Source organism: Strix uralensis, chromosome 21 (assembly GCF_047716275.1).
Source record: "Strix uralensis isolate ZFMK-TIS-50842 chromosome 21, bStrUra1, whole genome shotgun sequence".
In the NCBI taxonomy this organism is placed as follows: domain Eukaryota; kingdom Metazoa; phylum Chordata; class Aves; order Strigiformes; family Strigidae; genus Strix; species Strix uralensis.
Window position 1 is genome coordinate 9,766,645 of NC_133992.1, and position 60,948 is coordinate 9,827,592.

The 60,948-nt window shown below is 51.8% G+C and overlaps 4 protein-coding genes, 1 long non-coding RNA gene and 2 other non-coding genes across 11 annotated transcripts; 5 read left to right on the forward strand and 2 right to left on the reverse strand.

The window, feature by feature from the left end:
- Positions 1 to 23,359: 23,359 nt before the first annotated feature.
- Positions 23,360 to 32,773, forward strand: PPP1R26 (protein phosphatase 1 regulatory subunit 26). Its single transcript, XM_074891090.1, has 2 exons — positions 23,360 to 23,498; positions 26,405 to 32,773. The coding sequence occupies exon 2, from the start codon at positions 26,466 to 26,468 to the stop codon at positions 30,516 to 30,518; it is 4,053 nt and encodes a 1,350-aa protein (XP_074747191.1). The 5' UTR covers positions 23,360 to 23,498; positions 26,405 to 26,465; the 3' UTR covers positions 30,519 to 32,773.
- Positions 32,774 to 35,664: 2,891 nt separating this feature from the next.
- Positions 35,665 to 37,946, reverse strand: PIERCE1 (piercer of microtubule wall 1). Its single transcript, XM_074891094.1, has 3 exons — positions 37,646 to 37,946; positions 37,463 to 37,541; positions 35,665 to 37,255 (listed from the first exon to the last, which is right to left on the reverse strand). Exons 1-3 carry the CDS (start codon positions 37,915 to 37,917, stop codon positions 37,070 to 37,072), a joined length of 537 nt encoding a protein of 178 aa, XP_074747195.1. The 5' UTR covers positions 37,918 to 37,946; the 3' UTR covers positions 35,665 to 37,069.
- MRPS2 (mitochondrial ribosomal protein S2) lies at positions 37,878 to 41,668 on the forward strand. 3 transcript variants are annotated; one of them, XM_074891092.1, is made up of 4 exons: positions 37,878 to 37,943; positions 38,025 to 38,090; positions 40,268 to 40,397; positions 40,758 to 41,668. In XM_074891092.1, exons 1-4 carry the CDS (start codon positions 37,916 to 37,918, stop codon positions 41,299 to 41,301), a joined length of 768 nt encoding a protein of 255 aa, XP_074747193.1. In that variant the 5' UTR covers positions 37,878 to 37,915; the 3' UTR covers positions 41,302 to 41,668. The 3 variants fall into 3 exon arrangements, with proteins under 3 accessions (XP_074747193.1, XP_074747194.1, XP_074747192.1); XM_074891093.1 differs by having other exon boundaries at positions 37,904 to 37,943; positions 38,028 to 38,090; XM_074891091.1 differs by having other exon boundaries at positions 37,916 to 38,090.
- A 513-nt stretch (positions 41,669 to 42,181) lies between these two features.
- Positions 42,182 to 47,944, forward strand: LOC141952957 (uncharacterized). 2 transcript variants are annotated; one of them, XR_012631820.1, is made up of 5 exons: positions 42,182 to 42,606; positions 43,136 to 43,191; positions 43,990 to 44,036; positions 45,186 to 45,235; positions 47,498 to 47,944. It is a non-coding gene; the product is annotated as an uncharacterized LOC141952957 (long non-coding RNA). The 2 variants fall into 2 exon arrangements; XR_012631821.1 differs by having other exon boundaries at positions 42,182 to 42,576.
- Positions 43,383 to 43,515, forward strand: LOC141953218 (small nucleolar RNA SNORA17). Its single transcript, XR_012631885.1, has one exon. It is a non-coding gene; the product is annotated as a small nucleolar RNA SNORA17 (small nucleolar RNA).
- On the forward strand, positions 44,076 to 44,209 carry LOC141953219 (small nucleolar RNA SNORA17). The gene has a single exon (XR_012631886.1). It is a non-coding gene; the product is annotated as a small nucleolar RNA SNORA17 (small nucleolar RNA).
- Positions 47,945 to 50,056: 2,112 nt separating the features above from the next.
- DIPK1B (divergent protein kinase domain 1B) lies at positions 50,057 to 57,815 on the reverse strand. 2 transcript variants are annotated; one of them, XM_074891113.1, is made up of 5 exons: positions 57,606 to 57,815; positions 54,600 to 54,734; positions 52,335 to 52,442; positions 51,952 to 52,128; positions 50,057 to 51,301 (listed from the first exon to the last, which is right to left on the reverse strand). In XM_074891113.1, the coding sequence occupies exons 1-5, from the start codon at positions 57,666 to 57,668 to the stop codon at positions 50,489 to 50,491; spliced, it is 1,296 nt and encodes a 431-aa protein (XP_074747214.1). In that variant the 5' UTR covers positions 57,669 to 57,815; the 3' UTR covers positions 50,057 to 50,488. The 2 variants fall into 2 exon arrangements, with proteins under 2 accessions (XP_074747214.1, XP_074747213.1); XM_074891112.1 differs by lacking the exon at positions 57,606 to 57,815 and adding an exon at positions 55,177 to 55,445.
- Positions 57,816 to 60,948: the final 3,133 nt, after the last annotated feature.

Below are 60,948 nucleotides of genomic sequence, written 5' to 3' on the forward strand. Positions count from 1 at the left end.
GGAGCCTCGACTGCCAGAGTCCTGCTCGGGGATGAGGGACGGTGATCCCTGGAGCAGCAGGCCTCTGTGTCCCCATCCCTGTCCCCTTCCCCATCTTTTATGTACAAAGCATCACAGAGGGTCTGATGGTACATCCCATCCTGGGCAGCCCCTTAGCCCAGTAGCTTCAATGATAACCCGAGGTCACCGTCACAACTCCTCACCACTCCAAAAATTAAGGATCAAATAAAATATGGCAGCAGAAAAATTGAATATTTATTAGAAAATGACTTCCCTGTAACAGTATTTATCATTTATTTTGTACTGATGTGGCAGTCCATTGCTCTGACAGGATACAAGGAATTTCACCTATCACTTTGCTACTTAGAAAAATACCTATGCAAGAAAGAAAGGCCCAAAATGGAAAGCCTGGGGGGTCAGAGGGGCCCCCGCTGTGCCAGGTGGGGGGTTTGGGCTTTGGGACTGGGAGCTGCCAGCACTGATGCTCTCTGCAATATTACACACCGATTTTCTTCTTGCCCCATTTTTCTCCCGACTGCTCAGCCGTGTGAGACAGCTCATTAGAGCGGCCGCAGATTTGAGCAGAAGAGATGATCAAGTTGTACGGGGAAAAAAATAAACCATTTTAAAAGTGGCTGGTTTCAGTTCACAGCTGTCTGTGGCGTTAATAACATAATCGCAGCCCGTGTCCCCGCTGCCTGGGTGCACTGGGTGGGTGGGAAGGAAAAGTTTGCTTTGCCCAACGTGTGCAGCCACATCTGGGGCAGTAGCTGAAGGAGCAGCTTTGGGGAATAATACTGAGTTTTGACTGATGGAGATGAAGATTTGGGGCAGGGCTCAGGACATAAAAGTCTGTCTTTCTCTCCAGGGCACCTTCGAGTCCGTGCAAGGGCTTGGGAACTGTACAGCTCAGACAAAGCTCCTGGCAGCAGGTATCAGCCGGCACGCTCGGCCCCTGCCGCTGGGCACAGGTGGGTGTGGAGCCGGGCTCTGCCCTGGCAGGCAGCAATGTTGCCTGTTTCTCAGCTGGCTGCCTGGGAAGCACCAGGGAGCCGGGCTGGTGACATCTCCTGGCTGTCACAAGAGGCTGGGATGTCCTGGATGAATTTTTAAAATGTTGGGAAGGAAATCAAGCAGCTACTGTTGGCTCAGGTCTCCTTCAACGCCTAGACACCACTGAAGTCATGGGGACATTCAGCCAAAGCTTGTGCTGTCATCGTCACCAAAGTCACCACCTGGGGGGACACACAGCCACCAGCACTGGGTGCCACAGAGGCCAATGTTCGAGGGCTGGTGCCTTCCCTGGCACTGCACCCACACAGGCACGTGGAGATGCTGTCCTTTCCCAGCCCATCCCTCCTGCCAGCCCTGCTCCCAGCAGATGGGCAGAAAACCCCTGATAAAACAGATCAACCATGGGGAGAGGCCAGGAGAGACGCTGCTCCTGTGCAGGGTCTGTGCAGCGCTGCACCGTGGCCGAGCATCCCACTGGAGCCCCCCATCCCACCAGGAACTGGCATCCCACCATTCCCAGCACCCAGCCCACATCTGCAGGTCTGATGAAACATGACAGCAAATGTAAAATCAGTCTTTGGGGAACCAAATGGGGGTTTTGCAGCAAAGAGCCATGAATCAGCCTCCTTGTTCAGAGCTATTAGTGTCTAACGTGCCCTACTTTCACATACTCCATGCTGAATTTCATGGCAGGAAACACGTCGGATGTGTGTTACTAAACCAAAAAGGCCAAAAAGCACGTTAATAAATAAGCAACTACCCAGTCCCCCCACTTGGCTTATGTCTTAAAAAGGAGCTGGGTTTGCAGGGCCGGGGTGTGTAACAAAGTCAGTCCCCACCACCGTGTCCTTCACCCTCTGTCCTCTGAGCCAGAGCACCGTCCCCAGCAGGGCCAGGACTCCTCTTGTTGAGAAGTTTGACTGAATCAGGCGATGAGCTTCAGCAGTGCCTCAGATCCACCATTGCTCTGTTGCTGCCCCAATGCACTGATCTAATAAACGCTGGTGTGTTTGCAGGAATTTAGAAGTGTCACCGGTAATGGTGACAGCATGGGGATGGCTGGGGAGGTGCCGCAGGACCCTCACCCCAGGTGTGGGGACCGGGAAGCTGCTGCTTCTCCCCCTGCCACGGTGACGGGCGCAGGGCTGCGGGGGAAGGTCTCTGCGCCAGGGAGGATGGAGAGGCTGTTTCTGGGTGGCGCGGGTCGAGGCATCCCACGCTCCGTGTTTGGTAAGAGGTTAATGTATCTGAAATGCAGGAAAAATGTAAGGAGCTCTCTTCTTTTTAGCAACCAAATTTCAAAGGGGAAATGTTTTACCGTAAGATAAAATATAACCTCATTGCCTTGCCAGCACGGTGCCCGGGAAGCGCCGGCTGCCCGCACCTCCAAGGACCACCCTTCGCCGCAGCAGCATCTGATGCGCAGGGTGGAGAGGAGGGGGATAAATCCCAGCCTCACCAAGCAGCTGCCTCTGCTCAATGCCGATATTAAAAAGAGAGTGAGAAGTGAAATGAAGAGAGCCCTGAGAAGCCCAAAAGGTAATTAAGGTAAAACTCATTAATATTTCAAGCCAGTGCTGTGCCTATTACAGCAAAAGGCCTGGCTGAAGCCAGGGAAGTGACGGGAAAGAGCTTGTCTCGTTGCATAACAGCACATTATGGGATCAAAGCAATAAAACTTAAGAAACCTGCTGAAAGCCCTTGCAGGGCAAGGGGAGATGGCACCTCTGGAAAAGCCTGGAAGAGCAGAAAATAAAAAAGCTGCCAGTTCTTGTTAGACATGAATAATCATGGAGAAAAATTCCCTGCGATTCTCTTTGCGCTTTGCTAAGTCTTCTCTGGCCAAGAGGAGTCAGCGCAGGGAGGAAGGCTGCTGCTCCTGGGCTGTGATGGTTTTGGGGGCTGTTGGGAACCTAGCTGGTGCATGGGGTGTGGTCCCCAGGGGTGGGCAGAGCTGGGGGAACCAGCCAGCAGCTCCCTGGGACCCTCTGTGCCCCCAGCATCCCCTCCCCCCAGACGAGGAGCTGCTGGGGCAACCCAGCCCTGAGCAGGGTTGGAGGGACTCAGCTAAATATCAGAGTTGGAGGGGCTCAACTGATTATTGGTGTCGAAGAGGTTCAGTTAATTATCAGGGTTGGAGGGGTTCAATTCATTATCAGGAATGGAGGAGCTCAACTAATTATCTCTCGCTGTCATTGCTATTCCAACAGCAGTGGTGAGGGCGGCTCAGCTCTCCGGAGCGGCTCAATCTCCGTTTTAATTTCCACAAGGAGGGGAAGGGAAACATGGCTTTTCCTCTGCTTTAAAATTTCCCAGCAATCTCCCAGTTGCTGCTGTCAGCGCAGGCTGCTCGGCTCCTCCGGCACCGCCGGGAGGGGAGGTGGCAGCAGGTCCTGGGGGTCCCCAGCCCATCCCCAGGACTGAGTACACCCTGTCACTCCCCATGGAAAACCTCCGCTTCGCAGAGGAACAGAAAAGCCCATGAAGGCCAAGTGCCTTGGGCTTCCCTGGGCCAGCGCAGGGCCTTACGGCAGCAGAAGGTCCTGTTGAAGGGTTGGGGCTGGCAGGGGAGCTCGGCATCTCCTGGGATGGGGCTTCCCCGCAGGCTGTCCCGAAACCCAGTCTCAGCCTCCTCTGCGACGCTCTCCATGCGGGCTGTCCTCCAAGTACTGGATTAGCAGATATGAGAGCAGGGACTTGCCAAGGTGTGGAGTGGATTACAGGCACTCCAGTGCTCTGGTACCCAGTAATTAATGTCATAGGCTTGCCAAGAATACATCAACAAATGTTTGCCTCTTAAGCAAACAAACTAAATAAATATTAATCCCCCGTTTCACACATCTCTGTGCGAGGGTCCCGCCGCAGATGGGCCAGGGGCGAGGGATGCCCACATCCATCCCGCGCCACACAATGTGCTATGCAGAGCCGTGAAATTCCCAACTTGTCATGATTTATTGATGCCAGAGATCTCCACTCTCCTCCTCTGCAGTTTCTCTGAGCAGAATGATTCCCAAATCAAATTGCGGCATTTTCTATAGCACCCGCTCCCCTGAATACACAAGACACGCAGGTTAGGCAAGGAAAATAACACAATTGCAGAGGAGGAATTACAGGATGGCTTCTTTATTTGTGCTTTAAAACAAGGGGCTGGTCTCTCCCAGCTCATGAAAGCAGCACGGCGCTACGAGGATCAGTGCAGCCAGCCACGGGGAAAGAAATTCAGGAGGAAAGCAGGCAGACTTGGAAGACGATGTGGATTGGGGGATTTTCTCACAGAGCTTTTAGGAATGGAAAGAAATTTAAAATACATTGAAAACGTACAATATAAGCTTTAAGGGCTGGCAAACTGGAGCGTGAAGGAGTTAAGTGATGGCTGGGAGCCAGCAGCAGGCCAGGAGGGGAAGCCCCTGTATTCGGGGTCTCCTCCCAACCTCAGCTTCGGCTGGGCAAAACAGGGTGAAGGATTCAGCCCCGCTGGCCTTGCCCACATTAGGTGAGGGAAGCGGAGAGCCCACTTCCCTGCTGCACTGGAGATGATACCTGGAATATTCCACTCGGATCCCTCCAGCCTCCATGAAAACTAATTTCCCTTGCACCAGCAAAAGCGGGTTTTATTAACAGCAATTTGAGCTCTCCAATAAATCTCTGCAAGGCATAATTTCTCCACAAATGGCATGTCCGCATTGTTACTACCTCTGCTGCTCCTCCCTCTGAACCATTTAGGACAATACTTACTTGATGGAGTCTATTAAGCGGGATATTTTGGGATGTGCAACAATTGCTGTCGTTAAGCCTTTTTGGGGCTGCTCATTTACTGGGCAATGGCCCCCTACACCGGCAGCTGGCAGAGAGGATGCTCATCCATCCCTCTTGGGTGAAAGCGCCTCGTTTGTGGGCTGGATGCTGCTACCAGCACATCTTTGTGTCCTGATTTCAGAAAAATGTAGTAAAATGGGAGCTGAGTTTAGTGGCGAGCAGTTGGGGTGGAAGCTGGCGAGATGCAGTGAACATCGCCGGGGCCTCACGGCACCACGAGCATCACACAGGCAGTGGGATGTGGGAAAAGCTCCTGGGTCACTTGGGACCCACCACCAAGGGTGCTTCAGGTGCCCAGGTTGCTGCAAAAGTGAAGATTTCCACCCATTTATTTGCAAGCTGGAGGTTTAGCGCAGGGGCTGCCTGCACAGATGGCACGGCAGGAAAAGTGGGGAACGCAGCCAGGGCAGGATCCTGTAAATCTCCGCTCTGCAGCCGGCCAGTTCCTCCCTTCCCTTCCCTGGGCGAGTGTGCAGCCCCTCGGACCGGCCCGAGCTTGTGGGAGGCAACTGCTGCTGCTCAGCCCTTCCCCAGCAAACCCAGCGCTTTCAGGAGAACGTGCGGGCTGCTCCAGCAGCGCTCATATATCTTTTTTTAATTTGAAGAACGAACAGTTTCCAGGAACTGCTCCGAAGTTAGAAACAATATGATGCTGCTGGTGAATAAGTCATGAGGGCTGGAGCCTGAATCTACATATTTATGTGCACACTCCCTCATCTGGGGGGGATGATTTATATAATTTATACAAGTGAGAATACGCCGATGCCAAACTGCAGCCGTCGGAGCTGCTCTGCCAAGGGTCCTGCCCACCCCCAGGATGGGCTGTGCCCCACAAAAGCCAAGCTGACACCCCGGGATCCCGCGGCAAGGCTGGCACTGACCCCCCGGCTTCGACTCACTGCCCAGGTGGCTCCGGAGACACACAGACCCTGCAACCCTGCCCTCAAGTCAATGTTTTCCACCTCCCTGTGCTGCCAAAGCCACCAACTAGAGCTCTCTTATTAGAGAAATTTAAAATATTGCCAGACGACAGTATCTCAGAGCAGGGAAGTCAGCAGAGAGCTATTTTCATATACTTTCCATACCAACAGTAATTATTTTTCCTTTTTCCTGTTTTAATTATTGAAAATTTCTGCTTCAAGAAGTTCTCCTGTTCTCAGGGAAAAAAAAAATAAAAATTAAAAGGGCCTTTCACTAATCTCTGCCTTCTAATGCGTGGCAGAGTTATGCTGTTATCCTTGGGAAAGCCGACTGCAGAACACTCTGTCACCTCCCCCCTGTTTTCAGCAGCATCAGAAAGTCCCGTGCCTTCGGGGTTTGCCTGCCACACTCCCCGCTATGAGAGAAAGTGAACCTAATTAAATTGCAAAATTGCAACTGGCACTTTTCCTTTATTTTTCCTTTTTTCACTCAGCACTCAGCTGTGCCTTTAATTACCACCTTCAATTATTTGTCACTTCAAGGCCCAAGTTCCACTTTTGAAAACCCTTTCGCTTCAGTCAAAGGAAAAAAACTGCGGAAAGCATCATAGGGCAGGGGGACGACAGCTCAGGTGCGGACCCCCAGGGCACCAACTTAATTTAAGCATGTGCTTAAGTGCTTACTTAAGTGCTTTGCAAGGCTCAGAGCATCTCTGTGCCTCAGTTTCCCCCCAACCACCCACAGCAGGCTCCGCCCCTGGACCTGGGTTGATCCTTTTCTCTAGGACTGGAGCCACCAGCATTGTCACCACCCTCTCACTGCCCTGCGGGAACCAGCACAAGCACCTGGGACCCGGGCTGGGGGGCACACAGAGCCCCCCCGGCCCCTCCTGCCCTCCCGGCAGCACTAGGGCCGGTGGCAGCTCGCTGCCTCTGCCCTCCCACCCCGGTGCCAGCAGCAGAAATGCCCCCAAAGACATTCCCCCCCTCCAAGCGCTCCTCAGGACCCCACCGTGAAGGCCAGCCTGCAAGAGGGCAGTTTAAAGCCAGCAGTGAGAGATTTCTCCTGAAGAAGGGTTTCTCCTGGAGAAGGGTTTCCCGAGCAGGCGGCTTCACAAGCGCCCCAGGCAAGAGAGGTCTCACCACGATCACAAAAATATTGAGGACTTGGCTGGAGATCAAACGCCTTCCCAGTCTGCTTTCAAAGACCGCTGGGGTAGCGCTAAGAGCCTGGGTTTTCTCTCCCAGCAAGCGTCGTCCTCTCCTCCATCCTTCTGAAGCACCTCTGCGCTTTCATGTCTCCATCAGTGCCCCTCCCTGCACTAGCAGGACTGGCCAGAAAAATCCAAAAATGGAACTAAAACCTCTCTAAGACACTTGTGTGCTCTCAAGCCAAGTCCTGGCAGCTGCCAGACCTGCCTGCATCCTGCCTGTCCCTGCACAGCAGAGGGAGGGATGGGGAAAAGCAGCACAATGGCACGTTTGGGGTAGCCCTTGCTGCTCCCCAGCGGTGGGTGCCCGGATGCTCGGGCATCATGGGATGCTGAGCAGCAAAGCCAATGTTTGGGGACCATCAGGACCCCAAATCACTGGGGTTCCCAGCTCGGAGAGGTGCAGGGGGCTCCTGGGCAAGATGGGCTTGTGCATGAGGAACCGCTGGTGCCCAGCCCCTCGCTGGCTGCACTGGGGAGTGGGGCTGAGCACAGCCGATGCCCACAGGGAAGAGTCTGCCCCCCCCCACCCTCGATGTCCCTGATGCCCCCAATGTGGGTGTGCTGAGCCCCGGGGGGTGCAAGCACAGCCCACCCACTCCACGGTGAGCAGTGCCCCCGGGCTCAGCTCCAGCCTCTGTGTCAGCAGGAGATGGTCTCGCCATCCCAACCACCTTCCTGCACCTCCTCTGGAAATCTAAACCCCTCCCGACCTAACTCCTTCTGTCTTTAGGCCCTGTGGGTGGGCAGCTTCTACCTGCTCCGTGTCTTTCTGTAAGATCTGGGGGGAAAAAAGAAGGAAAAAAAGAGCTTGTGCAAGGAGTGGAGAGGAGGAGGATGCATTTCCTGGTAACGAGTCCTTTGTATCAAGTGACGAAGGGGAACTACGAAGGAGTAGCACAGACACGAAAATTAAGAGTCAGAAGTAATTAGAAGAGACTGGATCGCCGCTTAGCCCCAGAGGAACCCCTGATAACGGTGTGGGTGCTCATTAAAAAGATATAATTAGGACTCTGAAGCCACTGACGAGCCACTCTGCAGCCCCAGCACCGCAGTCTCCGCATAGGCAGCTCCCACTCCCCCCTCTCCTCTCACAGGACCCTTTGCTCCATGGAGCTGAGGCACATGGCAAATCCCAGCCCGAATACTGCAAAAGCCTCATCAGAGGCGATAGGAAACGAGGAGCAAACCTGAAGCATCAGCATGGGGGGGCCATCTCCCTGCCCACCCTGCCCCACACGGCTGCAGGCAGCCAGCACCAGGGGGTCTCCATCTGCATTTTGCTTTTTGCGAGGAGATGCCAGCACTCATGCACTCATGCGACGGGTTTTTTTGCCTGGGGCAGGCACAGCGAGCAGGAGCAGGGGTTTGGGAGTTATTCCTCGGTGTGTTTGCTGCCAAACTGTGCTCAGCTGCAGCAGAGCAGGGCCCAGCCCATCTCCTCAAGCAGGATGTGACTGTGGCTTGCATGGGGTAAGGGACCACTGGAGCCAGCCTTGATGATGCCAACGGGGCACTGTGTGGGTCATAAATCCCACAGTGCTGAAATATGGAAAAGTCCCATATGTGGGGCTATTTTGGTACTCACCAAGAAGTTTGGGCGAGGCTGCGCAGCCTCAGGGAGCTGCTGTGCCACGGGTTCAGCCCGTGCAGCTTTGAGATGCTTTTTGATGAAGCTCTAAGGACGGAGCATTAACCCCAAGGGCACCCCGAGCCCTGGCAGGAGCAGGCGACACGTGGCAGAAATAATTGAATGGGCCCTGCTCACACCCCAGCTGGACGTGACCCTTGGGCTGCCGAAAACTGGCGACGTAAAGATGCTCTGAATTGTTTGAACACATGATGAAAACCCTTGAGTGAGCTTGAGCTCAACAGGGTGTTGTGAGGCTTAATTAATTTATGTCCAAAAGCACTTTGAGGACATCAGATGAAAGAGGTTATTACAGGAGTGCAAAGAGATTCTTTATCCCACAAGATGGAAGCAGGAACAGCGCTGGCCATGCTCCCTCTTTAAAGAGCATGGGCTATTAGCACAAATGCCAGTGATGAATAGGAGCTATTTTATTTTTTTATCTTATGGAAATGATCCTGCAGCTTCTCGTGATGACACATCATCCTGGCAAAAGAGGGCATGGAGGGGGAGAAGCTCCTGGTGAAAAACAGAGAGCTAATTATTTCTTCCTAAAAGCCTGCAATGAGCAAATATTAGAGTTTGGACCAAAATTCCCCTTCTCTGCAGTGCCCCCGGGAGTGCTCGCCTCTGCTCCGGAATCCCAATGACATGATCTAGGGTGTCCGGGGGGTCCCCCACTGCTGCCAGCTATTTGAGGGGGGAGAAAAGGATCCCTTGAAAGATGATGGGGACTTTGGTGGGGCTCTTCCCCACCGGTGCTGAGCAGCCCAAGGCAGCCAGGCTCACATCTCATCCCACGGCGTACCAGGGTCCCCTGAGTTCCTGCAGTCCCTCACTGACACGTGCTCTGCTGAGACCCCCCCATCCCTGTCTCCTCCTTTGTGGTTTCAAGGCAGATGATAGACATTTTGGGTACCCTGGGCTGGCGACAGCAGGTGCCACCGCTCGGGAGGTGCCAGTAGGCATTTGTTGGGAGATGGTGAATGGTCAGAAATTTGGGGTTTCCTGCTGGGATGGGCAAAATGGGTTAGAAATCAGCCCCGGTCCCACATGCAGGGTTCTTTTTCCTCTGTCTCCTTCCTCAAGCCAGTGGTGCTCTGACTATCAGGGCAGGATCAGGCCCTTTCAAATCTTACTTTTATGGTTGTAGATCTAGGGAACTGCAACCTGCAGGAGAGATTCCTTCCCAATCACCCTCGGAAAAGTCCCAGGAGAATTAAAAACACCACCACATAGCAGCCTGGAGCATGTACATCCCCTCTGTGCAAGCCCTTGCACTGCTTGGAGGGGTCATCAGCACCCACCCTGCCCCAGGCAAGGAGGACAAGGGATGTCAGGGTACAGGGGAGCTGGCATGGGGACAAGGATGGGGACAGGAGGCACTGTGGGGCAGGAGCTGCACAAGTTTCTCTTTACACTGCTGTTGCAGCGGAGGCATGTTTAATTGTAGCTTCACGGCAGAGATAATTTGTAGGTATGAATGTCATCCCCGTGGGCGTTAATTTTCATCGGCTGTTTATGTGAACGGGGCAAGCTTCTGCTCTCAGGCTGATGCTTCCCGGCTGCGAAGACGCCACAGCAAAAGCACACGTCCACCTGGGAACACCTTGTTTTCCCCACGGGGAGACCACCCCTGCCACCCCTGCACCGCAGAGCCCACCGAGGCAGCAGCGCAGGGCATCTCAGGGATGGATCCTCCTGCTTCAGTGGGAAAAGTCGCCCCAAGGGCAGGTCTTTCTGATGCCCCAACCTCCTGAATTTGTAGGGCAAGTGCTTTGGCAGCGAGCGGGTCTTGCTTGGAGCGGAGCTGGGCATAGCATGGCCCTCCCACAGCGTGGGTCCGTGGGTGGGGAGGACTCGAGGATGCAGTTGCCATGGAAAAATAAAACCCCTCGTCAAGATTCAGAGGAAGCTAATGAAATAATTAACAAGTAGCAAAAATGAAAGAGGGGGATTGTTGCGGTGCTTCTGCTCCACTGCCCAGGGAGGGCAACTGTGGAGGGGAACTGACCCTGAAAGCAAAGCAGTGGAAAAAGCAGGGAAATAAATCCCACCTAAATCTGAGCTGGACCATCTTCTCGCTGGGGTTGGGATTTTCTGACTTTTGTTTTGCTTTCTACCCAAAAAGCAGAAATGAGAACTCCAGGAGAAACTGTCTCCACACAACAGAGAAAGCAACAGCACAGCCCTCCTCTGACCCGGGCTTGCAGTGCAGGTGACAAGGGACACTGGCCTGGGACAGGCAGCCCTCGCTCCCCTGGGACGGCCCGTGGGATGGAGGATCCATGTGGCTCTGTGGGACCTTGAACCGTGGCTGGGACAGGGCATCTGAGAGGGTCTGTGCAGCTGGGAGCTGAGGGGGGGACTGCGAGGACCTCCCAGTGGCATTTGTCTGAGGAGCCTGGGCACTATCACGGGAGGCTCAGTTTTTAGAAAATATGAACATCCCGATGGCAAAAGGCATCAACGGGAACACAAATGCTCTGCTCCTCTGCAGGCTCGGTGCTGGCCTCAAGACGGACACACCATCCCCACCTTTCACTGAAGGCTTCTTTCCACCCTGCTATGAAATACAGCATCAGATATATCTCTGCACCAATTTATGCAGCATTGCAATGTGCTCCTTCCATCTCCTCTAGACACCATTTGGCAGATCTGTGCTGTGAATGTCACAGCAGTCTTTCATAATAACTTCTCCCACCATCCCATCAAGTGCAATGAGACGGGTGTACCATCTGCTGGAAGCCGTGCCGCCATGTGCAGAGCCGCATCCCTCCCTCGCTAGAGAAACCCTGAAACCCTTTCCTGGGCCCACTCAGCCTGTCTCAGGCTGTAACAGAGCTGCACTTAAGCAGTCCTTGCATTTCTCCCCAGGAGGGCAAGTGGCTCCTTTTTGTCCCCCTCTGCAGATGCCCCTCATGGCTGCGGCGATGGCCCCGTGGGTAACGAGGTGACCAGGTCCGTGGCTTAAAGCACCTTCTCACGTGTGTCTTTAGCACTCAGCCCTAACACTGTCTTCCAGGGTAAAACATCAGTAGGATCATCTCCGTCTACAGGACTCCTTCCCTGAAAGAAGTAAGCGGCAGCACTTCAAGCTGTCATGGATAAAAGACACTGTAATCTGATTTTCTCGGGCAGGAGCATGTCATTCACTAGGGGAGAAGGATTTGATCAACTTTGCTGAGACAGGTGCTCTGCACAGAGCGAGCAACCTCTGCAAAAGAGGAGCTACAAACCCGGCAGCGCCTGGGAGAGGGCGGCTCGCCAGGAGACAAGCTCAGCCCTGAGCCCATCGCCGCTTCGGGCTGTTCCTGCAGTCACCTCCGCCAGCTCCTGTCACCTCCTCCAGCCTGTTTCACCTCTGCCAGCCCGTGTCACCTCCTCCAGCCTGTGTCACCGCCAAGGCTGACATCCCCCAGGGACCAGCGGAGGGAAGGGGAAGGGTCCGTACCATCAATGGCTGAGGGTTTATCCCAGCTTGGAAAGGCAGAGGGGGCAGAGATCAGCAAGAGGAACAGGGCATCTGCATCCGGAGCTGTTGAAACAAGGAAACGAGGTTTCCAAATGCTTTTCAAAAGCTGATTAAAAAGTGTTCCTCGCAGAAAACACCTAAACAAGAGAGCAGCTCCGTGCAGGAGCGCTGGGCATCGCCGGGGCAGCCTCCTTTTGCTTGGGCTGTACAAAGCATCAACATCAAGGTGATTTATACCTGTGTTTGCACTGGGGGTAGGAAGAGTCTGGGCTGAAAAAGCAATTAGTGCAGGAGAGAAAAATCTCAGGGCACTTTAATAGAATTTTGTTGTTGATGTTGTTGCGCTCGGCGCGAGCTGGGAAAGGCCACCACGGTCCTTGCCCCTGAGGAGCACATGGTTTCAGAAGCTTGGGTAATGAGAAAAAGTGAGAGAAAAGAAGTGAAATGCTTTTTTTCTTGCGAAGCACTCGCTTTGTTTAAGCTGCTTGCAACACTTTTCATAATTAAAATACATCTATAACCTCACCCAGTGCTTTTTGATACTTGCTCTCTCTAAAAGTATGATTTGGATCAATGAAAATGTCCTAGGAGCTTATGACAACAACCTTGCTCAGCATTTTTTTACTTGAAAGAAACCCAAGGGGAGGAAAAGTTCATGGTTGTGCAAGAAGGATTTTCCAAAAGGGCTATTCCCCACCCTGTAAAAAAGAGTGATAATAACCTCACTCTGGAGTTTCCCATCAAGGCTTATTTGCATAATTAACACTAAAATTAGTCTTCATTCTGTTCTAACGATCAGGACAGCTTGCAAAGGGAGCCTGGCAAGAGCAGAGCTTCGCCCAAGGCAAACCGGGTCCCCACACGGGACGTCCCCAGGTCCCTGACACGCAGCCACGGGGCCCTGGCAGAGCCAGGACTGACTTGTGCCTTGTGATCACCAACCCTGAGTGCAGCCAAAGCCTGGCATGCCCAGGCACTCGCACAGCGCTGAGAGCAATGATAATAGCAGTTAGATTTGATTTTGCCTTGAAAATACACTTTAATCAAACCTTATTGGATTAGCATTGAAATCCGAGCATTGCTGGAACGGAGAGCTGCCGCTTCTCCACCACAAAGTCCTCCTGGCTTTTCAGCTGGGTTCTGTTTTAAACATGCCTCCCACCCGCAGCAATTGTGCTCGGAGCTGAATAATTACGAAAAGGGACTTTGATGCCAAAGCAAAAAAAAAAAAAACAACTCAACCCCAGCCCCCAAATCTGCGAAGACTCAGCTGCACTTGCGCTCCAGCGTGCTCGGCATCACGAGGATTTTAATTTTTTTTTCCCCCCTCTCAACAAAATGTCAAAAATGTACTTAATGAGAAGTTCTCCTCTTACAAATGAAGCAGTAATCTGTCAGAAGGGAAAATCTGCTGTAAACTTAGAGCTCATCCCCTGACTCCTTGCCAGCACGCATTACGGCTCGCTGGCAGCTGGGCGGGCGGCGGGGCCCGAGTGCCATCTACAGCGGTCGGGGAGAACTAAGAAATCCGGAATCCTGCTGCAGCTCCAGGCCTTTCCTTCCCTCTGCTCAGCCTTCCCACAGGGAGCACGCTCCCTTACCTCGCTGGAGACAGAGGTGGACTGGATGGGTTTTGGGGTGTTTCCCAAAAATTAGGGTGAGGCTGCAGCTGGCAGAGCCGCAGGAATCGCGGCAGGGATACGGGTGGCAGGTCCCCAGCAAGTTAATCAGCTCTCCAGCAAAAACACCCTGACCTTTAATAAGAGTTTATTTTGCAACCCATGCTCACAGCAGAGTCTTCAAAAAATACCAAAAAATACACTGGTGCCCAGTGTCCATGCCCCAGGGCACGGGGAGTCCCACACGTGGCTTCTTCACCAGTGCGAGGAGGAGTTGGGGCGTGGGGCTCTGCTCCGGCTTGGGCACGGTGGGTGGCTCGGCAAAACCCACCCAGGCGAGCTGATGGCACGGGGAGGAGGAGACCCAGTCGAGAGCCATGCTGTAGCAGCTACCAGAAAGATCCGCAGGAGAACATATGGTGTGTTTTTAAATGCACCCATAACATTTATTTAAAAAATACAGGCTCTAAAGCTTGCCAGCAAAGCTTAATAGGAGGCAATCTTTCTTTATGCTGGAATCTCTCCTATTGTTTCACTCAAATCATTAAGCTTGTATTTATTTGGGTTTAGCCTAAACAAATGGGGAGTATCGCAGGAAGAACGGTGCCTAGGAAACCTCTCTGCAAGGTCCCAAATCCAATCTGCTGGGCTTGCTGGTGGCTGTCCTCACCTGCTCGCGGGGGCTGGCAAACCCAGCGGAGCTCACTCTGCCCTGATGCAACCCCTCAGCCATAAAAGCCCTGCTGCTGCGAGGAGACGGCTCTCCTACAGTGGTGGCCCTGGAGGAGAAGAGCATCTCTGTGTGTGTGTCCCCTTGTTGCTGCCAGCGGCTGGGTGGAGAGGCTGAATGTCCAGGTGGGACGGTGCAGTTCAACATGTACCAGCCTCGAGCTGCCCGTGGCAGGGGCCGTTCTTCCACCCAGCCCTGCAGGTCTGGCAGCAGCATCCCCTCGCCTGGAGATGAGTCAGGGGATGGCAGGCCAGCGGGGTTTCTAACAGAAGACTATGTTGGCATTGCAGCTCCTCCGGCCAGCCTGCTTCACACTCAGCATAAACGGAAACAGCCTGATGCAAGGCACGGGGTCACCCCCAGGATCTGTCCCCTCTCCTCTGCCTTCCGCTGTGCTCTGCCAGCATCTCCCCCAGGCACTGCCGGGACATGCTCTGCCAAGGATAGCGATGCCAGGAACAGCGGGAGACAGATTTCTCATCCCCTCACTTCCACGTAGCCCTGTGCCTGTGGCTGGAGGAGTGATGATGCTCCGCAGGTATCTGGCACAGGCCCTCGGGTCAGCAATCCGTGCCCCACAGCACCCATCCTGCCAGCGGGAGAGACCTGGAAGGGGCCACGGGGAGCTGGGGGCAGACTCTGAGGGTGGCTGCACCCCACATTCTGTTGCAGGGGCTGGGGTCTGACTGCAGCTCGGTGCTGTTCTGGTGCTCAATGGCAGTTGCACCATCTAGAGGAAAAACGGGTCCTGGTCCCAGAGCAGAGGGAAAAGGATGAGCAGAGCAGCCTGGTCATGAGCGAGATGCAAATCCTTCAGCGAGGCGCCGTGTGAGGGATTTCAGGGTCTCACGAATGAGCCCAGATGGCCCATCTTTCCCAAAGAATGGGAACAAGGAGAACAGGATTCAGAGATGCTGGCCCTACCTGCTTTACATGTGACTGATCTCTGCTGGCTGCAAGGAACAGGTCAAGGGAGAGGGGAAAAACTAAATTAAAAATCCACAGTCTGCAGTCAAGCTGACCGCACGCCCCCGAGCCGGGAATCAGCAGCCCTGAAAGCAATTTCATCGCTCAGCTGGACCTGTATTACTTCTCTCTCTCTGAACAGATGTGCCAGTGACATTCATATGAATTACCACAGTGGAGATGTGAGTGGTTGATGAAAAGGCCCCCTCTCTTCCCGCCCTGGCAGCAGCCCTGCTCCCCTCTATGCTCCTGGCTCACCCTTCCACAGGGTGCCAAGGCCAAGACACTGCCCAACACGCCAAATAAGCGGCAGGTTTCTGCTGGCAGCAGCTCTTCCCTTGTGCTGGAGAATTCCCCAGAGAGAAATCTGGGGACTGAACCATCAGGGCCATCCCACAGGTATCCAGAGGAAAAGGAGGCTGCACACCATGGGGCTGACTGTGCCAGCAGCACCCGCCAGCCAGGCATGCACCAACTCCCAGGACCGAGGGGCTGCCCTCTGCCACCCACCAGCTCGCCCACCTCCTGCCCCATGGTAGCCAGATGATGAGCCCGTGCTCTGATCTGCGTTGCCCTTGCACAGGGTATGAGGGCTTCACCTTCCTTAGCAGCCTCCTGCAGCGTAAGGGGATGTAGGAGCTCCATTCCCACTGATTTTTAATTTTTTTTTTGTACCTCTCAGGCCCCTGCAGATTGTGCAAGTCACAAGGAAACGTTGATCATATCCCAAATACAACCACTAACACATTTCAGCTCTCAATCTGCCTCGTTTGCTGACACCCAGTTCTCTCCTCCTCCTCCCACGAGCTCCTCGCAGCCGGTTCTTTCCTCCCGGTCTGTGGCACGTACGTCTGCAAGCTGCTCCGGCTTTCCCGTCCCACGCGCGGCTGCATGCACAGCTCACCCAAGGTGGTGCCGGGAGCCCAGGGCGCTGCCTCTGCTCCTTCCCTTCCACACCTGTGGGTTTTCTGAGCCTCGGCCAAGCAGGATGGCAGGCAGGGAAGCCTGGCCAAGGGTCAAATCCAGCCCTCGCCTGCACAGGGTAGGGTGCAGCGAGGAGAAAGCAAAATGTAAAGGACATCAGGTAATAGGAACGGGCTTTTTTTTTTCTCTTGGAAAAGCCAGGTATCAGTGTGTTGTTGTGAGCCATATTTTGGGTCAGGGTTTGTAGCCCCGTGCTGTTAGCTCAGCTCAGCAGCTCCCAGCCTCCTGGTGCCACGGAGCCAGCTGCCCGAGGGGTGCTGGACGGATCGGAGAGGGTTTGGGTCATTCTCCAAGGGGCTCAGAACACTGCCAGAGGATGCAAAACCAAGATAAAAAACACTTCAGAAGGGCTGTCCATTAATGCCAGCAGCACAAGCCCCATCCAGGAGAAAGTGCCTCTCTAAATACCATATTTATCTTAACACTTACCAGAAGGACAGGATTCGATCTCCTCCTCTGTTCCCAAAGCTGCTATGGATCTGTTGCACTGAAGGCATCTGTAGTGCCCAGTCAATACTCCTCCGTCCCTGACAGCTCTGCAGAATGGGAGGGTGAATCTGACATGGCACTTAGTACAAAATTACCATCACTGGACATATGCCATGGCCCTAAAAGCCCCGTGTATAAGCAGGAGCGCACGTGGGTGTGAATGTAGAGTGTGTGCAGCTGCAGCTGGCACGAAGCAAGGGTGGTCAGGCCTCCTGCCCTCCGCCTCTCTTGGCTGGAGCACTGGGAAGTGACTTTGGCCCACAGGGAGAGCAGAATGAGGACTGGGGAAAAAGAAATGCTTAAAATAACTATTAGCATGTTTGCCAAATTCTGCTTCAACGAGCCTGAAACTGCTCGTGGGACGTCCCTTCGCCCTGCAGAGCAGCAGGGAGGCTTTCGCTCTGTGTGGCTGCGCTGCTGAGGGCGATTTGCTCTGTGCTGGTTTGCTGGAGGAAAACCCAAGTCAAAGAATTGCACGGGCTCCCTGGCCCAGCATGCTTTATCAGTCTGATGAAAATTCAAAACAGCGGTGATCTTTGGTTTGATCCAAGACTTGTTTAAGGAAGCATTTTGACCACTGAACCAAACAGCAGTTGTTTGCAAATCCTTAATCAAACCCTGCTTGAGCAAAGTGCATTTTGCAATTGCAAAGGCGTCGGTGAAGGAGACTCGCTGTGCACCGCGGCCCCGGTCCCTGCCTTCCCCACTGCCCACCCCAGCGTGACTGTGGGCAGCGTCCCGTGGTGGCAGCGTGGACGCAACCCACCCCACGGGGACATCGGGGACAAGCCGCTTCCTTTGTGCTGCTCTTCTCTTGGAGACTTTGAACACCTGCCAGTTGCCCTGTTGTGAATTCACTGCAGAGAGGTTTCGCTTGTTTGCAGCCAAGAGAGTCCATGGATGCTAAAAATAGAGTACTCCTTGAAGGTGATCTGAAAAGCTTTCCTACATGTGAAGATGCCTTTTAAAAACACTGGCTTAGAGCTAATGGGGGCTGGAGCAGCACTCGGGATGGCTCCGCCGGGGATCGGGAGTTGCTCCACAGAAGTCCTCCGGCAGCCTCTTGGATGCTCCTGAGCAAGCAGCCGGTCAGGAAAGGCACTTTGTAAATGCAAGACATGATCATTGCAGATGGACAAGTCCACGGCTGTGCTGGGACATCTCTGCAGAAGAGTCGGAGGAGCGGTAATAAGGGGAGCTGGAGCACAATGTGGGTTTTTTTCCTCCCCCAGTCCCCTTAAAGCTCTCAGCAATTGCAGCGCAAAGTCAAAGCAGAACAGTTTCCTTTTGAAATATATAGCGAGCGCAGCATCTCAGTTTCATTACGGCTTTTCTTCGTGTAGCGGGGAAGGTATCTATCCCACTGTGCATCTTTGATCTTGCCCTTTAAATAGGCCATTTTAAAGCTCACAGACCCCTTTTCATCACCATCCACTTTGGCTCATGGCACCTAATGCCTGTGTTTATATCCCAGCTTGTGGCTGAAATCAAAGTGTTGCTGTAGGAAATTCTGCACATGGTTCATTAAAAAGAAAAAAAAAGACTGACTTTCTGTCTCTGAATGAATCCCCGTGTGTTCGTCAGCGCTCCCGGGCCCTAAGATGCAGGAAATATCTGAGCTGTCCTGGCACCTTGCACTCATGCTGCTGGCGTGGCTTGGCACCAACCTCCAGCACTGAACTTCAACAGTTTATCCCCAAAAGGATGATGGAAGAGGTGGAAAGAGGCCTGTCAGTGCTCCAGCAGCACCTCAGTGACCCTGCAGATCTGAGAGCAGAAGGACGGAGCTATTGCAATATGAAGGGCTGACCTGAAGAATGGAATTAAACATGATCTAAAATATAAATGCACTGCAAAACCCTGCACTATTGGGGCAAGATTCGCAGCCTGGGAATGCTCAGCCTGCAGCCCTGAGTGGCTCTGGAGGAACCGCAGCTGGTAAAGCCTGGGCCAAAGCCAACAGAAAGTCCCCATTTGGTGGCCCAGTGGTGGGTGGCCCAGCGGTGGGGGTAGGACCCATAGGCGAGCATGCAGCTGGCACCCTAGACGAGTCACACCAGCTCCTGGCTTCTCATACCTGCCTCACTTCTCCTCGAAGCCCCAAAACTGGAGGAAACTGTGCTGATAACAGTCTGACACCTAATGGGCACAAGCAGAATTGTGACAAGAAGAGGATTCAGCTGGAAATGTCCTGGCGGGAATACAGACAGCATTGCCTCCCAGCAAAGCCCACGGAGCTGGACGGAAAGGGAAGACTTGCGTAAAGAAGACTCTTAAAAGCCCATACAGCACATTTCCATTTTTGTAAACATGAAAAATTTATAATTTAACCTCGATAGGAATGAGTTGTATAAAAACTATTAAAAGGTTCTAGGTACAGAATATGAGAGAGGTGCCATCGTTTCCTTTGAAATTTCAGAGGTCTCTGCCATACGATAGCAAGGAAAGGTCAGGGTTGCAATCAAACCTCTTGGCACTAAATTGTATTTCTCAGGTTGTATTCTTACGCCAGATACACTGAGAGTTACTACTGAAAAGGGACATCTTCAAAAGCAATCAGCTGTGCCCCACAGAGACCTTCAGCTACATTTTGTACAATGGTCAGTAATGAATTGGAAGTTCATCAGATTTGACTCAAAAACATTAAAAGTGTTCTGTGAGCATGCCTCTGTGCTCCACTTTCCACTTGATGCATTTCATGGAGCCAGTCGGTCTCGTCTCTTAAAATAATCTGACATCCAAAGGCAAGACACAGCAGAGCTTCCCAGGGCTGAGCTCCACCAAGAACTGCCCTCGGACCTCCTCCTGCCCCAGATGCTGCTTCCCCGGGCAGCATCCAGCCCTGCTGTAAGGAAGCTCACGCCACCTCTGCTCCATTCAGAGGGTAAATAGAAATGTTCAATATCCAGTGCTGTTTGCTGGCAGCTTTCACGGGCATCTCTTCCTTTTTTTCTAAATTAGATCTTTCTATTATAACTTCAAGGCCTCATGAGTCTCCTTGGCATTTATTAAATAACAACTAAACTCTTCAGTTTACCATGTTACTACATGATCCAGCTGTACTCCATCTAACACACCACCTGCGACCAGACTGAGGGAGCTGAACAGGGCAGGAGGAGGTAGGAGTGGGGCCACCACCACGTCCTGCTGCTCCAAGAGACCCGCTGCCACCCAGGATGAGCCCAGGGCTCACTGCACCTCGCAGAAAGAGCAAATTTCTGCAGGAGGGAAACAAGTGCTCAAGCCACACCTGAGCCATTTTGAACCAGAGGTAAGAAGCCTGCTTGATTTATTTTAAAATAAATGCTGGCACTACTTTTTCCAGAACAGTTTTGAGCCTCCTGAAGCTCAGTGGAGCCACATGATATACGGACCCCAAATACTGATTGGGCTCAAGGTTCAGACTGGACTTCATCCACCTCCTTTCCCCGCTGCTTTTTCCAGCAAAAACTCAGTGGTCACAGCAGGATTTCATTTTTGTGGATTAGTTTTGCCCCAAACCCCAAAGACGTGCTTGGGGAATGCAAAACTACCACCGGCAGAGGAAAGGGTTTGCAGAACCTGAGGCTATCGACTTCCTTTGTGTCCTAGACACAGCTGTGCCCTCGGCCAGTGTCGGTCTGACTCATATTCCCAAAGAAACAGCAGCACAGCAGAAATGCCTGGTGTTTTAACACGGCTCCATGTAGGAACTGTAATTGGCCACGAAGCCACAGGTTACCCAACAACAAGAAGATCTGCGAGGCAAGTCCTTTTATTCTTACTATTTTGTTTTTAATCTTGCCCTTTTTCTTGCTAGGAAAAAAAAAAAAAATAGCCATCACCTGAGATCCGGTTTCAGCCTCTGATAACCCACAGCAGCTTTCGCCTCTAATGTATCCAGAACCACCTATAATGAGCACCTGTTCCTACCCCCTGCAATAAGCTGCAAATGGGATGAGCAGACCCTGAGGCCGGGGAAGATGTTTCATTTTGAAAACATGAATGTTTCCCTGCCATTCCAGCCATCCTAACAAGGGGTCCAATTAGTGCTCGTGGCTTTGTCATCCGTCCAGCGGGGACACAGGGACGGGGACCACTGCTCTCATTTCCGCAAAGATCATGGATCAGGAAGACAAATCATCCCTAATGGGACCTCGGGGAGAGGCTTTGCTCTTCTTTCAAGTCAAAGGCTGCACATGGAGGCAACTTGCTCTGTAGAGCCATAAAATGCCATCTCCACTGGTAACAGCAGAGCTCTCCAGCAGCAGCCTCCCCCTTTCCAAGCAACTGCACGTGCACAAAAACATTTATCAGGCTTCTGGCCATAGCTTTGACTTTAATTTTATTTTTAAAGAGCATTCACATGCAAATGGACTTGGCCTGAGCAGATACATGAATACAAGAGCCCTTTCTTTCCTCTGGTGTGGCGTTAGGAGGAATATGGTGAAAGGAGCAAAGTTTCCTCACCTCCAGGCTGCAATTCTGCAGCTAAGCAAAAGCAAGTTCATTGTTTCTTTCTGCACACAGATGCTGGCTGTGCTGTTTTCAGCAGTCTTGTTCAAGTGAGCCATTTCAGAATATAAAAGCATATTACATATCCCAGGGACAAGAACACACAGGCGAATATCTTATCAGCTCTGTTTTATCTATTGTAAGAGCAGGAGATAAATTAATATGAGTCTATAACTGTGTCTGACGGTTTGAAACATGGTCTGACCCACATCCCCAGGGTCAGACCTGGTTTGGTAGGTAGGACTCTTGGGGAAAAGAAAATTTAGAACGTGAGGTTGGAGTCCGGGAAAGGGCACAATTCCTCATGGCATAAAAATACACGTGCTCCCCGAAACAAGCATCTCTGGGGTAAAAGCAGGTGGAAATCTGTTCCACAGCACTCGGCATACATCAGCCCCACACCCTGCGATGTGTTGCTGCAGAGCAAGCACAAAAATGTCTGAAGAGCCTTGCAGCTCAGAGCCACAGTGTCCAGCACCTACCCTGCACCAGAGACAGGGCAGGTGCACTCTAGTCGCATTGCCAGTTCCAGCAGCACCTTCTCTTTCTGCAAGGACAGAAGATTCACCTCGGAGCCTGGCTAAATTCTCACCGGTGTTCAACACTGCACCAGGAAACTGCCCTCTAACTCTTGAGTTAAACTTCTGCGCTGTGCTGCAGTGCTGCAACACGCTGTCAAAGCTGTGGCAGAAACAGCAACATCAGTCAAGCAAATTGTCTGGAGCTTTGAATGAAAAGTGACACAGAAAATGAATAATTGTATGTGATAACACCTATCAAGGATAACGGGCCTGATTCTGACATCCACCGCATTCTTGTGCACTGGCAATAATTCCCCTTACGGCAGAGGAGCCCAGTGGGGTGTGAGCACGGTGCCTTGTCTGCACTGCCACAAGCTGTCACCCCATTTTCAGCCTGGGATCCTTTACACCTGCTACTCCCTTGACATCTTCTACCCTGAGCATTTCCCCTGTGATTCTGGCAACACCCAGCCAAAAGATGCTGGTTTCTACTGTAGCATCACAGGTATTCATGCACCACGGGGAAAGAAAAAAGCACTGGCGAAATGAAAATACGCAGCACTTTGGGTTAAGGCACCAGGTTTTCTAGAAACTAGGAATGGAAATGCTTGTGAAGATTTACAAACCGAGAGTTATGACTCACTCTGTGTTTTTTTAGTGAATGAGCGGGTTGAAACGGGTGTCCTGAAAAGAAGGATTTGGCAGCTTGGCTCTTCTCAGGGAGCACGGGGTTGGTAGGACACGACTGGCAGCACATCCCCGGGGAAAGCCTGTTCGCCAGCAAAACAGAGAAGAAACGGAGCACTAAAACTTTGCTGTTTCTCTACATGAAATCTCCAACGCACTAATTGCTTCAGCTTCTGGGGAAAAAAAAAAAAAAAAAAAAAAACAGGCCTCAGCTCTCTTAGTTCTAGTTTTGCATCCTCAAACTTTGCGTTTGGGACAGCCGGTGGCGTGTTTTGGCGATGTTTTGAGTTTTCCCCACCTTTTAGCAGCCCCCACCGCACCCCCGAGGGAGCGCGACCAGTGATTCTCCTCCTGCGCGTTGTACTCGACTCTCGCCTCCAAAGTAAACGCCGCCAACACCCGGTACGTTCGTTTTTAAAGCCCCCACCGGCACAGAGCTGGTCGGTGTTTGCAGGGTCAGGGGTTGGGGCCCAAATCTTGCCTTGGGTCTGCAAAAGGCCCCGGTTCCCCCGGGCCGGGAGCGGGGGGGGGGGGGGGGGGGGGGGGGGTGCCCCTTCCTCCCCGGCGGGCGCCTGCCTGGCGGATTCCTGCCCGCCCTCCCCTCCGCGCCGCTGCCGGGCTCCAGCCGAGCGGCCGCGCCTGCCTTTGTGCCCCGGCGCCGGGGCCGCCCGGCCCGGCCCCTCCCTGCCCCACCGCTCCCGCGGGCAGAGCCGGCGGCCGCTGAGGGCCGGGCGGTCGCTCCCGCCTCCCCGGCGGAGCCCTGCGGCGCATGCCTCCCGCTCCCCGGGGGCAGGGAAGGAAGCGCCGCCCGCCCCTGCACCAGCACGGCGGGCAGCGGCGGAGCGGAGCCCGGCGGAGCGGCGAGCCCGGGCCGGCCGCCGCCACCACCACCACCGCCACCCCCCTCTTCTCGGCCTCCCCCCGCGGCGGCGGCGGCGGCAGGTGAGCGCGGGGGGGGGGGTCGGGCGGGGCGGGGAGGGCCCCGCCGAGGCTGAGGCCGAGGCCCAGGTCCGGGCCCGGCGCGGCCGGCCGAGGGCGGCGGAAGGCGGGAAGGGGGAGCCATGGCGGCGCGGGCAGGGCCCGGCCGGCCGCGGGCAGCCGGCGGGCAGCGGGCGGGGCCCCCCGCGGCGGTGGCCCCGGGTACGCCGCCTCCGGGCGTCCCCCGCGGGTGGGTGGCCCCCTTACACACCCGAGGTGGGTGTCCCACGGGCGGGTGTCCCCTCGTGTCCCCTCACAGAGCTCCGGAGGTTATACCCCCCCCCCCCATCCTGCCGGGAGGGTGTCCCCTCGTATCCCCTCACCTTCAGCGGGTGCAGTCCCGTCGGGTGTGTGTCCCCTCATGTCCCCTCACACCCTCCGTGGGTGTCCCCTCATGTCCCCTCACACCCTCGGTGGGTGCCCTCGGGTGTGTGTCCCCTCATGTCCCCTCACGCTCTCCGTGGGTGCCCTCAGTTGGGTGCCCCCTCAGAGCCCGCACCCCAGAGTGGGTGCCCTGGCCTGAAGCGCTGCTGGGGCAGGAAGATTCATCCCAGTCCCGTGTAATTCTTGCAGGGCGACCACAATCCCGGCGTAGGATAACGAAGGTACCTGCCCCTTACCTGGAAACTGTGGAAATAGGTTAATAGGAAATAAGTTGTGGGGTTTTTCTAATGAAGCTGGGAGCTTAAGTGTGTTAATTGCATTTCTTCAGGATAATTAGGTATTCTAATTTCTGTCTCTTCAATCCTTAGCTGCTTATTACAAGGAAAAATGTTTTTGATTTATGTTTGCCCTAGTGAATGTGTTGGAGGCTGCTTTAGAAGTTGTGCGTTCATTCACATGTTTGAAAGTTGGGGTTCTGACCCGGGTCGTGTCGAGCTGCTTGGGAGGTGCCTCCCCGGTTAGTTATGGGCGAATACGCGAGCGGTCGGGAGCACTGCGCTTTATTGGCACGGGTAGAGCAGAAGTCAGCCTAAACTATCTTCAGTTGACTAAAAGGTGAAAATTAAAACAGCATGTGTTGTGTCGCTCCGGCCAGCAGCCAGCAAGGAGGGATGTTCTTGAGCACTGTACTCAAAATTTTAATTCTGTAGGAATGATGCTTTGAGGTGAATTGTCACTGAAGAAAAGAAAATCAGAAATGGATGCCCCAGAGCTTGAGTTAAAATGTATTCTGCTAAGATGCTCCGCAGCGGAGAACCAGCGAACGAAGCAGCAAAAGCGTTATTAGTGGTGTGTTCGGAGCGAACCGCTCTGCAGACGTCATGTAAGGCATGTCCAGGCCGACCCTGCCTTGGTCAATAACATTTCAAGAATATTGTAGTCTACTAACAAGATGGCAATAAAACTGCTCCCCGAGCGCAGGTCCCAGAATAATTTTGACAAAAGCATTTGTCATGTTATACTATGTTCTTTGTTGGAGCACCGCGCTCTTTTTAAAAGTGATAAAGAATTATCTTCCCTGGTTGTCTGTTACCTTATTCTCAGTAGCAAATAAATACAAGTTTTCAAAGTTTAGAATCATTAATTCTATAAAATATTTATTGCCGCTGATTAATCTGAAACCAGCCCTAGAGAATAATTGACAAGGGCAAGGTCAGAGAGGATTCGGAGGCAGAAACGTGTCTCTGTAGTCGGTGGAGTCCGGTGCCACTCTGGGTGTGTGGGGGAGACGGCGCATCGGCCTTGGAGAACCGCCCAACCGCTGTAGTGTTTTGTTGGGGGTGCTCTATGCCTTGTGTCCGCCAGACTGTTTTGATCCTACCCAACGGTGCTGCAGGTGAAACCTTCGGCCCTCATGGGACGACGTGGAAGTTGTGAACTCTTTGGGACGTTATCTGGCATTTTCTGGATGGCTTTTTTTGTTCCACGAAACGGCTTCGTTCTGGCTTTTCTACTGTAATACAAAGAGTAGTTAGTAATCTTCACTGTGTTTTTGCAAACTCCTAAAGATTTGCATTTAGCAAGAGCTTTTATCCTGCAGCGAGGCCAGAATGATTGATGTCTTGGGGTTATTGCTGTAGTACGGTTCAGGAAGAAATAAGCTTCCCTTCCTCTTCTTTGAGCTGCCCCAAGTCCCTCAGTTGTGCACACTTAATGCCAAGCCAGAACTGGTAAAAGCTGTCATGGGCTAGTGTGTGCGTCCAGGCGTGCTAACGCAGTTACTCTGCGCTTTGAATAAGCGTTGGTTTGTGCTCCACCATCTCAGATCATGGGCAGGCTTGCTCCACATCCACCAGTTATATACCATGTGGACATAGCCAACATTGTTTTCGTTGTAAAACTGAAAAGCTGAGCTATGCATGGCGGGAGTTCTTTCAAAAGGGCAATTGTGCCAAAGGAAACACAGGGAGCAGAATATTTTGCAGGGTTCTCCACTCCCACCAGTTCCACTTTGTTATGAAAATTTCCCTTAAAATTGTTCTTTCTCGCCACAAAGTTCATTGCAAAAATATTCAGACAACGTTAGTGCAGAAGGGGATCACACACGCCTGTGCACTGAAGTGTCATCAGAGTGATTCTTTGTGGGTCTTGACAATAGGTGGGTATTTAGGAGCATGCGCAAAAGAGAGCGTGACCTTCGATGAAAAGGGCAGGAAGAGTTTTGGAAGTGAAGATAATTACCTGAGTTGCATTATGGTTGTGCCAGAAAATACTGAAAACCACAAATGGTGAGTGGTCTGTCTTAGCCTTAATGGCAGTAGTGACTGATTTACCCATTAAAGCGATGTTGAGGAGTAGCTCTTGTGATTATCTGGCACAGTAAGTCTGAGTGTTAATAATGTACAATGTATGTTACCAGTATTATTACATGGAACTTTAGAGGGTAGATGCATAATAAAAAATACCTTTCTCTTTCTTTATTGTAGGATGGAAGAGAGACCAGTCTGAAAAACTGTTCCGTTGTGGACTTTGCTGTTGTCTGCTAGAATGTTCCTTATGAATGCTTCTCCTCTGGTAGCTCTTCAGACAAAATGGGAGTCCTTTGGACCAGCAAGGAATTGTAGATACCCCGTTTGCTTCTCTGAATCTGAAGGGGACGTCTCTAGAACCTCTGTAAGTGCAAAAGTTCAGATGATCATAAACAACCTGCAAAGTCAAGAGTCTCCCCTGGGTATGAACAATGAGTATGATTGTATTATGCAGAAGAAACAAAAGGGAGAAAAAGGCACTAGTAACAGAGTCCCATCGAGCACCACTTTGCTACGGAAGCATCCTCAATATACCAAGTGTGGTTGCCCTGCTGACTCGGATGACACTGAAGTGGAAGAGAATGTGGGGTTTGGGACTCTCTTACTCGATTCCGATAGCGACGATTCTGTCGACCGAGGTATAGAAGAAGCCATTCAAGAGTACTTGAAAGCAAAAAGCAAAAGCGACCAGTCGTTACAAAGGGACGCGGAGTGTTCTGAGAATATAAGCAGAGACAAAAGGTTTAAAAGAGAATTCTCCCAGAACAAAATGGCTAGTAACCTTCTCCCTGTGAAATTCAAAGCTGAGATGCTCTCTGAAGAGTACCTGTCTGACCACCTGGGCATCGGTAAAAGGCTACAGCCTGCTTCCCCTCAGAGCATCAGTAGCGATGACTCTTTTGAACAGAGCATACAAGCTGAAATAGTGCAGTTCTTGAACGAGAAGAAGCAGCAAGAAATTAGTAAGTGTGTGACTGGGGAGGATAAAAAGGATTCCCATGTGAGATCTGTTCTAAAATGCAACAAAGAAACACCAAACAAAAACTGTGGTGCTATAAAGCAAGGTTGTAACGCGCTCCTCTTGAGACACCATCCCAAGCTACAGAAAACCAGCACGCAGTCCAAGTGTTTGCAGTCTAAAATCCAAGAAGAGCCTGGTGATCTCAGCCAGGTGAACCAAGCATACCTAGAAATGGCCACTGCCAGCCAGCCCTGGTTAGTGGAGCAAAATGAAGAAAGTGGAGCTAATTACTGGGAGACGAGGGGAGCGCTTATGAACGAGAGCATGCCCACGTCTGACTCGAGTAGCGATGATGGCATTGAAGAAGCCATTCAGCTTTATCAGCTGGAGAAAATCAGGAAGGAGGCAGGTCATGCAACAGACTGTGTCCCTTTGCAGAGGGAACAATTTGATACAAAGGGAATGGCGGACATTTCTGCAAGCCTGACAATTAGCTCAACAAAAAGTGCCTCACCAGAAATCCATAAAAGCCCTATAAGCAACAAGAGAAAAGAAATTAATTCAAAGTCAACAGAATTAGAAAGTACCAGCAATGAATTTAACAAGCTGTTTAAACCACTGAAAAAAGCTAGACATTTTGCACCTCCGGAAAACAAGATTGCTGCTTGCGAGCTCACATTGCAGGCCTCTTGCAGAGCGGACACATCTGCAGAACTCATGTGTGCAGAAGCAATCCTTGATATTTCCAAAACAATCATGCCATCCCAAATGGGAAGTGACAACAGATCACTGGCTGCAGACTCCTTCTTTTCTCCCCAGCTTCTCTCCTCCTCCCGTTGCGAAAGTGACAGCAGCCTTGTGGACAGTGATGATAGTATAGAGCAAGAAATCAGGGCTTTTTTGGCTCTGAAAGCACAGTCAGAAAACCTTGGAACAAAGCCTCCCAGCCTGTCACACTCAATCCAGATGCCTTTGCCTTCTGATCAAAACAGCCTCACTAGTACCCTTGAGCCTTCTCTTCCCAAAACGCTGAAGCTGTCTCTGAGTCGTAAAAGGAGACTTAAAAGGGAAGGCAGAATAGCGAAACAAGGTGCATCAAAAACACCCGTACAGCTGGAGACAGGACTTTTCCAGCCAGGTAACTACTCAAAATTTCCTGTGCTCCAAGAGGAGTGTGCCCTGAGCAGCCCCGCAGCACTCTGTGATGCTCAAAGGCTCAGTAGCAAAGAAACTAGGCAGCAGCAGCCGGTGTCTTCCGAATTATCCGGATCAGTTGGCAGATGTGTGGCCTTGGACTCTGTAAACCCTTTTATGCAGGTTCAGAGTAGCACAAGAAACCTTATGAAAAATACCATCCAAACTCAAGAGAGGGATGGTTCGGATGATGAGAGCAGTTCTCTAGATAGTGATGAGGACCTTGATAGCGCTATCAAGGACCTTTTACGGTCTAAAAGAAAATTAAAGAAGAAGTCCAAGGACCAGAAATCTCAGTGCAAGAAGAGGGTCAGATTTAGCGAGACAGAAACTCAGCTGCTGGATGAATTTAGTGGCCTCCAACAAAACGAGTGCAAATGTAAAAATCCCGTGCTACTGAAAAGCTGCCTCTCAAAACCTAGAAAAGCTGTGAAAGAGAACGCCATCAGAAATCCTCCAGACAACATAAATATCAAACTTCCCAGTGAAAAACCAGAAACCATGAAGAACTTGGAGTTTAACTTGCAGCTTAAAAAAGGATGTAAACCTAAATCAGTTTCAAACCCGAATAACCTGCAGGTAGCTAAAAATAAAAAATGTGCTTTCACAGCTGCGTCAGACGCTGATGACAGTAGTTCAGTGGACAGCGACGACAGCATCGAACAAGAAATTAGGAAGTTTTTGGCAGAAAAGGCTAAAGACTCTGCAAGCAATTCAGAGGCACCGAAAGATGATGCAACTCTGGACCTATTGAGAGTGACCAAACAAACTAGTAATAAAGGAAAAGCAAAGCAACAGCCGGTCGAAAGTGAGATTGACCTCATGCTGGGTCAGAGTAAAAAGACTGAGGTGTCTCAGCAAACTGAGGAGTTGAAGAACTCTCAGAGAATGGAAGGGAAAAGTGCAATGTTACACGGCAGTGGGAGATCTGCTTCTGCTGCAGAGAATGTTAGTCTTCATACTACTGGTCAGTCAAAAGCTAAGCAAGGTGCAGTGGGGGTTAAAGGTGTTGCTGGTGGTGAGTTATCTGGAAACACAACAGGTAAAAAGGATGTCCCTAATACACAGCCCGGGCAGAAAACGCTCCCACCTAAAACCAGCAAAAGCGAAGGTTGTAAAGTACGAAAAGTAATTAATGCAAAGTCTAGATCTAAAAGAAAGAATACTTTTCACCTAAAAATTTCAAGTAAATTTATCGCAGGTCTCAAGTATGCTCGGGACAGGAAGAAATCCATGCTTTTGAACAAAAGGCAGAAAGCAGAGCGTTTGCTTGCCCAGAGCAGCGCGTTAGGAGCGGAGGTCACTTCCCAGGATACGGATGTGCTCAGCCAGGGAAGAGGAGCCCCCTTGCCAAAAGGTGAATGTAGTGGGGAGAGTACGACAGCGATAAAAGAATCCAGTTCTTCTCAGAAGCTCGCTGCGGAAGTGTCGAGTCCCCACGTAGCAGAAACCTGTGACAGACTGGAGGCTGCTCCTTTGTATATCAGAGAGGAAGCAGAGGGTTGCGGGACGGCTAATGCTTCGGGAGACCGCTCGGATTCACACTCGAGTCTCCCCTTGCAGGAGCAGAGTGTGGCAGCAGTAAAAGTAGATAAGGTTAGCAGAGAAACATCCAAAGCTGAGAACACACAGATGTGGATCGAGGAAGGAGATACCCACAGAGACAGCTGGGCCGATTCAAATTTAGATCCCCCATGCCCTGAACACAGCATAGTGGTGGGAAAAGCAGATCAAGTTAGCAGAGACACGTCCCAGCAGAGTACATGTGTGTGCAGTAAGGGCGAGGATAACCAGCAGGACAACAGGCCAGATCCAAGTTCAGGTTGCCCACTGCAGGAACTCAATGTCACAGCAGTAACAGTGGATAAAACTAGTGGAGAAACGTGTACAGATAACAGTAGGCAGATGTGCATTAAGAAGGAAAAAATTACCTGCCAGGACAGTGAGAGGCAGGAAGAAATTCAGGTATCCAGCTCCAGTTTGGAAGGAAAAATACCTGTCCTGCAGAATAGGGAAACTGCTTGTGAAGTGGGCCAAGGGCAGGAAGTTTTAGACAAAACATGTGCAAAATTTACTGATGTACCCGCAGGGGACTGCCCAGATTCCCCCTTGAAAAGAAATGTTTCAAATATGTAAGTACACCTTTTTTACAGTAACAGTCTTTTTAGAAAATAACTATCATTGTAATTACCTTGATAAAACTTGAGACATGGAAGGAGAGACAGTGGGAGATGCTGATATCTGTATATCATATACACACTAATGTGAAAAATGCTTCTATTTAACAGGGATATCATGGATAAACATACATAGTTTTTGTAGAATTTTGTAAATTATTTAAAGTGCTCTAAGGAAATATTTTTTATAATGATTTTTAGGGCTTGCATTACTACAGGATGCTGTAGTTACTGTAGATAAGAAGATACTGGCTAATCACGCTTTAAATTATGAGGCCTCTAATCATATCAAAAGGAAACCTGTTTGCACGCAGAATGTATTTGGCAATCTGTTAAGAGATCCTAGGAAAACACAGCATTTGATAGCAGTGCTGTGCTTTTGAAGCAGATTATCTGACATCTGTTCACATCCGAGCTGCCTTAGGACAATCCTGTGTCGCGGTTTTACGCTGGGGTCTCAGTTCTCCCACGCCGAGGACGGTTGGGGAGTTCAGTGAGCAGAACTCCAGCGAAGTCAGCGCAGCTGTAGGTGGGGGGATCCATCCTTGAAGACACAAATGCAAATTCGGGTCAATAAAGTGGAATCAGTCTGTCTGCACGTCCTGTGTAAAGCGATCTCAGCAGCTGCTGGAAGTACCTTTGGAATACCCGAAACCTCCCGCTAGCAGATGATTCCAAGCACAGTTGCAGTTTGAGAAAAGTGAAGGAGCTGTGTCTGTTCAGACAACGTGATTTCTGTGGATTTTGCTAGATTTACGTACTGCTGGGCCTGCAAGGCTGAAACAATTCCTCGTTATTCTCAAGTCTCATTTGGATGCCCTGCAGTTACCCAGAGCTGGCTTTTGGTTTCCTGGATAAACTTTCTTGAATTGAGTGCCCTTACTTTCCTTTTTCAAAAGTGGTTTCTAAAATGCTACGTTTCTGTGAACTTTTGTTCATTTACAATTTTTGTGCAATAGAACAAAGCTAGGTTTGCTGTAGGAAGTTCCTAATATAAACGCCAAGGATATTTTCAGCACTGTTCTTTCATACTGGTAGCGCTTTCTCTGCCTCCGTTTCCAGCAGCCAGAATAAAGCAATTTTTCACTGTTATCTTTTTTATTTGGACTAACTTTAAATAGGATGGAAGTAGCACGTTCATATCACAAAAAAAGTGCCCCCACGCTGGTTTCACTGAAAAATCCAAAAAGTGTGAATTTAAGCTGTTGGCTGGTTCTTTCCTTTTCATTTGTGTGTAGTGAAGTCCTTTGAGTAGTTTGTTCTTACATCTTTGTCCCTGTGAATTGATCTGATATTCTCTTTATCTAGTCTTCTACACAACTTCTCTCAGCCAAACTACCACTCAGTATCACTTTGTTTCTCAGTCACTTCAGCAGTCTTCCTGGAGGCTGGCCTTAATGTTGCAAAATGGAGCAAAAGCAATCAAGAAAGGATCCGGTATCGCGTAGTATCCCCTGGTGTGATCGCATTTGCAGAATATTGGCAAACTACGGTGTAGCATAGAGTAGAACAAGTAACTGTGGCATGTAGAGAAATAAACAACATCCTTTGTGTGTTTATACTGTTGTGCAGTTACATTTTAAACATGTTTATAGTGGTCACTTGACATTTCTTACTGTCCGGCCACCTTTTTATAGTCCTTGGGTGGGTTGGTTGGTTTGTTTAAAAGATCAGTATGCTAGATCATCTCATTTTTGTGGTAGGGTACCCTGGAAAAGTGTTTTTTACTTAGCTCATGTGCCTGGAGTCCGTCTACACAGGCATATATTTTTGTCTGCCTCGATTCAGTTGCAGGATTTGGGCCTTTTGTTTGGAATAGGTAAATAGGCTGGTATTTTAAAATAGAAGTTTTCAGAGTACCTTGCTTTAAAAGGATTAAACTGTATACTTAATTTTAATAGAGATGATGGAAGCACTGTGTACTGTTTGTATAAAATAAGCTGAATGTTTCTCCTCAAAGTTTTCAGTAAATCAACATTAAGACTTAAAAGGTGTCTTGTGCCCCTGTCGATGTGTCTGTGTTCTCAATGCTACTCGTGAACTGATTCACTCTCAATTAAGATGCAATTTCGATTACCTTGTGCTTTAAATAAAACCTAATTTCAAACAGCACTTTTTAAAATTGATAAACTTGATTTGTATATAGGAAATGGTGTACATTGATAAGTTTATAATGTTTAATAAATGGGGTTCTGACCATGGACCATGAAACCAGAGTGCTCCTATGGTTTGTGTCATCGTCTTTAGTGAGCAGTCTTTTTGTGTTAGCTTTTTTCCTTCCTGACTGTAGTCTGAAGATGTAATTAACTTGTGCCAGTAAGGTCTGTGAGTAAAGGATGTCACCCTTGCAGGGGATCGCAGCGTTTGTGTTAGCTGAACCTGGGAGCAGGGTCTCAGCTCCTCTGCCAATCTTGCTTCTTGCCTCCTCTCGCCTTCAGCCACCCACCGTCATCTCCTATGTGACAGTAGTGTGTGCTTTCTTTGTGGCTGAAACAGAATCCAGATCTTTAAAGATGTGGCTGTCTAAGGGAATGTTGTTCTTAATACCAAAAAACGAAGAAGGAGAACCCACAAAGTACATAGGCAAAAAAAGTTGTGTCGATTCTGGGGTCGAGAACGGTGCTTGTCATTTTAGCAAAACCCTAACAGCAGTTTTCTTTCCTGGTGTTTGTGGTCAAGAAGTGGAGTCTCCATTAGAGGAGACGCTGGTTTTGAGGCAGTGTTTAGCAGGTGAGATCTGTGATTCAGTTGGAAGGCCCTCGGTGTATCTCTGAACAGCATCCTCTGTAGCACAGCTTCCACAGCCTCCAGGATTAGCTCACGATCCTTCTTGCCCCGCTCGTGAAGATGGGTGGTAGTGGGTCTAAGAGCCCTTGATGGCGTGGAGATGGGAATGAACGTGCTTTCTTGTTCACAGGGGACGTTGTGGCACCCAGCACTGAGGTTATCCTGGAAAGCAAGGCGCCTCTGAGCTAAGGGTGGGAGGGCGGGAGGGAGGGAAGACTGCTGCTTTGATGTGCCAAACAGCCTGTCAGCCTTGGTGTTCCTGCACCGACATGCTGTGGGTGTTCCTTTCTGCCTCCAAGTCCTCCCAGTCGTATTTGGTCTCAGCAAGTGATTTTTCCAGAGTTTGTCCTGTGAGAATTGCTGACTTGAGGAGGAGCGAGCACCCACAGGGGTTGGAACTCTCAAGAGTGTGTCAACGAACATCTCGGGAATTGGAATTCCATGAGAAGGACACTGTGACTCTGCTGGCACTATCGTCATTCTGGGTACAGTTCTACAGTCATTCAAAAAAGAGAAGTCTGGTGTCTTGGAGCAGTAAGGAATCACACATTACAGATTAAAGGTTGTAGAAGGATTATACTGAGTGAGAATAAATTCATGAGCAGGAGTCCCACGCGTGTAGTACCAAGTTTGGGACTGCAGTACAAATCTCTCAGGGTTGAATGTTGATAGATTCAGTACCAGAAGCGTGGTTTTTTTTCCCTACTGATACTGATTGTAACAGGCAGCCAACCCTAGAGTAGGCACAGACTATACAACCCTCCTGGCCCTCTTCAGCACACCAGCGGTAGCTCTGGTGAGTGCCCAAAACAAGCTCTTTTCCACTATTTTAACCCTCCTGAGATTAATGTGATCCTTTATCTACTGTGGTAGATACACGCATGGCACCAGGAACTCAGGTCTACTCAAGCATGTAAAGAAGTTACTTTTTTTTTTTCATGAGTGCTGATTTAAAAAATGCACAATGATTTTATTTTTCAGAATAAAATAAGAGAAGTTGCTCATTTGGATGTTATTAAACTGCTCAGTATATTTTATTCTGGCTCCTGGTAAGTGACAGCATTCTGACTGCAATAACCAGGGTTCTCGGGCAAATCTGTGCTCGCCCAGAACTTTGAAAATAAGTGTATTGTTTTATTTTTATCACAGTGACTAGTCTGTGCTTCAGGAAGGGCAATCTTCAAGGATCCTCAGGGGATCACAAGGACTACCTTAATCTTTTATAAACAGTCCTTTGCTGCTATTTTAGGAAGATGTGTTTTGACATGTAGCTGCTTTAAACGAGAAACACACCATCTCTGCCACCACTTCTTTTATTAATGTATATGCTTTTTAATTTTTCAAACCTTTAAGAACAGCAGTTTGTCTTGGTTTGTTAGTGCAGCCTCACATAATTTTATCTGCAAATGTGAAAGTCTTGCTTTCAAGATAGAGTAGAAAGAGACTGGTCTGGGTAGGTTCTCTGCAGTAAAACTTGCCATCTTTAGGATGATATTTTGAATTTGTACGGTATCTCAGGATACAGTCTATATGAGGGTGACATAAGGTACACTGCCTGCAAAACTGTTCAAAGGAACTGGTTTCAGTTCAAGAATAAAACAAAAAAAGGAAGAAATTAAGGCAAGGAAGAAAAGATGTGGGTGTTTTTAGATGAAGTATGAAAACAGGTGGAAAATATGTGACAAAACCCACTAAATGTATATTTTTAAGACGCAGTCTTACCCCTAAATTATTCTACCTGCAGAAAAAACTGTGGATAAAAATATATGTAAAATTGTCACAACTGTTTATGTTAATTCTGCACTTTAGGTTATTTTTCATTTCAGGAGAAGAAAGGGAAGTTACGAGGAGCTCAAGGTATTGTCTAGAGTCTAACAGAAGACTAGCAATGAATGATGGAGGGTTGCTTATTTATTTTCATACGTTAAATATTTTAAAAGTAAACTTGTCGGGCCCATTTCTGCTTAGTATATTTACTTATTCCAATGTATTGCTGTGTTTTCAGCAAATGTGAATTTCGCCAGCCATTCTGTTGGAGATAACCAAAGGCATTGCTGTGAAAACTGGATTTGTTTGGTAGATGTCATTGAAATCTTGCTGGTGGGGCCAGGAACGTGCAGCTACAGTGGGGTTTGGATGTTTAAAAAAGGCACAAGTACAGGCCTGACGCACAGTTCAGTTTTGGAGTTCAGGCTTTTCCTTAGTGACATCATTAACTCAGCAGAATCCCTCTACCTCGCCAGTATGTTTAACTATATCATCGTCACGCGTCCTGTGCAGTTTATAAGACTATATAAAAATGACACAAATAGAAAATATTTCTAGCATTTGAAGATTCTTATTTGCAGCGGTACTCAGACATCCTATTACACTCATTTTTAATTTTTTTAGAAACAAACCAGTACTATGCTCGTTTTGAACATACACTATCACTACCTGTAAGGTAGGGCCTTTTCTCACCCATAACCAGGCAGACTGGTTTCTCTTCAAGACTAGTTTTTAAGCCAAATGTGCCAAGGTGCTCCTTTTAGTGCAGTTACTGTCTAAATGGTGCCGTTTCACTGGCTGTGTAACTACAGTTGTTACAATAAAACTGAAAACATTTTTTTATTAGTTGGCTTTATTTGAATAATTTCTTAAAACAGTAGCTTTGAGAGGTAAGAAAGATGAACGTGCTTTCTACAGGAAATCCAAAGGCTTAATGGATACCTCTGGAAAACATGCAGTTTGGTTATTCATTAAATAGTACAGAAACAGTTTAAAGATCTTAATTTTTAATGATTGTGGTCCATGAGCTGAGTTTAAAGGATCATTAGTAAGAGAGAGAAGGTTAAGGGAATACATATATATGTAATGTATATTGCTGTAGTAGTTATATGCTGCCTATAAATTAAGTAAAATGGTTCATATGAGCTATTTAACTGACATTCAATCACATTAAATCTTTATAAATTAAGGTGTTATTCCTATTAACATTCATTCCGTAGTGATTTTCATCTAGTACCAAAGTGGCTGTGTTTTTCCCAACAAATTACTGAGCTCAGTTTTGATAACACGGATTTAAACTGCTTTTCTCCCAAAGCTAAATTTGTGACCTTAACTAGGTAGGAGTCCTGTAAAACTGTTGTATGGTTGGGGTTTTTCTGGGGTTATTTTTAGAAATGCACCACTTCCTTTAACCTGCTAATTTTGCAGCTATTCATCCCATTGTAATAGCAAGTCTCACATTCCCAAACGGAAAGATTTTTTTTTTTTTCCTGTGTTCGGGAGAAAAATTCTCATTAAATCCTGACTTAGGCAGTTAATAGTGTGAAGCATGTGTGTTAATCTGCTGCTGCTTATTGTGCCACATGAATTATTTTCTTGACAGTCTGCAGTTTTACTCTCCTCAGTGGTATGAACTGTGCCACGCCAAGTCCGCGTTCAGGAGGGGTGACTTGAAGCTGAGGGCTCTAACAGGAGTGCCCCGTCCCAGCCTGATGACACGGGGCACGACGGAAATAATTATTCCTGGTGAAATAGCTGCTAAACGAGGTTACAGGCCACACTGTGACAGTGTTGTGCCTCCTGTCATGCGTCCAGATGAAGCTTAGCAAGAGATTCAGGATAAGGTCAGTGCTGTTTGCTTGCTTATGGGGTTTTTTGGGGTTTTTGGGGGGTTTTATCTAGGCAGCCAGCAGTAAACTGAAGCAGCTTCCCGCTGTCGTTGCCACCGCCGCAGATCTAACAGTGCGACGGGGCGTTGGGGTTGTAGCTGGGATGGAAGTTGAGGTGGTCAGAGCTGGTGATGAAGTTGGCTGGGCCGGTGACGTGGCTCTTCTCCAGGGAGGTGTTGAGCCCGTTATTTCTGTACATGCCACACTGTCCCAGAGTACTGGAAAACGCGTGCGAGGTGACGTGGAAGGAGGTCTGCGAGGGCGAGAAAAAGGGAGGAAAACGTTTTAAATGCCACCACCGATAGTGCCTGCCACGCGCGGGAGCTGGGGTGCGCTCGTAAGGGCACTTCATCAGCTTTGGGGAGTCCGCTGCCAGGGGGTGGTGCAGAGGCCAAATCGGTGGGATCCTGCCCCCGACACCCCCGGGGGACCTCGGTCACCCCGCACCCCTCCTACCTACCGGCACCTCGTGCACCGTGGGGGCTTTGCTGCCGTAGACCTGGTTGGTGGTCCGGTACCGGGGGGGAGGCTCCGGCTTCCTGCGGGGGGAGAGAGCAGAGAAAGGGGGAGCGGGGCTGCCGGGGGGGCTCGGGGAGCGGGGGGGCCGCCCTCGGCCGCAGCCGGGCCCGGGGGCCGCGCTCACCCGTAGCCGCGGAAGCAGGCGGGGTGCTGGAAGCGGCCGGGGAGGCCGGGGCTGGTGCGGTACCAGTCGCTGGTGCGGGGACCGGCGCTGCCCGCGGCCTCCGGGAGGGACATGGGGGACGTGGACGGGGCTCCGCGTTGTCCCGGCAACGAGACGCTGCGGGCGGGCAGCGATCGCTCCGAGCCCGGCCCCCGCCCGCAGGAAGCGGAAGGCACCGCCTGACCTTCCTCCTGCTCCTCCTCCTCGCGCTGCGGCCGCCGGGCACGGAGCATGGCGGTGCCGCGGCTCCTGCGGGCAGGTGAGCGGGTCGTGCCCGGCCCAGCCCGGCCCGGCTCGGTCCCCCCCCACCCGTGTGACCCCCGTGTTTCTCTCCCCGCAGCAGCCCCGCGGCTCTACAGCAGCGTATCGGCCCCGGTCCCGGTCCCGGTCCCGGCCCCGCCCAGCGGTGAGTGCTGCCGCGCAGCGGGCCCTTCCCCGGGGAGGGGGGTGTTACCCTGAACAAGAGGCCTTGGTCGGAATTGCTGGAACTTGACGGGCTCGCTGCCCGTGGGAAGGAGTGTGGTGTTTCCCGGGAGTCGTAGGCTGCAAAACCCTTTCTCATCGCTCATTGCAGACCCCACAGATGCTTCTCCTCGCACCCAAGGCCACGTAGGACACATTGCCCATATGAGTGTTTCTCATCAGATACAAGTGATGCCTGGTGCCTGCAAGTTGAGGCCTGTAACAATTTAGTGATAAGAGAATCGTTCTGTTATACCTTATGTAGTCACGTTGTACCCAGTTGTGTATACCTGGAAGTCTCAGAGGAGGAAATATTAAGAAATTCTTTTACAAAACAATGTTTAACTTTGTATTTAACAAAGCCTGAGCGATTGAAATGTACAGGGAAGAGATCCTAACCTTGAGAATAGATACATCCTGGCAGAAATGCTCAAACAAGGCAGATAAAATAGAACAGCTTGACCGGACAACAGAGTTGGAAAACATCCAAGGAGAAGAAATTGCCCCCAAAAGACTCATGACCATAAAAGGAAAAAAGAAGTAGGGGGCTAACTCCCCAAACAACCACCGACAATCACCTGAGACCCCCACATATGTGTAGTATAGTTTTGCAACTCCAGCATTATGTAAATGTAGTAGATAGGTGGAGACTTCTTGGAAAATGTATGAATATTCATGTCTTTAAGGTATATAAAGGGTAAACTCTGTTTTAGTGTGCAGACGTTAGGCAGAATGATCCCCATGCATCCAGCACTGCAGTACACAATGCCTGCTTCCTAAAACCCCAAAACGAGTCTTAAGGAGTTCCTGTGCAGGCTTTTACGGTAACACGAGGACAAACTGGACGCACAGCGTAGGTCAGTCTGTGCTTCAAACTGTCCACAGCAATCAGTAAGGAACTTCTAATCAGGAGCTACCGCCCTTGAAGAAGAGAAACATCCTGGGACGTGGAAGCTTGTTAAAATTATTTTACGTAAATCAGCTTAAGACCCCTGCCCGAATGCAGACCCTTACCCTTTGAGCTCGCGCAGAGCTAAAAACCCACTGTGTGTCACTAACCAATAAGGGATAGAAGCGACAAGCAACTAATCAATAATCATTATAGAAAATATATAATCACATAGTTTGGAGTGTATAAATAGTTGGAAGTTCTTTGGTGTGGGGTGCTTGTTTTGTGGATGCTTTCCACCTAGCACCCTGCACAGAGTAAAGCACTGTCTCCTCTCTAAACCAATTTCTGGTTTCAAGAGTCTTTATTTCAGGTAACGGAGGAGGGGGGGGCCCGGAGCTGGGCCCCGGCACTGCCGACATCTGGGGTCCAGCACTGAGCCATGTCCTTGCCGGTATCGCCAGGCCCTTGTTGCAGTCAGGTGGCCGTGGGCATCTTATCTGAAAAGCAGGTTCATGCCCAGCGTGCAACGAACCAGGCTCAGGAGAGAGATTGTGTTTATTCAGGCCTGGGTGCTTGGTGGACTTTTCCACACACCAACAGCAGGTTTTCATGCTCCTTTTATACACACAAATCAGAAGTTAGTACTTTTCCGTGCATGCCCATTAGATACTGATTGGCTAGTGATTAGCATACAATTGTAATAATGTTTACATAATGCTTCTCTACTATGCATGCTCAGGGGAAGGGTCTTAACCTGGGCAGGGATCTTTTTGACCTGTGGGTGTGGTTTTTAGTATTATAATGAAGGTAGTTCACTTTCAGGACACTCAAAAGTTAGTTTCATTGCCAAGTTAAGTCATCCAGACATTCACTTTTATGGCCCAGGATGTTCTGCATCCTCAACACAATCCTCACATTCTCTTTTATGGTCCAGGATGTTCTGCTTGTTGTCTAAGGTTTGGAGATCAAAGCTTGTATTTAATAAACTTCTTATCAGTAATCAAGGTTGCCTCAACCACAATTCAAAGGCTTCTTCAACCAGGTTTCGAAACCTCATAATTGTCCCCATATGTGCGGTAACTATGGCTACTAGCACAATTATTAACCGTGGCTACTAGCTAATGTGAAGTGTACTCTGTCAGGCACATCGGGGCCCTTTCTCCACTCCCGGCTCATCCCTTGCAAACACAAGAGGGAACAGTGATTTATTTTGTTTCTCCTTCTCTCAGCTGTGGATGACAGTCTGCTGTCCAAGCCTCTCAGCCACCCCGACTTCTTCAACCTGAAGGAGCTCTTCTCCCTGAAAGATCTCTTCAACGCCCGCGTGCACCTGGGGCATAAAAAGGGATGTCGGCATAGGTGAGTGACCTGCTTGGTGACATCAGGAGGGTTTCTCTAGACTGTGTCACCTTTTGGGGGCTGCACTAGGACAGTCTGGGTCTGGAACACAGATCCATGGTTCTGCCTGGGCATGGTTATGCCCTGCCAAAGCCCAGGGACCCCGCTCGGCGTGGGCACTGAGTGGGGTGCGAGGCCTGCAGCCCCCTGAGCCCAGCTGTGACGGGCGCTGAGCAGAGGGGTGCTCTGCAGAGAGCGCTGCTGGGATCGGCTGGGAGCTGGAGCGTGGGAAGGTTCCTGTGGGGCCACACCACATTCCGAAACTCTGCTCGATGCCTGTAGCACCTCGTCCCTGCGTCCCCTCGTGTCACTCTCCCGCAGGTTTATGGAACCCTACATCTTCGGCTGCCGCCTGGATCAGGACATCATCGACTTGGATCAGACGATGGAACACCTCCAGCTGGCCCTCAACTTCACCGCCCACATCGCCTACCGCAAGGGCATCATCCTCTTCATCAGCCGCAAGCGCCAGTTCTGCCACCTGATCGAGAGCACGGCGCGGGAGTGCGGGGAGTACGCCCACACCCGTTACTGGCAGGGCGGCCTGCTCACCAACGCCCACATCCAACTCGGGTCCGGCGTCCGCCTGCCCGACCTCATCATCTTCCTCAGCACCCTCAGCAACATCTTCGAGCCTCACGTGGCCATCCAGGATGCTGCCAAGATGAACATCCCCACGGTGGGGGTGGTGGACACAAACTGCAACCCCTGTTTGATCACCTACCCCATCCCCGGGAATGACGACAGCCCCACCGCCATGGAGCTCTACTGCAAGCTCTTCAAGATGACCATCATCCGTGCCAAGGAAAAAAGGCGGCAGAGAGAGATCTTCGACGAGCTGCGGAGGAAAGCGGAGGGCAAGTAGAGCCCTAGGGACGGGCTCAGCCGTGCCCAGCAGCTTGGCGACGGGCGTCCTGCTCCGCTCCCGCGGGCGCTGCGGGACTGACCCTGCACCCGGAGCACCGGCTGGTTGTGGAAGGGCCCCCCCCAGCTCTGCTGCTGCGCTGGGATCTCACAGCTGCAGGAGGGAGTCTCTGCCTCGAAATAAAGTTGTCCGGAGCGGTGCAAGGGGAGACGGAGCCGAGCCAGACCCGGCTGCTGTCCTTGTGTTTGTCCCTGTTGGAGGGAGGTGCCTCTGTCCTGTGGCCTCCCTATTCCTGAGCTTGTGACCTCACATGAAACCTCTTGTATCTCACGTTTCTTCTTGACAAATAAAGGGCCTCGTGATCCTTTTTCTTTCTTCCCTTGTGAAAGGGGAAGCTGAGGGGGGGGAGTCTGGCAAATGTTTATGGTGAAGGGATAGCGGGGTGAAGGGGTGCCTGGGGACCCTCGGGGCATTGCAGGACAGGGCAGGGGGGGACACACAAGACAAGCCATCACGGGGGAGGACGGGTCCCCATTTTGTCCCAGGGTCCAACCTCTGCCATCGCCATGGGGTGCAGGGGACGCCAGGGTGCAGCTGAGGAAAGGGAAATCCAGCTCCTTACACACTGTGGGAGGGCTTAGGGCAGTCGTGCAGCGGTGGGGGTCAGGCCCAGCGTGGTCTGGGCCAGGGGTCCCGGTCCCGGTCCCGGTCCCGTGTCCCCGGTCCCAGCACTGGTGTCTCCCCGCTCTGTGTCCTCCCGCCCACCAGGGGGCGCTGGCGGAGCGAACGCGCTGCGCAGTGTCTCCGCGGCGCTTCCGCCCGCCCGCCCGCCCTATATAAGCGGGAGGCGGGCGCCGGGCCGCCCTCTCGGCCTGGAGCTCGGCGCGGTGAGCGGTGGCGGCCGGCGGGTCCCTCGGCCCCGCTCCCCTCGCACCGTTCCTCGAGGCCGCAGCCGCGCGGGGGCTGTGGGGCGGGGGGAGGCTTTCGGCCCCTCGAGCGGGGAGGCCTGTGCCGACGGCGGGGCTGGGGCGCGGGAAGCCGGGGCCGGCCGCGGAGGGCCCCTGCGGGCAGAGCCCGTGCAGCCCCGGCCGCCGCTGCTCTCCCCAGGGCCCCTTTCCCGCGCCATGTTGCAGCGAAGCTTCTTCAGGGCCGGCCCTGATGGCGGCTGTTGGGCGGCGGCGGCCGATTTCGCTTCTCCTCGTCTCCCCCGTGGCTGAACGAGGGAAGGCTGCGGCGTGAGGACATGGCTGCGGCCGCGCAGAGCCCCTGCGCGGGGTGAGGAGGAGGAGGAAGGTGTGACGGGAGGTACGGGTGGTTCCGGTGTCCAGCTGGGCGGGCTGCCTGCGTGTGAGGTGCTGATCTGGGTGACCCCCAGGAAAACCGGGATTTAGGCCCCAGCCTTGCCTGCTCCCCCTCCCCAGATTTCTGGGCCTCAGACGGGACAAAGTGTCCCCCGCGCAGCCACGTGGCCGCACACAGCCCGGGAGAGACCCGCAGGTCCCCTGGGCCCTGTCCCGTGCTCCCTTTGCTTCAAGCACTGCTGTGCTCGGGGCCGGTCGGGTGTTTTATAAACTGATGTTTAGGAAGGTACTAGGATGCAGGTAAACACGCCTTGCTTCCAGTGATGGAGGGGAGAAGAGTGAGGGCTGCCACCTTTTCAGCTTTTGAGGGAAACTTTTTAAAGATTTGACTAAAGTGAATCTATTCGATTTTTTAATTATGTTTTAATCTTCTGGTTTTCTGTTAAGTGGTGCAGTTCACAAAGAAGGTTGTTATGTATTCAGCTAAACATTTGTTTGTTAATAACTGCATTCTTTCTTTCATTTGTCTTCAGCCTGGCAGAAGACAAAGGGTGAAGTGAAAAAGGCTGCCTGTCTTGAGGAATCAAGGGTAAGTGGTGCTTAACACAAATGCAAGTAAGCTTGGGCCATCTTGTCAGCTCTCTAAGCTGTGTGTTACATTTAGAATCTGCACGTGCACCAAATGCCTTTGTAGTACTACTTCTGAGTAGGTGATACAATCTTGTTCTTACAAATAGCAGTAGCTATCTCCTTCTTTCAGCCTTTGTGGGGTTTTTCCCACCTGCCACCGGCGTTGCAAAGGTGGCCACTGTGGCATCTTTGTGTCATGAGGTGGCAGAGAGAGACAGGCTATGTTCTACGCTCGTTTGTTCTGAAACCCGTGAGCACTCAGAGTGATTGATAGCCTGACATTATTTATAAAGAGGCCTGTTAATATGAAACTCTTGAGAAATTAAACCTTCCCTATTTTTTAATTGCCTTAAACGTGAGATCTGTATGGAATACAATAGAAAGGAGTTGTGTTTGACCTGTAGTGGATGTGCAGCAGAGAGGCTGTGCATGCCTTTCTGGTGGTTTAGCCTTGAGAACGGTAGGATCCTGTTGGTACGTAGACTTGTATTACAGAAGAAGGAGTTGAAATGATCTGTGTAGAGCCACGTGGTAAGTTGGTGACATCACTGGGAGCACGTCCTGAGAGTCGCATGCTGACAGCCCTGACCCTTTTCCTACCTGAAAGTGAAAATACGCCCGTGCTATGCATTTGTTTCTTTAGCTTCCCTCTCCTAGTAGGCCTTTCAGATTTCTGTTGTCAGTGAAACAGTAACCAGGCTTTGAAGTGTGTCTAAATATATAAAATAAATGCTGTATATGTTTTCTCCTTTTTCAGAGAAAGCGTGACGTGGCAGGCCCAGGAGGTCTTCCCAAAGGCCTGAGGTGAGCAGCAGTGGGTGCCTGTTCCCTGCTGAATAGCTCCATGCCCCAGCTCGTGTTGCAGATGTGGCTGTCGTGCCACGTTTGTGTCATTAGGTGGCAGAAAGGAAAAGGCTGTGTCTTTGCTAGTGCTCTGAAACCTGTGAGCACTCAGGAATGATGAGCAACCTTACAGTTATTTATTGCTTTTCCTGTTTTTTCTTTTTAATGTTAATCTTAAATCGTGAAGGAGGGACAGGGTACAGAAGTCATTCTCACAATGAATACCTTGTTTATGTGACAGATAAGAGATAACCACTGCCTTCTCTGCTGTCATGTTCTATGTTTAGAAGTAAAACTTGTATGTTTTACTAACACGCTATGTTAAAAGCTAATTCAGGTTTCTTGCATCACATTTTATTGTTATGGAGGAACGGCAGACTCTGTGTTCTTTATTCTAATAGTCCTGAGTCCTTTGAGATTTGCTCTCCTGACAGGTTAATATCATTAGGGATCAGAGATGAAGGGGCTTCCTGCGCCTGAAGCTTGTAACTGCTCAGAGATTAGTAGTTTGACATTGTTTCCATGATTATCTCTTTCTCCAGAGAATCAGCGGAAGATGGAGCAAAATTCCTTTGAAAAGCAGTTAAAGTTATGTCAATTTTAACTGTATCAGGGGAGAGTCCTTCCTTTTCTTTGCAAGGACAAATAGAAGTGACAGCTCTATTCTTGAATTCTATTTTTGCCTTCACCAGTCCTTCATGGCCTGCAGGACATCCTTGCTTGCTGCTTGTGGAAGGGCACCTCTTGAGTTTTGCAGGGTTTAGCACTATGCAGACACCAAGAATTGCGCTTGGGAGTGGAGGGGATAGGGGAAACAGGCACTGGAGATTGTTGTTTCCAAAGTATTGGCATGATCTAGAAACAGTTGGGCGTGGATTTGGCCTATGGAGGAAATTGCACCCTGTTCCCAGCATTAATAAAACACTCGGCCAACACCATCCTGACTTCCAAGGGTGCTGAAGTTGGAGCAGAAGGTGCAATCAGCAGTCTGCTGAAATGCAGCTTTATAGTCATGCTTGTTTTGCTTGGGGAGGGCACAAAACAAACAAACCCAACCCAATACTCCTTCCCCCAAAAAACCCAAACTGAAGATCTTTTTTCTTTTTATAGTTACTTCTGAGAACAGGACTGAGTTGGGGAAGTTGCTTCAGATGTTGAAGGTGGGTATTGTGTCATTTCTTGGAAACGTGCTAAACCTCAGCGTGTTTCCAAAACAGTCTGGGTGGAAGTCATTGAGTTGGTACATCTTGTGCTTCCAACTTCTTATGGGACGTAGACAAATAAAAATTTTTTATTTGTCTACTAGTGCATACTTGCAGAAAGAACTTAAAATTCAGTATTTTTTGCTGACAAATCTCTACTTTAGGTGGAGTGCTTTCAGGTTCCTCCATTTTGCTATGCAGTCGTTTTTGTAAGCAATCTTAAAACGCTCTTCTGATTAACTTTCTTAATTCAAACTGCCATTCTCAGCTCGCAAAGTTCATCCTTCTCAGGGCAGCTGTGAGAACAAGACACTTCTGCTGAGCTCTTACACTTTTATGTAAGACCAAAACAGGCTCTGGTACGACTGCAGTCTGACACAAAACGCTACTGAAAAAAATGTCACAGATATGCAAGATAATGAGATTGTCTTAGGCATAATGAAGAAAGAAATCATTGAATTCAGTAATCCAAGCAAAAAATCAATGCTAAAACCTGAAGTCTTGTTAAATTCCTTCTTAACTAACTTGCAGTAAACGCAGCAGTGGAATGCTTCGCTGTTTCCCCAGACTATCTGGCTTCCTCATGCATCAGGTTCTAGCTGGTAACACAGCAGATAAAAAGCAAAAACATAATTGAGCACAATGTGACTTTTTAGTTGGTTTCTGCTGTGTTTAGGTGTTAGCATGATGGCAGAAGAACTTGACCTCCAAGGCAGTGACCTGCTAAAGAGTACAGGTATCAATAAATCGTAATAGCTCCGTGTTTGACCGCCCTTTCTTGGGGCACGGGGTGCACATGAGCCTCTGCTGTGGCAGTGTTATTAAGTGGTGAGAGAAGCTCTGGCTACACACAGATAGTATTGTGAAACTCTGAGGCTTTGCAGTGACTAATAGCTCGACAAAATCTGGCAGTGCTAAATGGTGGAAAATGTCCTCATTAAGTGGGCATTATGAGGGCCAGAGGTGCCATTAACCAAGCGGGTTGCTGCTGGCTGCAAAATGAGCCATTTAATTGGGAAAAGTCACTGCCTACCAGCAGTGGCTTTGGAAAAGAATGCTAATAAGGTGGTTGGGGACATGGTTATGCAAGGAGACATGCTTTTAGATGTGACTCTTCTATTTAAATTTCCTGACTTTTTAACCCTGAAATACATACTTGAGTTTTTTCATCAGACTTGACTTGTGACAAGGGTCGAGTAGGGGTGGTGAGTGCCTACTGAGTCTCTCCTTAGAACTTTACTGTGTGAGGCATAGGATGGGTATTAAAATTTTCCTAATAGCATTTGTTGTTAACCATCTTCCTAAGACTGAGCAGCAATCCCAGGCTATTAATATTGCTTTGCTGAAAGAATTACCTGGCTCTCTGCTGTGGAAAAGATGAATATTTTGTGTTAAAGTGAGTTTGAGAGAAATTAAAAATCTTTGCACGTTGACTTAGTGCTGCATCATTTAGAACTGGTTTATGTCGTGGCTTTGAACAGGCCCAGCTTTTCTTCCTCTGCACTTTTAATAGCTTGCCTCTGCATTGAGGTTGGCAAACTCACCTTTGAATTTTTTAGGGAGCCTAAGAGTGAAAGAGTAACCAAGAGCAGGCTCCAGCTATTGTGCTGCTAGATTATCCCTTTCCTACACTTGCCAGAGTACACTGTGCCTAGCCAGAAGATTTTTTTCCAAACCCTTTCTGATCTAGAGGCAAAGAACCTCTCCTAAACTAGTCTCATGTATTAGTGCCATCTGCCTTCTGTCAGCTGTCTGTGTGTCCTGATCCACCCAAGTTTGCAGGCACTTGGCTTCCCCAGACTGCAGTGAATACAGCCAGTGCGAGTTACGGTGTTCCTGTGGCTCCAGACTGAAATAAAGTGTCTTTCTGCAGTTTCCCTGTGAATCATCATCATTGAGCCCAGCTAATGACTTCCCTAAAATTCGTTTTCATTTTACGAAGCTTTTTTATTTCCTCTGGGATGTAAAAAAATCTTCGGACGGTCCCAAGACAAACCTTGATGTAGTTCTTCAGTTAGGTGAAAATGTTGTCTCTGAAATAATGAAAAGCAATTCTATGTGCTGACCCGCTGCAGCGCCTGAGCTCGGGTACTGTCCAGGGTGAACAGCAGCAGTCTGGACGGTACGGATTAATTAGCTTCTTAGTATTGACATTTACTGCTAACTTTTACTGGCTTATTTGAAGCTATCTTAACATCCTGGGCCTTTTTTTATTTGCAGATCATGCCTTGAGTTTTAGAATCTCTGGCAAACCTGGCTACAGCAAAAGAAACGGTTGGCAGCGTCTGCATTCGAAGATTTATACGTTCCTAAAACTTTTATCTTTTCGCATACATGGGTTCGGGCACACTACAGCCAGTCAAAGTGTGTGCGATGCTGCTCGTGGTTCTCAATGTTTGCTCCAGCCCGTGCACTCGAATGTTGGTTTGAAACAACTGGCAGCTGTTGTGCTCCAAGTGTCCTTTCTGCTGTTGCTGTATTCCCGTTGAGCGGCCGTACGAGTTGTAATCTTGCCCTTCGCCGAGTCGCCTCGGCTCATGTGCTGCTTTCACAGCCGTATTCTAAAGCACTGTTGTTTGGATCTGTGTTTTCTCTACATGGTAAGAATTTAAAAAAAAAAAAAAAACAAACCACTAAATAAAGATGCCACCTACAAGAAGTCTGAAATTATTGTGCTTGTGTATTTGTAGCACCCCAAGTAATACTAATTTTTAACGATTCTAGGATTTAAGACTTTTATTTGTGGATGTGAGAACTGGGATGGTTTTTTTACTTTAAACAATGAAAGGTAGAAGTCTTGCTGCTTCCTTCCCTCCATCCCCTTGTGGCACAAACCCCCTGTGCTGCTGAATGGCATCTGGTGAGATCAGATTGTCAGTCTTTTGTGTTCTGGCTTTTCCTCTTTTTTTTCCAGCTAATGTGGGAAATCTGGAGAAGGCATGAGTGTGAAATAGCTTTGCCTTTAGTCATTTTTCTCCCATATTGCAGTGTAGCTTGTGAAACATAAGCACGTGTCTGAAAACAGTTGTGCTTTTTATTAGTGCGGAACAAAAATCAGTGTTCTTGGGGTGAGAGATTCCTGGGAGTGTCCACTGCTGTTCTGGGGTGTGGAGACTGATGGCATGGTAATGTGGCAGTGCTTGTCACAAGTGCCTATTTGAAGGAAGCTGTCTTGGCTAGTTCTTTCAAGGACAGGGGTTGTCTTTCTCCTTCAGCTTTGTCTTTGTAAATGCGTAAAGGGATTCAGATATTTAAGATTATGTGGCTAAGCAAGGAACATGGTGGTTTTCCTCCACTTTTATCCAACGCTGCTTTTGGGAGAGGGCACAGCAGGGATTAAGTGTAGGAGGAATATCTGGACAAAATTCACTAGTAGGTTTCAAACACAGAGGGGAGGGTGAAGAATGGCTTTGCTGAAACTCTGAGGAGAGGGTTTGGCCTGGTTGTTAGGCTCCTTTTTCTAATAGCAGAAGAAAATTAATTTGTCAGTGGAGCTGGTTGCCATGGGAATGCAGGACAATAGAGCTGGAGTGGCTGTGTGGAGCCTCCTTACCCACTTCCAGCCCTTGCCTTTGCCCCCCAAACGCTCCTACCTGCACCCCCAGAGAGGGCCCTGCCCTGCACCCCCCATCACCCATCTCTGTGGTGTTTGTACTGAATTAAGGGTGACTCGACGGGCTGAGGAACTTGCCTCCCTTCAAACACAGAAACCTTACAGCCGCTCGGCCTCCCCGCACATGAGTTACGTTGCGAAGCCAACTCCTCTGCGGGGAGCGAGCTACGCTGGCTCCCTGCTAGATTTAGAGCACTGCTGACACTGAAACATTTCCTCCATAAATAACAGTGAGAGGTAATGATGATCCTATAGAACTAATAGAAGGAAACACTGATATCTCTCCTCCAAAGGGCTCATAAATTTGCAGCCATGACGCTACTGCTTGCCTTCACAGGCGATAGACCCTGTCAGATGTATTTTTTTTTCTTTGTGATTGTACTTCAGATCTATGGTCCACTTACCTAAGCAATTGTTGGCAAGAGCACTGGCATATGGTCCATCAGCAGGAGGACGATTGTGCTGGGAACAGCAAGCTCAAGAGTAGTTTACATAAACTCTTCCTCTCTACCCGTAGTTTTAAAAGGTTGCTGTAATTGTGCATTTAAAGGAAACAGTCTGTAGTTAGAGACCTGGTAGTATGTAATAGTAGCCAAATAAATGTCTTGAAACCTGCTCAGAGCTTGCCTGGAAATGCATTTTAATAATGAGAGAAGCACTGGGTTATTCTGGTGTTAATCTTTAACCTCTGCAGTGCAAGCCCAGTTTAGTTTTGGAATTAAACCAAGAGGTTGGTTTATCCCTGCTCTGAGTATTGTGGGAAGTAACACACAGAGCATATACATTAACTGCTCGGAATTGTTCATGTTTAGCCCTTTTCCTTTAAGCTATTCTTGGCCTTAGGTGCTTCCGAAGCTGACACATGGGGGGGAACGGCCTGTGCTGCCGATTGCAGGCAGGAGCAGCCGGGTGGGAGCCTCGCACAAGCCATCGTGTCACTGTCTGGGGTCAGGCACTTAGAAAAGGAGTGAAAGAATTGGCAGGATTCTCCGCTGTGGAAAAGACAGCATATCTGCTTCCTAAGCTACAGCTGGCGCTGATGGCGGATGACTCAGACACTTAAGCAGAGACTTCTGAATAGGGAAATCTACCTTTTTCTCCTTTTTAGATCACGAGCAAGCTGGTACTTAAAAGGCTGCTGTTTCGCTATTGATGTACTGGTGTGATTCACATAAAAGCTATTTATTTACATCAGAGACGTTCATCAAAAGAAGATGTGACATGTACAGCATGAATGATTCATTCTCTCTCTGCGCTGCTTTCCTGTTCATCAAGGAACAGTTAGATGCGTCCAGCTGGGCTCCGCTTCCTTATCGCTTCTTTCCGTGTCCTCTTCTTCCCCCCAGCCTGCTCAGCCCGGCTGCCCGTGTCCCAGCTCCGCAGCACGCTCTTGCCGACTGTACCGATGATCCTGCTGGGCGGTGGAAGTCATGACGCTTGGTTTTCCATGAAGGAGAAGCTGTGCTGAACTCCCTGCGCAGGGTGTATTTTTCCTGTGGGGGAGAGGATGGAGAAACAGGCCTTCAACCCTTGGACTTTACTCCAGGATTGCAGATTCTAAACTCCAGGGATGTCCTTTCCCCCCCCCATCGCCACCGTTAGGAATATTTGGTGTTTGAAATCTTCTTCCAGAGCAAGGTCTTGAGGTTGTTCAGCACGAGGGAGTGGTGCACTTCCATCTGGCTGGCCAGGCCGCTGAGGGTCATGCAAGTTCGGAGCTGTTTCTGCAGCTCCTCTTTCAGCTCCAGTGGCGCTCCGTACAGCAAATAGTCCTGCAGCAATCCGCAGACTTTCGCCAGGTTGGGCTGCACCACGTCGCTTTTGCACTGCTTCATCAGCTTGTCGCACGTCGCCGTGCAGTCCTTCCCGTAGGTGCAGTCCACGTTCTGCTCACAGTGACGTCCCTTGAGGAAACCTCTGATTGTCATCTCTGTCGCCACCTTCCTCAGGTTGACCATTTTGAAGTCGTATTTATCGTTGTAGCCCACATTCTTAAAGCCGGTCTCGCAGATGTAGAAGTTCCCGTAGGTCCCGTGGAATATCTCCTCCACGAACTCCAGGAGGCCGATGGCGATCTTGGCCCGCCGGGGCCACGCTGGTGCGAACCACTGGTGGATGATTTGGTGGACGACCGAAGGCAGCAGCGACTGGAGGAAGGGGGGGACATCCACTCCGTAGAGGGAGGTGTGGGGGATCTTCTCAGTGACGTAGAGGTCCCCGCAGTGCCCCAGCAGTTTGGAAGTGTGCTCTTTCTCGTGCAAGGAGACCATGAGAAGAAACTCATTGAGCTGAAGGAGCGCCCAGATAGATTTGGCTTCTGCTAAAGACACTTTCCCGTCGCGGTTCACGTCTGCCATGGCGATGATCCGGCTCACCAAGGCTGCAAGAGAAGGCTGATCTCCCAGCTTGGCCTGCGAACGGAACAAGAAGTCTCATCAGACCCTGGCAGCTGTGTTGGGGCTTCGTATCACAAAACTGAACTGGGGAAGCAAAGAACTGAGCTTAGAATCAGAATCACAGAGTCATTTCGGTTGGAAAAGACCTTTAAGATCATCGAATCCAACTGGAAGAGGTTGGAAGAGGTGGAAACGGCCGCCGTGCTCGAGCAAGTTTGGTGCCATCCCAGCGTGTGCAGTTGGATGGATTCAGCTCCAGCAGAGTTTCACCAGCCTCAGGGCTGCTCTAGACCCAGATGGGAGCAAGAGCAAAGGCCGGGCAGCGCTGCCGACCCACCGCTGCGGCCAAAACCCTGCGTGGGGGTAACGGCTGCGGCCGTGCCGGTGCTGCCGGGGCCGCCCGTGGGCTTGTGACTCGGCTCTGCCCAGCCCAGATCCCACCCGCAGCCGCGGTACCACGGCCTTCTGGAGCGCTGCTACTAAAATCTCACAAATAAGAACTCCTGTGCGAGAATGGAGGTTTTTCTCAGCTATCTAGTACGTGCTCTACAGTAGGGGGTAAGGAGCCCTGCCCAGCACCCAGAGGAGCTCTCGTTTAAGGGGGAGGAAAGATGTGATTAATCATCCTGGGCCCACAGGCTCCCGGAGGGACCCTCCGCACTGACCTTCAGGAAGTTGAGGAGCATTTCTTTGAACTCATCAATCGACGTCCCTCGTGTGGGTTTGTCGAAGAGGACCACGTCCCTCCTGGGCACAGAGTCCGGGTGGTTGTCTGCCTTCAAAGCTTCTTCGATGCCGCATTTGATGATCACCTCCCTCTCCCTCCAGAGCCCCCTGTAAACCTACGGCAAAGGAGAGAGGACACAGCGGAGACGGGAGGAAACCAGCAGCAAGCGCAGAGAAGCGGTTTCTGGTTCGGTTCGGGATGGTACCGGGGACGGGGTGAGGAGCAGGCGTGCGGGTGGGTGGAGGGGGAACATTTCCTGTGTTTGATGCTCGCACCCATCCCCTGCCGTGTGGTGCTTTCCCTGGCGGGGCACAGACCTACCTGCTGGGTGGGAGAGGAGGAGAGGCAGTGCTGGAAGAGGAGGCTGCGCTCCTCGCACAGATCTTTGCACGTGGAGCCCGAAATGATTCCTTTCTTGTACTGGTCACACTGGGGAGGAGAAGGCAGAGAGAAGAGCTCAGTGGGTGCAACTCCCTGTTCACCCTGTTCCCCCAGCTTGTGATCCCCCAAGCACATGAGCTGGGGGGTGTGTGAGCTCCCCCCCAGCCTCCCGTGCTGCCGCCAGCTCTGCTCCCATCCCCGGCCGTGCCCAAACTCTTCACCCACCCTGTTCCTGCAGCAGGGCTGGCACTGGCACTTTGGTTTTCCAATTTACCACGTGTAACCGAAAGCATCATCAATGCCATCGTGTCCCTGGTGAGCCCGTTTCCTCTGAGTTCACACAATTCTCTTGTATAAGAGAAAAACACCCCTTAAAAGAGGCACAGCTGATTGCAAAGCCACGCAGGCTGCTCAGGGGCAGGAACAGGACCTCCAGTTACCAACAGTTTCTTTCTTTCCTGGGATTCTGATGTTCTCGAGCACAGAGGGGCTCCCAATATCACTTTGGCCGCGGGTTTGGCAGCCCACAACGTGCCACCTGCTGCGGGGGACCCCGGCTGTGCCGCCATGATGTGGAAGTGGCTTCAGGCGATGTCTGCATCTCGGCAGCCATTCCGGCCAGTTTGGGGTTTCTGGCAGGCAGGGGAGTGCCCTGTGCTCAGACTTTCCTTGAGGAGCTGCAGTGCCAATTGCTCAGAGTTCAGCCCCTTCCAGCACCCCCAAATTCCCCACTCTCTGTCTTCCAAAGCAATCCCAGCCCAAAATCTTCTCCCACTCTAAAACCCAAAGATGTCTACTGGCCCCAGAGCAAGGACTTTAATGGGGAGACATGGGGAGCAGAGTGTGTAGGCAGATGTGGGGCTGAGCCCCAGCCGAACAGGCAGCAGCTGTGGGCAGGCTGCAGGCAGGGCCCTGTGGGGTGGCTCAGTGCCTGGGGCAGGCAGGGGCTGGGCTGGCAGGGTCGTGTGTCCCCCCACCCTGCTGCTGGAGGGACCGCAGGGGATTTGCTCCTGGGTGCTCCTGCTGCTCCAAGGGGTTTAGGGGAGCTCCCAGGGCTGGAGGAGAGGGCAGCGTGGAGCTGGGTGAGGATGAGGATGCTCAGGCTGCTCAGCGAAACGGGCTGGCCCCGGTCCAGGCGGTGGCAGGGACAGGGACAGGCGGTGGCTGTGATCCATAAGCAGGGAGCTGGAGGCATCCCTGGGCAGGAGAGGCTGCAGCTCTGCAGCTTCTCAGTGAGGGCACAACAGCCTGAGGGCTGAAAACAGGAGCTGCAGAAATTCTCTGCATCTTTTCCCTCGTCTTTTTTTCCCCAACGTGGAGGGAAATTAACCCTCGGACTTGCTCACAGGGGACACGGCCAGACACGGCATCTTAAACCCAAGCTCAGAGCAGGAATTAGTGCCCAAGACCCCGTGGTCAGAGTCATGCAGAAAATCAAATTAAACGATCGTCGCTGTTGTTATGGCAATTCCTGCCTCCCTTCTCTGCCGAAGGATTGATGAACTAGGCATTTTCAGAGCCAGGCGTCCCCCTCTTCGCCTGGGCTGGGCGGGGGAGCTGCTCCCCTGCCATGGGGCACACACACACCGGTCTGAGGGGGGCCCCCCTTGGCTGCCGGCCCTGGGGATGCTGTGGGGAGCAGGCTGCACCCCACTGCAAACCCCAGGCAGGGGCAAAACACACCACGCCAAGCTCCGGGGAGGGGTCTGCTCTTCGTGCAGGCTGCTGCTTTCTTCAGGGCACGTCAGCGGTTACCGAGAGGTACCCACAAACTGGCTGCTCCCCTTTTTTCTCTGGCTCTGCGGAGCTCGGCGGGGGGGGGTGGCTGACGTGATGCTCTCCCTGCCCGCAGATCCTGCTCACCACCCTGACATTGCAACTTCATCTCCACAGACATTAATCTGCCCACGTCTGCCTGGCCTGCTTCCCTCCAACATCTCATTAAATTGTTTCACCGTCGCCCTGGCAGGATAAGGTCACCTCTCCCGCTCCGAGCTCCGCGCGATGCCGGGGATGGTGCTGAGGAAGCAGCTGCCAGGAGGGCTCCTCGGCACAGCTTTTGTGCAGGACACTGCCCCAGCGCTGCCTGCCCAGCTACAAGGCACCCCACAGGGCTTGGGGGGGCTGCAAAATGGGGCTCCCGCTCACTCCAGCACCCCGAATCGGGACCAGCGTGGCCGCAGGGGGCTGCTGGCCGCCACTCACGATTATCATCCGGCAGACGTGGCCGCGGCAGAGCTCGGAGTAGGACGAGTAATGCATGTATGCCACCCAGCTGCCCACGAAGATGCCCAGCCACACCACCAGCAGGTACTTCACCTTGATGCCTGGGAGGCGACTCTGGAAGGAAAAGAAAATGCTGGTGAAGGCCAGGGCTCTGCACAGGGCACGGGGTGGCTGGACAAGGCCAAATTCTATACAAACCAACCTGAGCGTTGGTGAAAGCTTCAGCCTTTTTTATATATATTCACCAGTCTATTATGCAACTCCTGCTACAAGTAGGTCACTTAAAATTCCCTAAAAGCAGGGAGATTACAGCAGTGGCTGTGAGGAGCTGGATGCCGCGTATCCCCGTGCTCAGGAGCCGCTGCCACATACACCCACACTCCTGCCAGCATGAGGGCAGAGCCCGCTGCCCTCTGCAACCCCGGGGGGTCACTATCGGGGCTTCGAGAGGCTCTGCTCCTGCCTGGGGAGACCCTTCCCGGCAGACCCCGCCTTGCAAAGCCCCACAGGAGGCTGCTGCTGCCAGCTCCCGCATGGGAGCGGGCGAGTAACGAACCTGGAAGCACAGGGGTACTACTCCGTGCAAACAACTCGGAGGCTTGCGGCGTGATTTTGTTTTCCTGGCTTCATTTCTTCTCCTTTGACCCTGCAACAGCAGCGCTGCTGCCATCTGCATCCCTGCAATATAGGTTGTTTACCTGACCTGTACAGCACAGCGCAGATCCCCGGCGGTTCCTAAAGGCAGGGAATTAATCCTTGCGTCAAACACCCCATTCCTTCCAGTTTCTATAAATAATTCCTGCTTCACGCCAGGCCACGAGAGCCCTTGGCCAGTGGCCACCTCCAAACCCTCCCCTCTCCTTCCACTGCATCAAGCTGGTGAAACCACAACCTGCTGCTGGGATGGGGCTGGATCTGAGTGGATGCGGCACCGTTACAACCTGCCAGGGATCCTCGCTTGGATCTTGTAGCCCAAAACCACCTCCAAAATGCCTCCTCCCTGGCCCCTTGCCTGGGAAGGGGCTCTGCCCCGTGGCAGTAACCAGCGGGTTACAGACCCCGGTTGTGGCCAGCGGCTCGGCTGGCCCCAGCCCCGAGGAAGCGGCTTCGCAGGACTCGGCAGGCGAGGGTGCAGGCGGGCGGTTCTGCTCGTGATCGCGACACCTCGCGTGTTCATTAGAAATGTCCAAGTGTGAAGGGGCTGCGAGTGATGGCGCCGATAATTAATGCCTGTTAAAGAGAACCCTACCACGGCGAGGGCTTGGTAGAGACAAAGGATGGGTGGCTGCTCCTGTGAGCTGAAAGCCAGCCCAAGTCCCCAAAGCCAGATACACCACTGTGACCTGTGAGATCTTCCCAGCGCAGCAGCCCCCCGAAAACTGCCCAGTGGTGGGTACATGCCCCATCAGGCTCCCCACCCTCAGCACAGGGGGCCCTTTCCACGGACTTTCCACTAGAGTCACATCCAGTATGGCCAAAATGTCCCTTTTTGCTTATTCAGCCCTAGAATAGATCACATTCCCGGGGCAGAAGGGGGGTCAGAACTGCGACTTGAGCACAGCATGGGGAGTGCTGGTTTCATCGTCCCCTGAGTGGTGGAAATGTGGAGGAGGGGGTTGCGTTGCAATGAGGGGTTCCACTGGGCTTTGGTAGTATTTTGGATTCACAGTTGGTGCCAAGGTTTCTTCCAGGGGCTCAGTCTCAAGGCACAGGGGCTTCCCTGCCTGCCGCCTTCCCTGCCCGCCACCTTGGCTGGCAGCCTGTGCCGAAGGGTGTTACCCTTCGCTTGTCTGAGTTGCTGTGTTTAATTTTAGGGTGACTCTGGGGGACCTGCAAGTGACTTTGGGCCGGAGCTGACTTCGAAGGCAAAATGGACGCAGTATCACAAAACCCTACCCCATCCCTGTGGTTCCCCTGCAGTGCCCTGGGAACATGGGGGTTGTTTCGTGATGGATCCTGACTGTGGGGACTGTCCCAGGGCTGGCGTGTTCCCAGGGGGGGCTTGGCATGGCTGTCACCCCCCTTCTCATGGGATTTCCGTGCAGGCCATCCCAGCGCGAGGGCCACCCCCAGCTCCCACCAGTCAGACCCAGTCCCCAGTCCCTTGCCCACCACCACACAACCGCTCCTGGGGCCTTTTGTCTTGGGAGAAGAAGACAACCTGTGAGGGTGGCTCAGTGGCCAAAGGCCCATCTCCCCCTGGAACAGCACCCATCCAGCCCTCAGCTGTCCCGGGGACCCCCAGAGTCACCCCTCTAAACGCTCCCCTTGGCCGTGCAGCCCTTCCTGCACCTGGCGAGCCCCGGGCTTTGCCCCAGCTCTGCACCCACCTCCTGCCAGCACCCTCTACCCTCCAGATACCCCCTCCCGTGTCCCCCCTTCTCTCCTCCAGATACCCCCTCCCGTGTCCCCCCCCTTCTCCCCTCCAGAGGGACAACCTCCCTGGTCCAGGTCCTTCACCAGACTCAGGGTTTCTCATCCCACAGCTGCAGAAAAAACACCCAGGGCAGCATCCCCAGCCCTGTCACCGTCGGGTCCCTGGAGCGCTGAGCCAGGTCCCCAGCAACCCCCCTCAACCCCCCGACAACTCAGGGATGGGAAGAGGAGGGTTAAAATTTTTTTTTTAAAAATGAAAAAAGAGAGGGAAGGAGCCCAGCCCAGCCCTGCTGCATCGGCTGCTTCATCCACCGCTGCGGGCTGACGGATGGGCTGCCCGGTGCTTCACGGCAGCGCGGCTTATGCAACCGCCCGCGGCTCCCGGAGCCGGTCCAGATCCCCCCGGAGCCGGTCCCCGGTCTCCCAACCCCACGCACCGGCCGGCGGGGGGGGAACCGCGGCGGAGAGTCCCTTTGTGCACGGCCGGTGCCAGGATGCGGCGACGGGCATCACCGAGCCCCCCCGCCCCTTACCGCTCCACCATCTCCCCGGGCCCGGTGCATCACCCCCCCCCCGCCCCTCCCCGTGCCGGTACATGCCCCCCGGTACCTGCAGGCCCTTGGAGAAGGGGCAGAACAGCACCAGATGCACCAGCCGCCGGATCCTCCGCATGCTGCGGGCCTCAGGCTCCGGGGGGCATGGCCGGGGCGGCCGCGGCCCCCGCCTCGCCACCGGGGGGGCAGGGGGGGGGGCCCCGGGGGTGCCGACCCGCACCGCCCGCTCGCCCCGCCGCAGCGCGCCCGGTCCGGCCCGGCCCGGCGGGGCTCAGCGCGGCTCCGCCCGGCTCGGCGCGGCGTGGGGCGGTGCACGCAGCTCCGCCGCAGCTCGGGGAGGAAGGGGGGGGCTGCTGCCCGGCACGGCCCGGCTCGGCCCCGCGGCATCAGCATCCTCGCAGCGCGACCCGAGGAGGGGCGGGGGAGGCGCATCCACAGCGGGTCAACGCAACTCCATCCCCATCCCCGATCTGGGGAGCCCACCCGGGGGTCCCACCCACCCGGGCATCCCACCCGAGGAGCCCACCCGGGGCCCACCCCCCTACCCGGGGGTCCCACCCACCCGTGGATCGTACCCCCCAGGCTCACCCCACTGCCGGGGGATCCCACGTAGGGTCCCCCAGCCCTGGGGCTGCTTGATGACCCTGGCAGAGGGAGGTTCATGGAGATGCTGATCCTCCTGCCCCCCAGCACTCGGGTTTTATTTAAAACTATTTCAGGTGGCAGTGGGGAACGTGCGAGCAGGGCCTGGGGGGGCTGCACCCCCCCCCCAGGGCTGAGACCAGCCACCGCTCCTGCTCCTTCGCCTCCTCACCGTGTCCCTTCTCAATCCTAAAGCCGAGCAGCGGCAGCGGCTCCCTGTTTGCATTGCGTCTGGGCAGGGAAACCTCAAGGCAAGACAGGAGCTGCTTTGTGTCAGGCACGGAGCAGACAGGCCAGGGACAGCCCCTCACCCGGGGGCGGGGGGCCAGTATCCATAGGCAGGCTAGAGCACAGGGGAAAGAGAGGCAAAAATATGATGGAAAATGGTCTGGGAGGGTCAGTCATGAGGCCATTGTTAAGATAATTCCTTGCTCGCTATTAGTAAATGTTCAGATTATCCATTTGTCCCCTTTTCATCATTCGGATTGCTTCTTTCCATTTGAATTTGGCTCAAAATGACCTTTGAAAACAAACTGGTGGCTCCATTCCCCGTGGTTCCTACTCGGTGTCAAGCACCGGCTGCCCAGGGACTAACCACCAAAAGCCTTTGCTGGCCTAATCCAAACAGCGGTGATAAATAATGAGCGTCACAACAAAACTGATCCAAACCACCCCGAATCCTGCAGCTTGTTTGCTGCCTTCTTTTAACATCCCTGCTGCTGTCCCGCTGTGCAGCGCCAGCGCAGCGCCCTGACCTCCGCACTCGCCTCCGAACCAGCAGACGTTGCCCACGGTGTCGCTTCAGTAACGGGGCTGGGTTAACGTCGCCTCGACTGCCTGCAGGTTTTTACATCCTGATGAAGCCAGGATGGTTCTCTGGAGCTTACACAGCTTATTTTTAGTTTTAATTAGCGCAGTAAAAGAGAAAGTCTCTGTGATTTTTTTTTTGTTGTTTTTTTTTACGATGGGGTTGGTAATTTGGAAAACAGCAGGGAGAGGAAGATGCATCGCTGGGTGCCGGGTAGCTGAGCCAGCTGTGAGGATGAGGAGGGTCCCAGTGCTGTGACATGCTGCTACATCCTTCACAACTATAGCGATTTGCTCTTCTACTCCAGACCCAATAATTTCCTTATTTCCCTCCCAGCCTGAAGATGGTTATTTTCATCTCGCCTGAGCCTTCCTCAGCGGGATCTGCCTCCCACCACCCTCGGTGCCGTCCCGAGGGGCTGAGCAGCAGCCCGCAGCTTTCCTGCCCCGCCCGCCCCAGGCCCCTCACCTCCACCCCGACTCCCGCTGCTGAGCCTCAACAAGATTAAGCGCAGAGATGCCTTTTGGTATTTGTCCTGCCAGGGCAGCTGCCTGCAGTGAAGTCCCCTCAGTGCCCATGGCACGAAGTCTCTCCCACTGCCTGGGCTCAGCAGCATCCCACGCTGCCCACGAGTGCTGCCCAGCTCACCCTCCTGCTCCCTGAACCTTGATTTTGGGGGCCAAGCACGGTGCACACCAGCAGAATGAAACCCTCACCCGGGCCAAAGCTGAGAGAAGCTTGAAATGCCACGGATCTCTGCGGCGGGGTTCTGCAACATTCAGGGGTGGATTGTCCAGAGAATCTAATTAGAAACGAGCAGATCTTCCCGAGCTGTAATATGCCAAGTAATTAAGTGATTAGTATTGATTGTTGGAATGCCTAATGAGCAGTTATCACCGAATGATTAATTAATCCAATCAAAGGAGTAATAAAAATTCTGCAGGTGTGATTATATCTTATATTCAATGCGCAAGGGCAGCGAGATCTCTCCCCGCGGTTCCTGTCTCCCGTTTACATCCCAGGCACGTGGAGGACCTGGCACCGGAGACGCTCGTGTTGCTGCCCCACTCCCACAGCCCGGGCTGCCCTGGGGCAGGGGGTGTCTCCCCTCCCCAAACCACCCCCGCGGGCACTGCCAGGTCGGGCTGCCGGCAGCAGGCAGGCATCTGGAGCTGTTCCATGGGGCATGGAGGTGGGGAAGGTGGTCCCGCAGGAGCTGTCAGCATCCAGAGGATGCCAAAAGCAGTCGATGCCGATCTCCTCCCTGGGAATCTTTCACTCGCTCCCTTGATTAAGTCGCTTCAGCTTCTCCAGGGTCACTCAGCCCACGAAAGCTCCGCTAATCTCCGCTAAACCCACAGCGTGCAGCACGCTCGCCCCCAATCACTTCCCAACCATGCTGTGGCTCGGCGGCATGTCCCCAAGAGCATTGTGCCCTCGGGACACGGGAGTTCTCGGGACACCCACAGCCCCGTAATGGTCATTTGTTGGCCCATAATATTTACCCGATTACATGATAATGTTATTCAAAACTGGATAAATTATCTTGCCAGCTAGTGCTCACAGAGGAGCCCTGACTTGTGAGCAAGGACCTCCACCCACCCGTCCCTTTGTCCCCTTCAGAGCACCCTTTGCCACCCGCCTTCCTCTGGGTGGGACATCAGTGGTGGGTGACAGCCGGGGACAGCGTGGCCCTGTACCATCGCCCGCAGTGCCCAGAGCCACTGCTTGACAGGGGGGTGCAGGCCCCAGAACCAAAAGAAGGGCACATGCTCACCCCTGCCCACGCTGTCCCCTCTCCCAGCCGTGCCCTCAGGATCGGCCCTGTGGCCATGAACCAGAGGGATTTCTGCCCCCGGGGGGCTGTGATGGCACCCGGCGTTCCCAGGCACTGCCACAGCCCAGGAGATGATGGATCCAAGCTCTAATTCTCTTTTCTGTGCATCCT

Coding starts and splice junctions, on each gene's coding strand:
- PPP1R26 (XM_074891090.1), top strand. CDS start 26,466: ATGTTCCTTATGAATGCTTCTCCTCTGGTAGCTCTTCAGACAAAATGG.
- MRPS2 (XM_074891091.1), top strand. CDS start 37,916: ATGGCGGTGCCGCGGCTCCTGCGGGCAGGTGAGCGGGTCGTGCCCGGC. Junction 38,091..40,267: donor GGTCCCGGCCCCGCCCAGCG/GTGAGTGCTGCC, acceptor TCCTTCTCTCAG/CTGTGGATGACAGTCTGCTG. Junction 40,398..40,757: donor AAAAAGGGATGTCGGCATAG/GTGAGTGACCTG, acceptor ACTCTCCCGCAG/GTTTATGGAACCCTACATCT.
- PIERCE1 (XM_074891094.1), bottom strand. CDS start 37,917: ATGCTCCGTGCCCGGCGGCCGCAGCGCGAGGAGGAGGAGCAGGAGGAA. Junction 37,542..37,645: donor GCCTGCTTCCGCGGCTACGG/GTGAGCGCGGCC, acceptor CTCCCCCCGCAG/GAAGCCGGAGCCTCCCCCCC. Junction 37,256..37,462: donor CCACGGTGCACGAGGTGCCG/GTAGGTAGGAGG, acceptor TCGCCCTCGCAG/ACCTCCTTCCACGTCACCTC.
- DIPK1B (XM_074891112.1), bottom strand. CDS start 55,296: ATGCAGATGGCAGCAGCGCTGCTGTTGCAGGGTCAAAGGAGAAGAAAT. Junction 52,443..54,599: donor ACGTCTGCCGGATGATAATC/GTGAGTGGCGGC, acceptor TCTCCTCCCCAG/TGTGACCAGTACAAGAAAGG. Junction 51,302..51,951: donor TGCTCCTCAACTTCCTGAAG/GTCAGTGCGGAG, acceptor TTCCGTTCGCAG/GCCAAGCTGGGAGATCAGCC.